Raw genomic sequence first — 72,089 nt, 5'->3', positions numbered from 1 at the left:
CCTTCTTATGGCTGAAGAGCATCCCATCCTGTATCTACACCACATTTCCTTTTTATCTGCTAATGGATGTCTAGGTGAGCTCCACACTCTGGGTACTGTTAAGAGTGCTGCAATGAACACAGGAGCACAGACATCTCTTGACATGTCGATCCCCTTCTTCGACTATATGCCCAGTATGGGATTGCTGAATTGTACAGCAGTTCTATTTAGTTTTCTGAGGAAACGCCATCCTGGTTTTTACGATGGCCATACCATCTCCATTCCCACCCGGGTGTCTCAGAGTTCCACTTCCACCACAGCCTTGCCAGCGTTTGGTGTCTGTAATAACCATTCTAAGGGGGGGGGGAGGTTTCCCATTATGTTCCTGATTTGCATTTCCCTGATGATTATATTGAACATTCTAATATAACTAACAATAATGCATTTTATATCTTAAACCAGTTAGAATCTAGAATTTTGAATATATTCAACATAAAGAAATGATAAAGGTTTTGCTATATGATATGCTAATGACCTAAGTGATCACTATGCAAAACATCAACAGGTATAAATATGTACCTCAAACATAGGTACAAATAGGTACACCAATAAAAATTTGAAGTTCAAAGTACAGTTTCTATTGAATGTTGCTGCTTTTGTAAAGTGGTAAAGTCAAAAAATTATAAGCTGAACCACCATAATTAGAGGACCAATCATTTCTCCCTATCCTGGTTTCTTCCTATTCCTTCTGGACTTGTTACTGGCTTTTAATACCCAAACTACAACACTCAAAGAACTGGATTCTTCTTAGGAATAATCTCATTTTCAAGACACTGTTTTCCAGGGTATTCTTCATTCCATCTCACTGATCAGCATACAGCGTAGAAATGCAGGGTGAGCAATACTGTCTCCATGTTTATGACAGTTAAGTGAGGCTCAGAGAAATCAGACCACTTATCCATGGACACACAAGTGAATGTGAAAATGGCGAGCATTAAAAGTGGATTTTTAAAAACTTCTAATCCCTTGTTCTTTTACAGGCATCTTAGACTTCAAAAGCTACACTAAGTTGGAAGTATACATCATGTAGGAAAACCAGAAACAGAAAACAAAAATACAAGCAACCTGTTAAATGTGAAATTCAGATAAACAATTCATAGCTCTTCAGTACCAGTGTGTCCCTTGTCATTTGTAATTAGATGTCCCATATCTGACAACTCTAAACATGGGAGTAATCAATCAGAGCAGGTTTGCTGGTCATCTTTACCCTGTGGTTTGGGAATTTTTGCTCTAAGAACCCTCTGCAACTCATATTTAACCAGCACACACATAATCATTGGGAGGCCCCCTGCCATCTGTTTTGGACAATCATCCTAGGGTATTCAGATATTATGGGAATGTTCCACAAGGCAGAGTGGCAAAGGTATAAGAAAAAGCTACGGTTATACGAATGAAGGCTTCCCTTTTCCCTTCCACATCCCAATCATCTCGAACTTCTGGTTAAAAGAAAACAGCAGTGTTGTAGAATTCTTAACAGTAGTCTGGGTCTATAGCATGCACTTACTTTTCTCCACTGGCAAGTGGCATGGAAAGTTAACAAAGTCTATAATTTTTATAAATTACAAGTTGAAGCAGCATGGTAACATGAACTTGAGGCATGAGGATGGTAAGCTGAAGGCCAGCCTATGAAACTGAGCAAGACCCTGTCTCCATTTTTTTACAGAAGGACTGGGAATGTATCCCTGTGGTAGAGCACCCCTGGGTTCAATCTCCATACCACAAAGAGAAAAAAAAATGAAAAAAAAATTTGAAGTTGGTTTTTAAAAAAGCACACATATCAGTGGGTACTTTCTACTTTTTCCAAAAGTGAACCAATAAGCAAGCCCCACTGCAGAATCATGTAACAAACAAGTAAGAGCCATGGATAGCAAACAAGTGGATACCACATGAGGGACCATCATATGCCTTATATCTGTGGTGGTTTTTCTCCCTGGAAGGCATTCTCCAGTTATTGATTCTCTTCCTTTTCAATCTACAACTCTTATGCATTAGGGAAGTTTCTGTGTCAAGATCTCTTGGGGATAATTTGCTAAATGGGAATTAACCTGATTTGGACTCTTTTTCAATATCCCAGTAACGTTCAACAAAATCCTCCATCTGTTCCTTGGAAAACAGGTCAGGTTCCACAAAATTGAGGAGAGAGTAGAGCTCTTGGAGGCTGTTCTGGATAGGAGTTCCAGTCAACAGGAGACTGAAGACCACCGAGAACTAGAATATGTAAATTAACACAATTAAAAATCTCTACCACTGGTAAGCAAAACCAAATGACCCATCACAACATTTATTTGAAGACAGAGGGACATGATATAACACAATGAACCAAGGCAAATGAAATCAGAAGGCTCAGGTTCAAGTTGTACACTCTATTTAAAATTGGGGGAGGCATAAGGTATATCCAATGCATCTACAACTGCAGACAGGAGTATAAGATCTTTATTTGTAAAAAAAAAAAAGAGAGAGAGAAAAATTAAAAGCACTCAAAAGAGAGTTGAAACATCTCCAAAAATACAATGCATTTTATTGGGGTAGGGTCTGACTCATTTGATAACTAGATTTTAGTAAATGTTATCTTCTATATAAAAGAGAAAGGAATAGTAATTAGCCATATTAAATACTACTTTTGTCACTGCCCTCCAAAATAGGTTTATTTAGCTCTGCAGAAGTCTTAATACAAAAGTTTTAATTTATGAGATGGACATCATTATCCGAAGTACATGTATGAAGACACGAATGGTGTGACTCTACTTGTGTACAACCAGAGATATAAACAATTGTGCTCTATATGGGTAATGTGAATTGTAATGCATTCTGCTATCATATATTACAAATTAGAATAATAATAATAAAGTTTCAATTTAGTTGGCTCTGTATAGACTAAACTAAGTGGTTTTAAAGGGGAGTTAGAGGGGAGAAGGAACGGTGAACAGATGGGTATAGGATTTCTGAGCCAGGAAACTGCTCTGCATGATACTATAGGGTGGAAACATGCCATCACCTGTTTGTTCAAACTCACAGGACATGCAACAGCGAGTGAATCCAGCATTACGGACTCTGGTGACACTGCGGTGCCAATGTAGTTTCATTAGTTTTAACATCTCTCTTCAGGGAGAGGCTGAGATGGGGGAAGCTAGGCTTGTAAAGGGGCAGGGGATATATGGGAACTCTCTACCTTCTATTCAATTTTGTTGTAATCCTAACTTGCTCTAAAAAATAAAGTCTATTAAAAAAGGAAGGGGGGTGTGTAAAAACTAAGACTATCCTTTGAGTTTACCTCTGAGAGTGTCTTATGCAGCAGAGAGCTTTGGCTTTTCAATCTGTGGGCTTCATCCACAACAAGAACACTCTAGGAGAAGCTGTGAGAGAAAATCCAAACTTTCAGCTTCATGTAGCTCAAATATATTTCACAATCACATCTTACTATACAATTATGACTTGTTAGAAAAACTAACAGCCCACTCTGATAGAAGCATACCTGGCATCATGACCTTCCTATCTGGAAAGGTTACCATGTGCTTTGTTTTCCTCTCATATGAGAGAGCTCTATGCAGAAAGTAAGGAGCCAGAGACAGAAATGGAAGGATACATTTATCATATTGTACTCTGTAACAGACATTGTGCTTGTGGCTTTGTGTGCAATTTAATCCAAGGAATAAGACAAGTAACCATAATCGTGCCAACAAGGACACTAAAACTCTGAAAGGCTAGGTAACTAGGTAAAGATCATAAGAGCAGAGCAGAGATTCAAACCCATAAGAAAAATCAGGAGACAGTGATGTCACAGCAGCTAAAGGAGTAGGACTTTAAAATGGGAGAGTGGTGAACAGGATCACGGAGATGTCCAGGATGATGCAGCCACTGGACTTGTTAACGTGGAGGTCACTGGGGGCTGCTGCCACAGCAAGTTTATAGTATGGTATGTCACAAGAGCAATTTCTCAAGAAGTTTCAGTACTAGAATCATATTTTTAACAGATGCTACTGGTGGAAAGCTGTTTAAAAAATCCAAAATATGGAAAAAGATTGGATGATATTCTAGATGCATTAACTTAAAATAACAAAAAATGAAAATAAACTATCTAATAATAGGTGATAAAATGATAAATGGTAGCTGCAAAATACAGTAATGAAAAAGGTATAAATATTGAATATCCTTTTAAAAATGTGAAAATCATGCAAAAGATAATAAAGTGGGCGTTATAAGACTTTTAAGTTTTTAATTTTATTGGTAAACATTATGGAATCCCACTGCATTATTTTTGCACTTGTAAAACTAAGTGTGTCAAACAAAAAAGTGGGTAAGGAAGGACAATACCTGAAAAATTAAAACAAACGTCTGTGTAAAGGCTGGCCTATAAAAAGGAAGCCTTCCTTCCAATACCACGACAGACACTACAGACAAACAGGAAGATAATCAGAAATGATGTTGAAAACTTGTACTCCAATAAAATAGAAAACCTCAAAGGCATTGACAAATTTCTAGAGTCATATGATTTGCCTAAATTCAATCAGGATGAAATACACAATTTAAACAGATCAATTTCAAATGACGATGGGCTGGGGATGTAGCTCAAGTGGTAGCGCGCTCGCCTGGCTTGCATGCGGCCTGGGTTCGATCCTCAGCACCACATACAAAGATGTTGTGTCCGTCGAGAACTAAAAAATAAATATTAAAATTCTCTTTCTTTCTTTCTCTCTTAAAAAAAAATTCAAATGACGGAATAGAAGATACTATCAGAAGTCTACCAACCAAGAAAAGCCAAGGACTGGATGGATAAACAGCCGAGTTCTACAAGACCTTTAAAGAAGAACTAATACCAATACTCTTAATTAATTTCAGGAAATAGAAAAAGAGGGAGCACTTCCAAACTCATTTTATGAGGCCAATATCACCCTGATTCCAAAACCAGGCAAAGACATATCAAAAAAAGAAAACTTCAGACCAGTATCTCTAATGAACAAGATACAAAAATTCTCATAAAGTTCTGGCAAATGGAATAGAAAAACATCAAAAAGATTGTGCACCATGATCAAGTGGGATTCATCCCAGGGATGCAAGGTTGGTTCAACAGAAATCAATAAATGTAAGCCATCACATCAATAGAATTAAAGATAAGAATCATGTAATCATCTCAATAGATGCAGAAAAAGCATATGACAAAATACAGCACTCCTTCATGTTCAAAACACTAGAAAAACTAAAGATAACAGGAACATATCTCAACATCATAAAGGCTCTCTACGCTAAGCCCCAGGCCAACATCATTCTAAATGAAGAAAAATTGAAGACATTCCCTCTAAAAACTGGAACAAGACAGGGATGCCCTCTTTTACCACTTCTACTTAACACAGTACATGAAACACTGGCCACAACAATTAGACGAAAGAAATCAAAGGGATACATATAGGAAAAGAACTCAAATTGGCATTATTTGATGATGATACGATTCTACACCTAGAAGACCCTAAAAGTTCCACCAGATAACTTCTAGAACTAGTAAATAAATGAATGTAGCAGGATATAAAATCAACATCATAAGTCAAAAGCATTTCTGTATATCAGTGTCAAAGCCTCTGGAAAGAAATGAGAAAAACTATCTCGTTCACAATAACCTCAAAACAACAACAATAAAAATAAAACAAAAACAAAACCAAAAACAAAACAAAAACCCCAGAACACACACAAAAAACTTGGGAATCCACTTAAGGAAAGAGGTAAAAGATCTGTATAAAGAAAATTATAGAATCCTAAAGAAAGAAATCAAAGAAGGCCTTAGAAGATGGAAAGATCTACCTCGCTCTAGGTTAGGCAGAATTAATGTTTTATCAAAATGACCATACCACCAAAAGCAGTTTACAGATTTAATGCAATTCCAATCAAAATCCCAATGGCATTCCTCATAAAAACTGAAAAAGCAATCATGAAATTCATCTGCTAAGATAAGAGACCCAGAATAGCTAAAGCAATCCTTAGCAGGAAGAGTGAAGCAGGGGGCATCACTATACTAGACCTTAAACCATACTACAGAGCAATAGTAACAAAAAAAACATGGTATTGGCACCAAAACAGACTGGTAGACCAATGGTACAGAATAGAGGGCACAGAGACTAACCCACAAAATTGCAATTATCTTATATTAGACAAAGGTACCAAAAACACACACTGGAGAAAAGATAAACTCTTCAACAAATGGTGCTGGTAAAACTGAAAATCCACGTGCAAAATAAAATTAAACCCCTAACTCTCACCATGCACAAAACTCGAGTCAAAATGGATCAAGGACCTGGGAATAAAACCAGAGACCCTGCATCTAATAGAAGAAAAAGTAGGCCCTGATCTCCATCATGTGGGATTATCCCCCAACTTCCTTAATAAGACTCCTTTGGTGCCAGAATTAAAATCAAGAATCAATAAATGGGACAGATTCAAACTAAAAAGTTTCTTCTCAGCAAAAGAAACAATTTGTGAGAGTGTACATCTTGGGAGCAAATCTTTACCCCTCATATATCAGACAGAGCACTCATCTTTAGGGTATATAAAGAACTCAAAAAGCTAAACACTAAAATAAATAAATAGATAGATAGATAGATAGATAGATAGATAGATAGATAGATAAATAAATAACCAACCAACCAACCAGCCCACCCAATCAATAAATGGGCCAAGGACCTGAACAGACACTTCTCAGAAGATGATATACAATCAGTCAACAAATATATGAAAAAAAAATGTTCATCAACGCTAGCAATTAGAGACATAAAAATCAAAAGTACTCTTAAGATTTCATCTCACTCCAATCAGAATGGCAGCTATTATGGACACAAACAACAATAAGTGTTGGCGAGGATGTGGGAGAAAATACACTGCTGGTGGGACTGCAATTGGTGTAGCGAATATGGAAAGCAGAATGGAGATTCCTTGGAAAGCTGGGAATGGAACTACCATCTGACCCAGCTATCCCACGCCTCGGTCTATACTCAAAGGACTTAAAAACAGCATACTACAGGAACACAGCCACATCAATGTTTATAGCAGCACAATTCACAATAGCTAAACTGTGGAGCCAACCTAGATGCCCTTCAGTAGATGAATGGATTGAAAACCGTGGCAAACATACACAATGAAATATTACTCAGCAATAAAAGAATAAAATCATGGCATTTGCAGGTAAATGGATGGAGTTGGAGAATAATGCTAAGTGAAGTTAACCAATCCCAAAAATCCAAATGCTGAATGTTTTCTTTGATATAAGGAGGCTGATTCTTAGTGGGGTAGGGAGGGAGAGCATTGGAGGAACAGACAAACTCTAGATAGGGCAGAGGGGTGGGAGGGGAAGGGAGGGGGCATGGGTTTAGAAGTGATGATAGAATGTGATGGACACTATTATCCTAAGTACATGTATGAAGACATGAATGGTGTGAATATACTGTGTATAAAACCAGAGATATGAAAACAACATGCTCTATATATGTGATATGTATTGCAATGCATTCCGCTGTCATACATAAATAAAAAAACTAATACAAAGAAAGATAATTAACCCATAATGAATGTGTTGGTCAGCTTTCTGCTACTGTGACAAGTAGCTGAGATAATGAGTTTATAAAGTAAAAAGTTTTACTCTGGCTCACAATTTTGGAGGGTCAGTCCACCATCAGCTGGACCCCTTGCTGTTAAGCACACCATGGCAGAAGGGCATGGCAGAGCAAGCCAGCTATCTCAAGGCTGGGACAGAGAGAGCAAAGAAGAGGCTGGATCCCTGCTACCCATTACAAGGACACATCCTCAATGAATGACCAGAAGACATCCCATGAGGGCTCACCTTTCAAAGGTTCCACACACTCTCACCAGTTTCATGCTGGGGACCAAGACTTTAACATATGAGCCTTTGCGAGATATATAGGATCCAAACTATAGCAGTAAATCTCAATAAGTACTAGCTGTTAATAATATCATCTTCTTCCTCACTTTTACTCAACTCTTTTTTAAGCATCTCCCATTTTTCCCTCTTATTTAAACCATTTAATAAATATGTTTACACAGTTCTTGTGTCCCACAAGCACTGTAAGAGGAATTTTGGAGGGAAGGAATTAAATGTGGGAAATCTGATCACAGAGGCTCACAGTATAGGCGGTGGGCAGGTTAATAAATACACTGGCACTCTACCTACTGGTGAGCACATGCCACCCTTTTGCCTTTGTTTCTGTTTGTCTGCATCTGCTACAAGACTACACACCCCTGAAAGTCAAGGTCAATGTCTTAATCTTCTCTATCCCTATGGCCTCATCTGGACCATGATTCAATAAATATTTGCAGAAAAACAACAACAAAAAAAAGGAAGCCTTCCTCCTCAGAGGAAGAAAAAATGAGAAAATTGAGAGGAAGAGAGCCAGAGATAGACACTCAGCTAATGAGAGTGGAGTAGGAGAAGACTGAACTGGGGATCCAAAGAGAGGGCAGGAAGTCCAAGGAGAGCACTGGGCAGAATAAGCAGGGGATATATTTAGGATTATAAGGAGACAGGGTCCCCATGAGGTTGGATAGTAGTTATGACATAGGTGGTGAGCGTTCATAGTATAGTTCCACTCAAAACAGACTAGGTCTTATTCCTTTGGAAGGACTAGACACAGATATGTATATACACAAACATCTAAAAATGCTTATTTAACGCAAAAGGCTAAGTGAAGTGGATTTTGGTTCAATGAGTGAAAGTGGATTGAATCACTCATCAAAGGAAATTAAAGATTGTTTCCCGGAAACGAAAGTAGAGGGAATTCCAACACAAGAATGGAGAGTTCAACAAGGGAACTCCTGATCTTCTCGATACAAGATTTTACAAGTCTACTGTCTGTTGTCCAAAAGATTTCAATATTTCATGGCGATAACATACAACTTTAAATGGCCTTCATAAACCTCTTGAGTGCAGATTTTATCACATTGCCTATTTTCAGAATGTAAAATATAGCAATGGAGAAATATAACATTAACAAACATACTAAAAGAAACAACTATGTTGTTGGGATTCTTGATATGAGTCAATATTATAAATGTCTCTTTATTACTAAGGCTCTTAAATCCACCCAGAAATGCATTCAGAACAGACTGAAATGTAAAAATGTGTTTCTACTGAATAAGGTGACATTTCAATGCTTCTACCTACTTAGAGACACTCTCTTAAAAACACGGTCCAGGGCCTGGGGCTGTGGCTCATCAGTAGAGCACTTGCCTAGCATGTGCGAGGCCCTCGTTTTGATCCTCAGCACTACATAAAACTAAATAAATATAATAAAGGTATTGTGTCCAACTACAACTAAAAAAATAAACATTAAAAAAAAGAGGCCCAAAGCACCAAGTGCTGGGTTTGAATGTCTGCTCTGCCTTACTTGGATTCTTAATCCCTTAATTTCCTCATTTGTAAAATGAATAATAATCTCTGCCTACTAGGATTTTCATGAAACCAAAATGGGACAATTTACATAAAGTACCCAAGAACATTTATGTCCCAATCTTATTACCTTCTGAGACCTGCCAGATAGTACCATGTTTCATGGATATCTTTGTACTCCTCATCCCTCTATTGTACAGACCATGGGGCAGCGCTATAATTTACTTTCCTGGTTATTACCAGTAACTCTCCCTTTCCATGGAGAGACTTCAAAACAAGACAAGTTGGATATTAAGTAGCCAAGAAGAGCTGGGGGAAGGACTGAGTGGAAGAGCAGTTGGGAGGCTCTCAGCTCAATGCCCAGAACCATAAAATGAAATGACATGAAATAACGTGACACGACATAAAATGAAATAAAGTAAAAAGAAAGAAAAAGAGGGAACACATCATATGCTCATTTAAATGTAAATTAAGTAAAACAAAATACTGGAGGGAATCATAAAATCTTGGGCCCAGTCATCAAAGTAAGAGTAAAACAGAAACTCATTCACAACAATCTGGATGAGAAAAAATATTTAAAATATTGATAAGGCCCTTTGAGAACAAAACCTTCTGAGTATGAAAGATGCACACAGGGTACAACGGGGCACACCTACAATGACAACTACTTGGGATGCTGGAGGATTGCAAATTTGAGTCCCGTCCCAACGACTTAGTGAGACTATCTCAAAATAAACAATGAAAAGGGCTTGGCATGCAGCTCAGTGGTAAATGCCCCTGAGTTCAATCCCCAGTAACAAGACATAGTTAAATGGACAAATTACAAGTATACTTCAAGCTTCTTTTCCAAATAGTCAGTTCTACAGCACTGACTGCTGCTTGGTAATTGCCAGGAAAAGGCTCCTATACTACAGTGAAATCTCAAGCAGCAGTCCTGAGAACGTGTCTGTGCAAGTTACAGTGTAAAGAATCCAGTTTCCAGGCTGGATGCAGTGGTCCACCTGTAATCCTGGAGACTCTGGGAGCTGACGCATGAGGATTACAAATTCAAGGCCTTCCTTGGCAACTCAGAAAGACCCTGTCTCAAAATTTAAAAAATTAATAAATAAAAAGGACTGGAGATGTTGCTCAGTGGTAGAGTACTCCTGGGTTCAATCCCCAGTACCAAAATAAAACCAAAAAATGATAAAAATCTGCTAGTAATATAAATCTCTAGTAATCTGCTAAACATCAACCATGTAGATTTAATCTCAGTTGTCACAACAGTCATCCAAAGTAAAAAAGGTAACTACCCCCAGTTTACAGATGAGGACACTGAAGTTGATGGAAATTAAGAAACCATCCCAATAACACAGAGCTAATGAGTAGAGGTTAGATCATAGAATTCCCACCATGCCTGCCTATACATCCACAGGACCCAAAGACAGACCAGACATATCAGGAAAGAGGCCAAGTATCAAAAAAATGTAAGAAAAGACAAGACTTCCACACATTCAGCACAGTTTCTGACAAGGTACAGTATACTCACGATTTTAGAAACGGTGCATCTTTCAAGCAAATCTGAAAAATTAAGGAAGACACATTAAAAAGACTGGTATTGCTGGGCATGGTGGCCCACACCTGAATCCCAGCAGCTTCTGTAGACTCAGGCAGGAAGGTGGCAGGCTCAAAGCCAGCCTTAGCAACTTACTGAGACTTTGTCTTCAAAAACAAAAAGGGCTGAGGATTGGCTCAGTGGTTAAGTACCCTTAGGTTCATTCCTTGGTACCAAAATAAAAAAAAGTTAGAATTAAAAAAATAAAGACTGGTATTGTTAAATTCTGATTATTTCTTGTTAACTCTCTTAAACCACAGGATCTAAGCCTTTAACTTGTTTACTAAGTTAAAAACTAAGCACAATTTCTAAGTAGCACTATCACACAAACAGATAGAAGTTATGGTTAAGTAGAGACTTCAAACCAAGACAAGTTGGATATTAAGTAGCCAAGAAGAGCTGGGGGGAGGACTTACTTAGATAAGGATTTAAAACAAGACTGAAACTAGGCATACTGCATTCCTATCCCCCGGTTATCAGACATGATGCCTCTGTACATGAAACCCTCTGCCCTGCTACCTGACTCCTCCTGTTCATCAACAAAGAGGGCTAAAGTGCCACTTTCTGGGAAGCTTTCCACTTAATCCACCAGTAGAGAGGGAAATATGTCTAGCTACCTTGAAGCACAGTGATCCTGCACTTCGTTTGGTCACAGTCCCTCTTTGACAATGTGATGAAGGTGGATGTCCTCCTAGAAAAATGTGTGCTCTCAAAAAAAAAAAGTCAATATAATTCAGTGGGTTCTACAACTTCTAAGGTCCCAGGTTAGGAGAAACGAATGAATACTTCATCAGTAGTCAGCAGCACATGAAAACATGACTTCTGTTTTAGGTCTTGCTGAAGATGGGCTCTTTCCTCCTCGTCCCCTGCATATGTTACACAAGAAAGACCTGGAGCAAATCTAAATCCAAGGAAAGAATCAGATGAACCCAAATGCCACAGCCATGAGATGGTGTGTGCATGTCATGGACGGACTGCAGTGTGCAGACGCCATTCATTAGGTGCTGGTCACAGAACTGTACCTAGAATAATGGTTAAACCCCAGGATAAGGTCTGTGTTAAGCAGGGAGAAGGATCAGGTCTAAGAGGTTCTTGTGCTAACTAAAAATGCAATGATGTTTCTCACTTTAGTTACTTCCTATGTTACTGTGAGAAGGACAGTTTCTCCTTTACATCAGCAAAATTTACTGAGAATAAGTACTAGCCTTTAAATTGTAGAAGGGTAACAGTAACACCCACTGGATCCTCCCCTATCAGATCTTGTGTCTTGCCTACACTGTTTCAGTTCAACCTTTCTGGAATAAAATCATTGAATATGACAAGATTTTGCTTTATGATCTTCTATCCATCATCTAGAAAAATATCTTAACATAAACAATACAAGTTCAGCTACATCTACTCTGTACCTTTCTATTTCTTCTTTCCAGTTGTCCAAAACAGACAGAGGACTAAGAATCAGAAATGGTCCTTCATCATTTAACCTTCCCGTCAAGTAAATGAGGAGAGCAATCGTCTGAAACAAAGCAGGCAGTTTTGATCACCTTTCCAGGAGACACAACCATAAAGTTCCCACAACCATAGGCAGAGAACACAAACTGTTATACATGACTTGCTTTATAAAGAAATTCCATACAATCTTCCACATATTAGGAAACTAGTACGTTCTTAGAACGACATCAGGTAAGCTCAGTGTCTTTGCTAAGGAAATTGATAGTGTTTAATTACTTCAAGAGTTAACGAGCAATGAGGCACAATATTTATGTAACTGAACCAAAGGGAAAAACATCAGGAAAGAACAAAAATCAATGAAACCAATACACCTGTTGGAAAACAGCAGGAGTACTTTGAAACTATTAAGCCAGAAGTGCTAAGACCTGACAGCAAACAGTACCCGCACATCACAGCCTTGGCCCTTGGCTCGGCTGCTCTGATGAGAGTGCTTTCCTTCTTCCCCAACTTTCTCCCTCTTTCTATAACCATTTAGAGGGTGCCTTCTACTGGCTCAAGTTTTAAGCTCAAGTTATATGTGAACAAAACAGATACAACCTTTGGTCTTTCATAATGGGTGCATTATAATCATACTGTATAGCGAGATCCATATGCCATAGTTGTACATGCATATATCTACAACACATATTCAAATGCAGAAAACAGACAATAAATCATTATCACAAGAAGTAGGAGTATGAAATGAAACTTTGCAAAGCCAAATGTGCATACTTCAGGACATGTTTGAGTACACTTATGTCTCTAAAGTTGCTCTCAACAAACAAAAACACGTGTAGAGCTTGCATCCCCAAATACTGTGCTATTTCTGAGGAAAAAATATGCCCTAAGGATCAAATTCAAGAAGCAATTTAGAGAAAGTTTGTCTTTTATTACCACAAATCAGAAGTGTCTACCAAATAAATTTAGAGTCACTAGTGAATTTTATCAAACATCTAAAATGGAAATGAGAACAATTTTACATAAACTCTTGCTGAAAATTGAAGAGGAACACTTTTCAATATATTCTATGAGGCCAGCTTTACCCAAATACTAAAACCAGACAAAATTAGTATAAAAAAGGAATATCATAAAACAATATCATTCATAATATAGATGCAAAATTTCTAAACATCCTTTTACCAAAACAGACTTGGAGTTGGTATATTTTTAGAGAATTTAAAGTAGAGGTGGAAAGGCAAAGGACAAGTGGAATTTGCTGGCTCTCTGTGAAGTCAGTAGGACAATTTCAATGACTGAGACAAAGGAGATTATAGGGAGGATACCTCCAGGAAACTGATTTTAGTTTCATATTTCTCGTTCAGGAATATACCAGGAACAGATTTGTTTGCCCAAGAGAGAGAAGTGATGAATCTCAGGGGACCTTATATAAGTGGTTGCATTGTTTCTGAATAATGCCAAGATTGATGAGGTACATCTGGCCTAAGTAAAGGAGGCTTCAACATATGATCAGACTAGCCTATGTGCACCGCTGCTCCAGCTTAAAGTTTATATATATAGTGAGCATTGGAGGGGACAGTTGAACTTCTAAAAGGATGATGAGACCCTTGCTCATTCTCTCCAGTGACCACTGGTGAAACTTTCCTGGGATTGAAAAGTTTTTATCTTCCTGATTTCTGATCAAGCTGCCTCTGACATATATCATGATTATACCAGGATATCTTTTGTATCCTTCAGATAAGTAATCCTTATGTGATTAACCCAAGAGGTGTTGTGACTGAATTTTCCATTAATCCAAGGCCATGTGTCAACCCAGGGCAGTATTGCTTATTATTCTCGCAGAAGCATCAATTTCAACACTCCACCATTAATCACTAGATCAGTGCCCGAGGGGGCCACATCTCATTCTCCCCTTTTAAGGTCAGAGAGTCTAAGTTTTATTTTGGAAAACATAGGGTACTTCCTCCATAGTTCTCTATCACTGTAGAAAAATGGATAGCAGCCCGACCCCAACCCACCCCCACTGAGAAAGAGAGAGTAATATTAGAAGCAATACAGTAAACTTCATATAGTGTTACTAAGGAACACAGTTAATTTGGTCCTTGGGCAGGTATACATGCTTCACACAGAGAAAAGCCCTAAACCTGGGCCCATTAACTGCACTTGTAACTCAAGTAACTTTTCTCACAGACACATGTCAATGCTCATATAAAGGTAATGACATAATTAATAACTACCCCTACAACTAGAAAAATCAATCCCAAGGTTGTGATCTCTTAAAAGTTAAGCAATTCACATTCTAGTATATATATATACATACACACACACATACACCCTCACACACACACATATATAACAGCACTTAAAGATGGTATTAAGCCAGGTGTGGTGGCACATACCTATAATCCCATTGGCTCCGGAGGCTAAGGCAGGAGGATCATGAGTTCAAAGCCAATCTTAGCAATTTAGCGAGGCACTAAGCAACTAAGTGAGACATTGTCTTCAAATAAAATACAAAAAAGGGCTGGATGTATGATTAAGTTTTTAAGTGCACCTGAGTTCAATCTGGGGTACCAAATATATATATGGTAATGAGTTATGAGGAGGTGTTTCGGTGTAGGTAAACAGTGCTTCTTCAAAGTAACATACCTGGCAGGTCTTACCAAGGCCCATCTCATCTCCCAGGATGCAGCCATTTTGACAGTGGAATCCCTGGGCTAGCTAGTTGACTCCCTTCAGTTGATAAGGGCATAAATGAACTCCTAGAAATAAAAAATAGAGCAAAACCAGAGAGCAGACATTTCAGCACATATGTGGGCTAAGCTCTAAGGCTTTGAATGAAGAACATGGCTTACATTCCCTTAATGTCAAACTTTATTGGCTCTATCTTTTATTGGGACGTTCTATGTATACACACATTAGTTGATTTCCAAATTTCTTTTTGGGCAGACTTGGGTTACCATTCAAAGCCCTGAAATAGCCAGTCACTGTTATATAATCTTCTTGATCGATGAGAAACTCAGCCTGGGATTTGTTCTATAATACCCAGTCTCAAGCCACTGTCCTTTTCTGGAAATAAGTATTCCTGGAAGTGATGTGACAAACAACACATGGACTGTTCATATGCTTGCTTAATGGCACTCATCTAAATCTGCCATTCCTGCTATATTGTCCCTTAAAGAAAAGGGGGACAGTAAAACATGATCCTGAATGCTCCCTTTCTGTTTACAAAAACCTAGCAAAATTAAGGGACCAATGAGATCAAGCCTAGGCTGGAAAGTCCAGATACATATCATCTTGAAGGACACTGGCTTTCTCTATGCACACTGGGCACTAGGGCAAGTTAGTGTTATCTGTAAAAAACTACTTTCTTGCATGTATGCTGGTCATACACACAAACTAATGCTGATGTCACTGCTTCCTCAGTCTAACATGTAAGCCTCCTCCCTGAATGGGGCTGGGTAGAGAACTGAGGGCTCTGTGGAAAGGATACATATCACTTGTTTGGCCACAGCCATCAGGCAAAACACCAGGAGTAAGAGAGGTACTGCCTGGAGAAGCACCTTCAGGGACCCAGATGCTATCTGTTCAGTCTGTTGCCACAGAATTCTTCCTGGAACCGTCACTGATCTGTTAGAAGCTTTCCCAGATAAACCATGTCTCCCATGCTGTCTCCAGCACCTTATTTGGCCTCCCCACAACCTAGTACAACTGGGATGTGGACTGCTCCTGCTAAAGGACAAAATGAAAACAAGACTACACTGTGCGCCAACAGAGATACAGGGTTAAGAATGGAGATGCTGCTACATAAAGGGTGTTTAAAACTGAACAAGGATGGCAAGACACTATAAATATTTATGTTATATATATTTATAATTATATCTATAAAATAGTCAAAAGTAAAAGGTTGATGGGATGTGGATGTACCTCAGTGGAAAGAGCACTTGCGTCACACATATGAGGTCCTGGGTTCGATCCTCATAAAATAATAAGTAAAAATAAAGATATATATTTAAAAAAGTAAAAGGTTAAAGTGGTTGGATAAAGAGTGACCCTCAAAGAGTTCATGCACAGACCTCAGAATCAGTGAATGTTACCTTATTTGGCAAAAAGGACTCCACAGCCCTGACTAAGGTTGAGGGTCTGGAGGTGGGGAGACAATACTGAGTTACCCTAGATTACCCAATCTAATCACACACCCTTTACCAGATGTGATTAGGAGGAGGTGACTATAATGAGGCAGTCTAGGTACCCCCACCCAAAAGACCTTGCCATGATTAACCTTCCCCTCTTGTGAGATCAGGATGCCTTGCAGTTTGAAGCTTCCTCTTGTTCTAAATGATCTGTTGGCTCTCCAGAGTCAGGCCTCTGTTCTAAAACTCCAGTCAATGTCTGGACTATGATATTCTACAGAAGTTTTGCAAGATATTATCACTGGGGAAACTGAGGAAGGTTCCATGGGATCTCTTTTTTTAAAACTGCATGTGAATCTATAATTAGTATATAATAACATGTTTAGTTAAAATGATATGAAACTATACAAAGATAACAATATTTAATACTTAGAAGATGACTGCAAAAGTAAAAAAAAAAAAAAATATCCAAAAAGAAGTTAGACAGAAAAGGATTTAATATAGGGAATTAGGTCACCATAAAATTTTTTGTAGGAAGGGCTGGAAAAGCAGTCCCCGGTTTAGCTTCCTGGTACAATTGCTGGATAACCATCACAGAACTGGCTCATGACGGTGGTATCTACCTCCAGGACCAGGAATCCAGGAACCCACCAAAGGCATAGGCTATTTCCCCAAATGTTTTACAAAGAACACACACGACTGCTGGAATCAGGAAAAGAAAAATCTTAGCTCACAAACAGTTTCCCAAAATATCCATTTACTTTAACAAACAGGATGACCAGTCGCTACCCTTGGGTCCAGTGTTCCCCCTCTTCCCTGCACTGCCTGGTAGTTTACACCCCGACTGCTCTTCCCAAGGCTTCCCGGCGACCCGCCACTTCTGTAGTCCCCTGCAGTCTCTCGGGGTCACTGTTGCGGACCAGCCTCGCACACAGGCCCCTCTCCACCCGCCCACCACCCTCTGAGGGAAGCCTGCGGCGCCTCCTTTCCCGAGAGCCACTGAACGGCCGGGGCGGGCCAAGCGCTCTCCACCGAGATGTGCTGCTCTCCTGGCGGGAACCTCGGGCGTGCAGCCCCCTCCTCCAGGCCTGGGAGGGTCACTGCAGTGGCTAAGAAGCCCGGCACTTGGCCCCCCCATCTGGCTGCAAGAGGCTCCGCCCCACGCGCTGGGTGTGCGCAGCCTTTCCTGTGAGCCCCGGAGGACCCTGGGAGCGCCGCACTAACTGAATTCTATATTTTAGTGATAGTATGAAAATACTAACTGAAATCTATACTTCAATTAAATAATAATATGAGCCTTATAATTCTGTATTTGTACGTTTAAGCAAATGCATACTATTCTTATCATGTTTGGACTTCTGCATACCTTTCTGTTCTTCGTTTTGGGGTGGATTACTTTCTCTTAAGTCCTCTTCCATTCTTTCTTGTGCTAATTTTTTTGCTTCTTTTTGGATCTTTCTTTTCAATTTTCTGTCTTCTTTCAGTCTTAGCTTCTCTAGGCTGATAAACATTTACAATTAGTGACAATTTACCTTTGTTAATTGCTCAATGAACTACTTTCTGTTGCCTACTATAGAAACCATTCTCCAAGCAATAGGCTGTGACTTTTAATTAAGAAAGCTATGTATAATTTGTATAGATGTTATTTCCATGTACATAATATATATAAATTACTGTGTAGGGTAAATAACAATAGTACATGTACTCTGCAAGCAAGATCCCATAATAAAATATTATTTTCACCCAATAACAACATGGGAATTTGGTTGATTTGGTTACACTGATTCCTTTTCAACAAATAATTCTATACATCTTTTCTTTTGGTTTTTCTTGGTCACAAATTATAAGAAAAAAAAATCACTTTTTAGGATGAAAAACAAGAAGCAGGACCGAAAAGAAAAGAAAAAAGGATTGGAATTATTTGATCTGAACAGAAAGATACAGAGGTGAATAATTTTGACAATACACTAAGTATTTCAAGGTAAGAAAGTCATTGGTTCAAAATGTTTAAAGTGGAGAAACATAAAAAAGCAAAAATGCTTTTGAAATTAAAAGCCAAAAGCTAACTATATAATTTTTGTTGAATGCCAAATCTCTTGATAAGTAATTTCATAACATGAAATGTTATAATTTTACTTACAAGTTCAACCACTAAATAGTGACTTTTTCAAATTTTCAGTATTTAATCATTCTAAAGCTAGTTCTGTTTTAAATATCCATAAAAATAATTTTAAAAATACTTATTTATATATGTGTACACAGCCAATTTTAAAAAATAGCACAATTTAGAAATCTGCATTTAACAGAGTTATATACTAAGAGACAATATAAAAACTACTGATTGATTGATAAAAATCTTACCTAGAACATTTCTGTTTCAGAATAGGTCTTGGAGGAACCTTTTCTTTTATGACCTTCTGTTCAAACTTTAAATAAAACAAAGACATTCAAAATTTGTCTCATACTCCCATGACATAAAGCACAAAACCACAAGTAACAAATATTTCAGAAGCACACACAATGTTCAATCTGATACAGAACAGTGATGATGTTTTGACCCAGACAAAAGCCCAGAAAGCTTTAGCAAAATAATTTACTGAAAAGAGGAACAAGGGAGTAGACACACTTTATGAAGAAACTTTAAATAATTAAGGGTAAGCAGAAGATCCAATAAATTATATATATTATAATTACCCACTCCTGCCACATTCAGATGGTGATGTTAAAGATAATCCCTCAAGGCACTCTTCCCCTTCTCCAAAACCCACACCTCCACCACTACCCCTTTTGGGGTATTAATAAAATGGAAGTTATCAAAAAGAGTAAAACCAAAATATAAAAAGTATGCTTTTCCTAGGAGGAAATAAAAGAATGTGAAAATGCTTCACTGCAATGCATGTCCTAATATTTATTTTCTAAAATGATATAACTTTTTTTTTTCTTACAAAAGACAAGATTCAAATCACACAACTTCCTCAAACTTAAAACATTTTAACAGGTGTAAACATTTTGGTTACAAATTTAATAAAGTTTCTCCTTTATTAGATACTTACTTCACATTTAACTTGACCACCACTGCTAAAGATGATAATCTTAGAAATGATACCTTCACAGTCAGGGGTAAGACAAATTCCTTGTAGAAAATCCTATTTGATTTAAAAGAAGAATGGTATGTGTAGGAGGGATAAATCTATGCATGTATACCAATTTTTTAAACTTCTTTTTTAGCTGTAGATGGACACAATACTTTTATTTTATTTATTTATTTATTTTTGTGTGGTGCTGAGGATCGAACCCAGTGTCTTACATATGCTAGGTGAGTGCTCTACCACTGAGGCACAATCCCAGCCCCAACACATATACTATTTTAACCACAAAGTACATTCAAAATATACTATGAAATTTCCTTTAGGGAGGCAACCAAAGTGCCTGATTGCTGCTATTTCAGAGCCTTCTTATAGGAAGACTGTATCCACATGTATGGGGCAGACCTGTCCCTGTGACTTGCTTTGTGGTAAAGGAAGTCAAACTGCCATAGCATACACCAGGTCTAAATGAGCACTCTAGGAAACACAGTGTGAACTGGCTATTGTTCTTTTCCTTCTGTTAAAGAAACATGTTCCAAAAAAAGTACAACTTGGATTTGGAAATAAAGAACATGGCCACAGAGAATAGACCCGGCTGCAGCTCAATCCTGGCCAACAACGACAAAACTTCAGGACAAGTAATATAACCAAGAAAAGACCCTCTCATTGTTAGTCATAATATTTAGGTTGTATATTATTTCAGCATATCATAGTGAAAGCTGACTAATTAATAGAAGGTATTTAGAATTCTGGAAATGGTTAAGACAACTAATGGAGAGTACATAGCTTACAAAACGCAATGTAAGTAAAAAGACAGTAGAAGTGGCTCCAGGGTTACAGTTATATCTCTAGCTATCTATGTGAAAATTAGTTTCTACCAAACAAATAATTCCAACTGCTAAAAGACACCTAATATAATCACATTTTTCCCACTAGAGATAATGGTTTGCATAGGGCTATACAGTATTAAAAAAGGCTTTTTTTTAAGTCCACAGATTATATATATCAGAAATAAACATTGTAACAAAGAAATAAGACTGTAAAATTGTGCCCTCTTCCAAAGTATTCTAACTAATGGATTAACTAATCATTATATTGATAATAAGAATAAACCCCTGAGAAATGGCAGTATAAAATTTAAGTTAATTTCTTAGGACAAATTACCTTAACCAATTTTGGTAAAAAACTAAAATGTTGGAACCTTAATTCTACATCAACGCTTTCAATCTATGATGAGCTAAATTGTCAGTGCATAATTTAAGATCTGTATTTTAAAACAAGAAAAAATTAAATTTTTATTTCTGATTATAACATCACAATACAAAAGTTAGTTAAATAATTTTTAAAGGCCTCTACAGTTACTCCCTTCATTCTTGTATAAAATTTAAAAACACATTTTCCACTTTATTGTTAAAATCATAACTTAAAACTTTCTAATGAAGTTTAGAATCCTCAAGAAGGAATTTATATTCACTTGAAGACATTTTAAATTTTTTTTAAACATTCAATATACATATTTTAAAAATCCAGACAATCTTTATTGTGGCTTACCTTGTCAATTTTATCATTAAAGGTGGTTGTTTTAAACTTCTTCCAGCAGTTCATGTGAAATTCTATTTTACAATACTGGCAACAGCTGATTCGTATAAAACCCTGGATTTCAAAACATTTTAATTCACATTTTAAAGATGTCTATGCACATACACTTACTCATTCCCTCATAGCACACATATTAAGATAAAAAGAACTGTTGCATTCACTTGGCAGATATAACTACATAATCTATCTCCTTGAAGAGGGATAAAATACTCTGTATTACAAAATGCTGAGTTCTATAGATACAGAACTTGGCAAAAATCTTCATTTCCACAGCTGACATCTGCATTAGCCTTTACAGAATATCAAATATCTTAACAAACATTTCATCTGATCTACTAATCTAAGAGTAGGACAGTTATCTTCTTGAATAAACCAAAAAGTTAATCACTTAATTAAGCACAAGTTAGGTTTTTGGGTTTAATTCAGTGATTGCACTGGCCTTTATATTCTTGGACTCAATTTTTTACAAGGCATTAGAAATCCAACAAATTAGAGGTAACAATCTCACTTTGTTTCTATGTTCCTAAGGAAGAGGCAGTTACATAAAACATGGCTAGAGGAAGAAATAAAATTAGCTAGCCTGTCATCTATGGTCACCACACCAGCCCCAAACATTTATTTCAGTGTCCCTGGCTTCCCATGTGAGATGACCTAAAAAAGTCCAGGGTAAGGGGCAAGCAAGGTGACAACTTGGGTGCCTCCAATTACAGAATTTATTCTGGATTCATTTTTAAGGCATGAATTTGCAAGTTAATGTTCCATTGTACATTTCATTTTTTACCTTAAAGTCTGGATCAGTTATGTATATCTGGATTTTGGAATATCCACGACACTTCTGATAGCAACAAATAGCATCTGGCACTGGAGGGAACCTGCATTCTTCAACAAATTTCTCTAACAGCATCTAAAGCAAAATAAGCAAATCTGATAGTATCACAAAACTGATTTGTCAATAAAAAATGCTTGTGATTCCTCTTGCCATCAAAACATTTTTAGCATAGAAATGAATGTTTTTACCCAGGACAAATTATATGTATACAACTTTTAAAAATTTTCCTTTTAAAAGGAAGCTGATACAAACATATGTAAACAAAGAAATGAACAAAATTCTTGTTTTTAGAATTTCAGTAAGAATCAAAATCTTGTCCTCTGTTATCATCAAAACTGGTTTTGTAATTTATAGTTTTTAGAAATCTCCTTTAAGAATCAAGAGGGAAGCTGGGTGTAATGGCGCATGCCTGTAATCCCAGTGATTTAGGAGGCTGGGGCAGGAGGATCACAAGTTCAAGGCTAGTCTTATCATCTTAGGCCCTAAGCAACTTAGCAAGAACCTGTCTCAAGATAATCTACAAAAAGGGCTGGGAATGGCTCAGTGGTAAAATATTTCTGGGTTCACAGCCCAGAAACCAGGAAAAAAAAGGAAAGAATTAAGAGAAATCGAAAAATTAAGATAAAAATAAGCCTTAGGGCAAGCCTGAAAATCCTATGATTCATCTCTTTCTCAATGTAACTTGATCTAAAATCCTAACACTCAAATTCATCTATCTCTGCCACATGTATTTGTTAATACTCTAGAGAATTAGAAGCCCCCAAGATACTAACACCATGCTTTCAGTACTGTTTTTTTGTTGTCAATAACTTGTATATCTCCATCCCAATATGGTATAATGAGAGGAAAATCTAATAATCTCTGTGCTTTATTTTTCTGTAACAGCTTTGTTGATATAAATATAATAAAACTTACATAAGAATACAGTTCAGTGGCTTTTAATATATCCAAAATGTTGTACAACCATCACCAATCTAAATTTAGATTATTTTCATCGTCCAACAAGGAACTCAATACCATTAGCAGTTCCTCATCTTTTTCCCCTAATGCCCAGACCTAGACAATCTATTTTCTGTCTCTGTATACAGATTTGCCTATTCTGGATATTTCATATATACAGAATCATACAGCATGTGACCTTTGTGTCTGGCTTCTTTTATTTCGTACAGTGTTCGCAAGATTCATGCATGTTGTATCATATATCAGTACTTATTGTTTATCTGTTCATCAGTGGATACTTGGGTTGTTCCCCATTTGGGGCTATTATGAATTGTGCTGCTATAAACATTCATGTACAAGCTTTGGGGAGAACATGTTTTCCTTTTTTTTGTACAAATCTAGGAGTGGAACTGCTGTGTCACATGGTAACCCTATGTTTAACTATTTGAGGAACTGCCAGTCTTATTTTCCCAAAGCAGCTGCACCATTTTACATTACAACCAGCAAAGTATGAATGTTATAATATTTCCATACCCTTGCCAACACTTAATATCTATGCATATCCTCAGAGTGTGAACCAGTATCTCACTGTGTTTTTATTTGCATTTCCTTAATGGTTAACAATATTGTACTAATGGGTTATCACTATATTTTCTTTGCCGATATGTCTATTATATACTTGTATATTCGATTATTTGTCTTTTTACTATTAAGTTGTAAAAGTCGGCCCCTGTACTTTTAAAAGCTTCATACAAAAGCAAGTTCTGGTATATGAGACAAAATTTATTAGTTTTTCTAGAATTGGTAAAGCATCCATATGGCTCCAGAAATGACACTAAATTCATAATTCAATTCATAAACTCAGGTACCATCTCAATAATGATATTAATATAATAAAACAGTAATACTGTACCTTCCTCTAAGTACAACCAGTACAGCATCCTGCTTAATAACACATGCTCTAATGTCAGAATGCCTGAACTCAAGTTCCAGCTCTACTACTTCCTTGATGCTTAACCATGAGCTCATCACTTCACCTATCTAAACTGTAAAATGGAAATGATTTTACAATCAGATGGAAAGAAAGGACACATCATTTTAGTAATGAAGATAAGAAAAGACTATGCCATTATTGACGCATTAATTCCACAGCCAGTAACATCTCTCCTAACTACAGAAGGATGAAATCACCCACCTAAGGCAGAGTGGTTGGGGAAAGGGTTGGTGAGGATGCAGCCTTTATTTGGTCTTAAGATGAATGATTTGGACAGACTGGTTGGAACCCGAGAGTAGAGTTCATTTATAAATACTAAGTAAACCTGTACAATCTTAAGAGCTCTAGCAAGATAGAAGGCTAGAAAATGACTGCAAAGGCAGGCTGGAGTGAGTGTTCGCAAACCCTTTGCTTCAGATACCTATGAGTCATCAGGCTAGCCTTTATCACACTGGCAGGAATCAAGCCTCTGTGTAGCAGGGGAGTGACACATTCAAAGCTACATGGAAGAGTGAGCATGGCGGAAGGACAGAGAATATGTGCTAGGTTTGTGGGGACAGCACAGAGCCGATCAAGATCAATGAAATAAGAAGGGTGGAGCCCAAGCTGGCTTCAGTAGCTTCAGAAATGAAAGGTACAGGAGTCTTAGTGTGATTTCTGCTTGTGAGGTTGGGCAAAACTATTTAACCCTAATCCTGGGATTTCAAGTTCTTTTACTGAACATGGATACTGATGAGTAGATAGTATTTAAATAAGTTAGTTAAATGTATTGTCTGCTAATAATGGCCTAAGAAATATTAACGAATTAAAAACTACCTTTCTAAAAAAAAAAAAAAAAGCTTAATCCTCAAAGATGTTTCACATGGTGTTGGAATCACAATAGGTTAGACAAACACCTAAGTTCCCACTCACTGTAAGCACACTAATTGCTAACCAACTGCAAATGTTCAGGGGTTCAACATGTGGAATTAGACACCAGAGAAGACAGAATGTAGGTAGTAAAAGATAAAAATGGATAGAAACAAAGCCATTCAAAAGAAAACAAATGAGAGAAAGTAAAGAGAGCAACAGGGTATCACTAACTGGAGGCCAACAATTCACTTCAATAACCCTGAAAGGTACTCTATATGAAAGCTTGAGATAAATAACTATTGGGTATAACAACCTTTAGAATCATTAAAAAAAAAAGTCTATTTCCTTAAACTCTTGTTTTAAAAAACAGAGAAGCATGTAATCCACATGAGAAAGATTTCCTCAAAATTAAAACTAAACAGGAATTAGCCTAAAGCATTCTTATGGGCTGACTGTGTTGCCGCAAGATTTGTTATGTTGGAAATCTAATCCCCAATGGTTTTAGGAGGTAGAACTTTGAGGAGGTGATTAGGTCATAAAGTAAAGACCTCGTACAGGAATTAGTGCCCTTATAAGAAGAGGCCCCAAGAGATGCCCCCATCCTTCTATCATGTGAGGACACAGCAAAAAGTTAGCCATCTACTGTTGGGCACAGTAGTACACCCTGTAATCCTAGCAACTCTGGAGACTAAAGCAGGAGGATCCCAAGTTCAATGTCAGCCTCAGCAACTTAGCAAGACCCTTTCTCAAAATAAAAAATAAGAAAGGCAAGGGATCGTGCTCAATAGTAAGTCCCTGGGTTCAATTCCCATTATCCAAAAAAAAGGTCATCCATTAACCAGGAAAAGAGGCCTCACCAGATATCAAAACTGCTGGCACCACAATATTGGATTTCCCAGCCTACAGAAATGTGAGAATTGAATGTTTGTTGTTTAAAGCTACCCAGTTTATAGTATTTTTGCTACAGTAGTTCCAAAGGACTAAAGTACCCACTTTTTTTTTTTTTTTTTTTTTTTTGGTGCCAGGGACTGAACTCAGGGGTACTTAACCAGTGAGCCACATCCCCAACCCTTTTAAAGTTTTTTAAATTTAGAGACAGCATCTCACCAAGTTGATTGCCTTGCTAAATTGCTTAGGCTGGCTTTGAACTTGCAATCCTCCTTCCTCAGCCTTCCAAGATGCTGAGATTACAGGTGTGCACCACCACACCTGACAACAGACATCCATTCTCAACAGGAGTTGAGTATTACCCCAAATACAGTGAAAAAATTAAGTTGTTGGGAGACAAAAAAGCCTAGTTCTTTTTATATATAAAGCACAGATGAACATATTGTACGTAAACAGACAAGCAGTACGTATGGTATTAAAAATTTCAGAGGGAGATTGATTAGGGGAAAAAATGTAAAAAAACAAACAAAAAAAAAAGAAATAAAGGCTCCTGAGATTAAGGAAAGGGAGATAATAATGAAAACTTTCAAAAACAAGAAACAAAGGTGGCCTAAAAGTGATTAAGGACAGATCAAGAAATGCTATGTGCTTAAGTGTTCCTTTCCATTCTTCTTATTGAAGTTCCAAAATTAAATGTATTAAGTAATGAAAAGACCGAGCATTGATTTCAAATACTCAATGTTTTCTTAACAATAAAAACTGCCATGTTTATGCTGTGTGTTCCCCAAAAGTCCACGTGCAAAGGCTTAGTCGCTAGGGTGGCAATATTAAGAAGTGCTGTAGAATCTTGAAGAAAGTTTGTTAAATCGCTGGAGAAATGCCTTTGAAGAGGAATGTGGGAGCCTGGTCTTGTCTTCTCTCTCTGCTTCCTGGCTCAGGATATGAGGAGTTTGCTCCACCACATTTTCCCTGCCATTGCAATCCACTGCCTTACCAGCACTGAGCCAATACAGGCACCATATCTTCACATCTCCAGAACTATGAGCCATAATATAATTCTCTTTACATCATAGCTAGCGTTTGCCAAATATTTCATTATAGTGATGGAAAGCTGACTTATACAGAAGCATTATAAATTAAAATGAGAACAAGAGCAAATATAAATGAGGCTTGTACAAATTTTAGGGCATAAAGTTTAGGTAATACTATGACAACTCAGCAACAATTTATATAAGAAAAAATACTCACTTGGTGGTGGTAAAAATTCAGGATGACTGTCACAATCATCTACCTTCAAAGCCTCATCTACCACCTGCCCATGAAAATAAAACTAGTGAGACTGTAAAAATAATATAGCCATTTCAGTTATACCAATACTCAGCATTTATACAAAAGAACTAAAGTCAATATACTATAGTGATCATGCATATCCATGTTTGTAGCAGCATAGTTCACAATAGTCAAAACTATGGAACCAGTCTAGGTGGTCATCAATGGATGAACTGATCAAGAAAATGTGATACATACACACAATGGAGTTATACTCAACTATAAAGAAGAACAAAATTATGCCATTTGCAGGAAAATGTATGGAACCTGAGCACATCATGTTTAGTTAAAGAAGCCAGACTGAGAAAGTCATGGGTCATATGTTCTCTCACACTTGGGAGCTAGAGAAAAAATAAAGAAAAAAAGAGGACCGGTCTCATGAAAATAGAAGAGAGACCAGCAGAGTAGTGGAGAGGGACCAGGGTGAAGGTAGAGGAAGTACTGGGGAATGAAATGGACCAAATTGTTATATGCATGTATGAGAATGTAACAATGGATTCCACTATGATGTATAATTATAATGTACTGTTAAAAAAAATAAGAATTCAATGGTCGTGTAATAGAATTTGTAGTAGAATATGATAGAATTCACTCAAGCGCTTAAAATATGCATCTAGTTACTAAGTCTAAAAGTATAAGTAAGCATACAAAATGATAACTAGTGACCAGAGATCAAGACAAATGACAAATTCTTGAATGACAATTCTATCTCTGATGCCTAGAACAATGTCTCATGTGGCAGCTATTCGACAATGACTAAACTGAATATTACCACATTATTCCTGTGCTCTTCTCCCTAAATTAATACAGCCTCTTGGAGATTTTCAATATTACCAACAAAAGGACTTAACAGTATATTAAGAAAGTTCCTTTCAATGCCCATCACCCACCCAATGCCAAAACATCATGATCTTTTCTTTCCTCAAATCTTGAAGAGAAATATAATGTGACTTAGTGATAGCTTCTGAGTGTTGGATGTATATCACAGGTAGAGGAAAACTCAGACACATTTATCTGGGTCACCTGACCTCAGAGGCAGGCTAGAAGCCTTAGTGTGGTGCTCTGAAAAAAACCATCAGACCAAGATTGCTACTGAGCACAGCCATGAAAGGGCAACAGAAGCTGTAGATACACCCTGGCAGAGGTGGGGAAGGAGTGCCTCCTAGGCACCCCAGCTAAGCACAAGTTGGCTGGTGAGCTGCTACAGTGCCAGGTCACAAAGAGATTACAAATCAGAAAAGGGAGAAAAAGACAAATCCAAAACACAGGGAGGGGCAGAAGTGACTTGGCCAACAGACCCCATTGTCACTCATTCCTGAGACTGGCTGGGTGACCTAAAATGAGGGTATAAAAATGGACTAAATGGCAAAATTATATCTAGCAAAAATACTTTTAATACCTGTAAATATAGTTAGGCTTGACAGTACATTCCTATAATCCCAGCAACTCAGGAGGCCAAGGCAGGAGGATTCCAAGTTCAAAGCCACCCTCAGCAACTTAGAAAGGCCCAAAATAAAAAAAAAATAAAAAGGCTGGGGATGTGGTTAACTCAGTGGGTAAACATCTCTAGGTTCAATCCCTGGTTAAAAAAAAAAAAAGATATGTAAGTGTGATTTCAGAAGAAATTCTGTGACTTTAAATACATTATTTTTATGTAGTTGTATGAGGTATAATTGGTTGTAGTTATATGAGGAATAATTGCACTGTGGATGTGGTTCAGTGGTTAAGCACCTTTGGGTTCATTCCCTGGTACCAAAAACAAAACAAAACAAAATCCAAAAAAAGAATAATTTTCTTGATCTCAACAAGTAAGAGTTTATACCACCAAAATAGTTGGTTTCCACTATCACCAACATGTTACTATTAATAGCTGAAATAATTTTAAGTTTTTAACTGAGCTTACCTTTAGATTCTGATTACCACCGTTTGCCATCTTGTAGTTAGTATTTTTGAGATCTCTTTCCGTCTCCACAAAGTTAAGTGAAGTACTAAAAGCAGGTGCTGATAAATTCCTAGGTATATAGGCCCTAAAATGGGATAAAAGAAATGACCCCTTTATTCCTACTAATTAATGAGCATTTTTTAAAAGTTATCCTTCAAACAAACAGGTTGCAGCAAGTATAGCCTTTCTTCCTTGAAAGCAAGGTACCATTGTTTTGAAAAGAACCTCTAGCTCTCAGATAAGCCTTTATACATAAGAACTATTTAAAACCAGTTCAAGGCTAGTATTCTGGGTTCTAATATTAAAGTAAATAAATCTTCATGTTTCACATATTAACAGCTTCACTATCCTGTGTGCTTATCAAGGGAGAAAGGCTTAATCTATTTAAATTGCCAAATAAGCAAATGTAGAAACCTGGCTATTTATTTTCTTATAAGCATTCCTAAATCGATTTGTACTCTTTGAAAAGTATCAAGAAGCTGGGGCAACGTTTCCAGGACAGAGAGGAAGGGCATGAGGCAAAGGCTGTGTATCAGCTCTCTACTGCCAGGACCCCGTGACCAACTGCTCGCCGTCAAGCACAATAACTTCAAATTAACATTCCATTCCTGTTTTCTCACTAAATTAGGCTACTAATCATCCAAGTGGTTCAATAAAATAAATCTGACAACTCACAGATCACCTGATATTTTGTGTGCAAACACACACACCAAAAAAAAAAGAACCCTCTTATTCTTCCATCCCTAAATTTACTATAGTTGCGCTTAAGTTTTTAAAATGACAAACACAAGTGATTCTTAAGTTCATTCCAAGTAGTAGCTACTGATCTGATATTAACTCACCTGCTTTCATAAAAAGCTTTAATTGGATTCTTATTTGGTGTTCGACCTATAAAAGTCAATCACACACACACACACACACACACACACACACACACACAGAGTAATCAATGGATTGGCAAAACAGACTTCAACACATTTTCAAATTTCCTTTAAGCTGAGTTAAGAACATCAAACAACTTTAGAAAGTTGAAAAATAAATCAAAACAATTTTACAATCCTAGATGTCAGTAATTTCAGAATGGTGTCAACAAACTGCTGTACACCATGTCTGACATCCCACTGCATGTGATTACTGACAAGATGACAGCAATACATTGATTTGAATCAGAGACGGTACCTGTCTTCAAGGAGCTCACAATCTAAGAATCTTGTTAACAGCTGGATGACAACATCCGCTAGTTACAAAACTGCTCATCTCAGCTCCATAGACACTGAATATCCAAAGAAGAAAAAAAAAGGAAAGACCTAGATACTCAAAGCGTAAAGAAATTTTTTCAAGCACTGAGAAAGAAAAATGACTAAGTACAGAAAACAAGGTTGAAGAATGGAAATTTACAAGTCCTAGCCTGCACAGCCAATTTCTGATTATAGATGTTCAACATGCTATAGAATTATTTGCAAACTTGGTGCAAACAAATTAAGCAACTCTATTGAAGGGCCTTTTCTTTTAGAAATAACTTAAATGATGAAATGTTTTACACAATTTCCTTTCAAAAGCATTTATTTTATTCAAAATTTCTGAAAAGAATATTTTTCTATAGAAGAATAAATAATAATTTGGTTACTGGCTGTTTCAAATAAAAAATACAAATCATGTATAATAACCCAATGGAACATATTACTAACATATTACTAACTCTACACAGAAAGATATAGAAAATGTAAGTAACTTGAAGATAACATAAAAAAGTAAGCAAAAATCATCTGAGAACTGATTTATGATCCTCTGTTAATCCAAGAAACCCACCTTTGAAACTTTAAAGGGAATTCAACTGTAACCAAAAGAATCTTAGGTGAAATACCTTGTCGGTCTTCTATTTGTTTTTGTAACTTTACATGCTGCTGAATTAGATCCTTGATTCCCTCAGGGTCATTTTTACAGAGTTTTTGAGCTTTTATGTTTGCTTCCAGGGCCCAGTCATTTTCCCCCAGCATAGAAAGAGCAGCACAATAATGATAATGACCCTGTTCCAAAAAGATAAATTTAATTTTTTTTTCTCAAAAATATGCTTAAATTAAATAATAGGTAAGGAAAAATATTGTTTGAAAATGAATTAATTAAAATGTTAGATCAGGCCCCTATCATGAAAAATAAATAAAAATGTTAACACCTCAAGAAATAAAACTAATGAATTAGTAGAATGTTATGAATAGGCAAGTGATTTTTAACAATTAACTAGAGATAAATATTTTTGCTTAAGAGATTTTGGTACCCCAGCGAAGTATTTAACTTCTGTTATATTTTACTAATAAAGTACTAAACACAGTATTTTGTGAATAAAAGTAATTCATTATAAGAAATAAATTTTTAAAAAATACTTTAAGGCAATAATATTCACTAAGTCATGACGTGCCCTACACTTTGGAAATCAAAGATTTTGGAGCTGGAAGGAGCAACCAGCTTGGGCAGCATTCCCAGTGCCTCCAAGAACACAGGCTCAAATAACAGGTGTAGTCAGGCTAACTCTTCTCTCCATCTCTCCCCTTCAATCAGCTTTTATTTTATCTGTAAGTGTAGTTCCTAGCTTTAAGAAAAGGTCCAAAAATCACTGACTTTATTCTCAATTCAAATGGTAAGGTTTTGGCTTCTTGTCTTTGTTTTTTGCTATAGAACCCAAATCCTTACTGACTCCAATATTTGGAAAATCCATTATATCTAATATCTTAGTCTAGAAAGCGAATTTAACTAACCCGGCTCCCAGTTATTCACAAATCAAACTTCCATTTTAGGTACCATGTCTCCTCTAGAGAGACGATCTACCAGAAAAAAAACAGGCCAGAACCTGGCCTCAAGTCACAGTTAGAAACAAACTAAAGAACAATGATTTTATGATACCTAGTCCAGATCTCCTTCCTACTTACTACACATTTTTTAAAGAGAGAGTGAGAGAGAGAGAGAGAGAGAGAGAGAGAGAGAGAGAGAGAGAATTTTTTTTAATATTTATTTTTTAGTTCTCGGCGGACACAACGTCTTTGTTGTTATGTGGTGCTGAGGATCGAACCCGGGCCGCACACATGCCAGGCGAGCGCGCTACCGCTTGAGCCACATCCCCAGCCCCCTTACTACACATTTTACAAAGAACATTCTGATTAGATGAGAACCCGGGAGAAAAATCAAAATAAGTGAACCCTTTAAGTGGAAAAATCAAAAATAAGTGAACCTTTTAAAAAGGAGTAGTTTTTTGCTAAAAGAATCACTGGCATGTTTATTCATAGTCAGTTCTGTGTTCTTGTGGACCTACAAATTTTGAAGATTTTATTCTAAAGACTATGCATTTCATTAAACTCTGCTTCCCCTTAGAGGGTAGAAGTCCTGTTTCCTGACACCTGCAGTATAAGAGGACAAAGAGATCTCTCATATATACTAAAAGGTGGAAAATCCTACCACTAGATATTTGTCATCTTTCAAGTTCAGATTACTACATTTAAAAAAATAAAACACAGAATAGAAATAATGTTAGATCATAAAACATACCTGCTAAACTTATAGTGAATACTTTCTTCTTTTCCCCTACTATTCTCACCACCTATTGGATCTTTTTCCCTGGACCCCATGTAACTTCTGCTGGTTGAGAAAGCGGTTTATCCAGCCCCCTGTGCTGAAGCTTAATGAAGCTCAGATTAAAGTATCTCAGTTTCTTGAACCCAATTACCATAAAAATTTTTGTTCTTCTTTGACACTCTCATTCTCTATCATATATGGACATTCCCTATTATCTTTTGGTCTAGCATCCCCTCACCTAGGGGTAAACATTTCCCACTCCTCATAGATATGGCATGGCAGTACTATCAGTTTTAGTGCACCATCCCAACAAGGGATAGCGGCTCTGATTGGTCAGTGGAAACATACAACTTCCCAGGTCACTGTAACTGATCCACGCTGGGACACATGACCCAACTGAAATCAGCCTGAGCCTTAGGCTTATTATATAGATACTGACAGGGGCTTCTTTTCATTAGAATTAATAGCTATGACAGATATTGGTATGGGGCTCCTACTACAAAGTCAAAGTTTTTTCTTTTAATGTGAATATGCTTTACTTTCTATATATATAACTGTAAAGTTTAGAGACGATCAGGGCACATCTAGAGTGGAATGTCCATACACAGCCAAGCAAAGGTCTATACTTGTTCTATTCTTTCTTGTTTTTTTCATGTATGACATGCTTCTGCTTGTGCATTGGTGTATATATGGTATGCAGTCACTTTCTGATAAAAATTACTTAATTTAGAAGATAATTGGAGAGGGAAATTGTCAGTTCATCCCTCATATTGAAGGACCATAACTTATTCCCAATGATTAAAACTTTATCCTGTGTATATTATCTCAATAGCGACAGGGTATATTTCTTTTTTTTATTGAGTGATTTAAAAAAATAATAAATGACAGTGGAATGCATTACAATTCTTATTACACATATATAGCACAATTATTCATATATCTGGTTGTATATAAAGTATGTTGACACCAATTTGTGTCTTCATACATGTACTTTAGATAATGATATCTATCACATTCCACCATCCTTGCTAATCCCCTGCCCCCTCCCTTGCCCTCCCACTCCTCAGCCATATCTAGAATTCATCTATTTCCCCCACGTTCCCCTTCCCTACCCCACTATGAGTCAGCCTTCTTATATCACAGAAAACATTCAGGATTAGTTTTTTGGGGATTGGCTAACTTCACTTAGCATTATAGCAGCACAATTCACAATAGCTAAACTGTGGAGCCAACCTAGATGCCCTTCAATGGATGAATGGATAACAAAAATGTGGCAATATATATACAAAACAGAATTTTACTCAGCCATAAAAGAGAATAAAATCATGTGGGTAAAAGTCTTTTTTTAAATGAAGTCACAAGAAGCCCATAAATGACACAGATGATGGAATTCAGGATATTACAACAGTTGCTATAATCACATTCCATTCATTGTAGAAGCAAGTAGAGACATGAAATATAAGACCCAAATTTAATTTCTAGAGATAAAAATTAAAGTATTTAAGATGAAAAACACCTGAATGTTAAGAAAAGCAAATGAAGCATTATAGATGAAAATATCCACAAACTTGAAGATACAGGAAAAAAAAACTTTGTAAAATCAAACAGAAAAGAGAAAAAAGAACGAAATATGAAACTGACAAAACAGGGAAACACAGCTGAGAAACAGAAGGACACATACAGCTCTTGCCCAGCCACCACTGAAGCCAACCCCTAGACTTCTCAGGTACAACAGCCTACAGATTCTCTCTACTACCTACACCAAGGACCTGAGTCAGGTTTCTATCGTTCACAAACAAGAATCTAACATACCCTTCAGAACTCCGTCTCTTGAGGACTTTAGTGAGTCTATTATTTTTTATCTTGTAAACTACAGCAAAACACAATACGCACAGAAACATTAACATATCTCTATTGACTATCCCATAAAATTTCTCATTTTTTAAAGCACAATGACTTATCCTCTCTCAAGCCTGAAAGTAAGTCTAGAGACAGGTGACCCTCTAGTAGTCTCCCCTATCTGAACCAAAGGAACCAAAAATGGCCCATCCTCATGCAGAAATGGAAAGTACCTGCCTCTACAGGCTTATCTTAGAGCTGTGACCCCACAGACTTGGGCTCATAATTCTCAAACAAAACATTCTTAGAAAAGTAAAGAACGCACCTTGCACGCTCTCCTTTTTTTATTTTTTTGGCACTAGGGGCCTCAGAGGGGTTTAACTACTGAACCACATTCCCAGCCCTTTTTATTTTTAATTTTGAGATTCAGTCTTGCCAATTTGCTCAGGGGCTCACACTAAGTTGCTGAGGCTGGCCTCAAACTTGTGATCCTCCTGCTTCAGCCTCCTGAGTCTCTGAGATCATAAGTGTGTGCCACCATGCCTAGATGCATGCTCTATTTTAGCTTCTGAAGTAAAAATATTCTTCAATGAATATTTCTATCTGGTAAAATAAAAAGGAAAAATAGCTTACATATATAGTTACCGAATTTTGTGAATACTTAACTAGTGGTTGTATGTTTTTAATCTATGCAAATTTTTTGCAATCATATGACATATCATAAAACATCCCAACTTAAAAATTAGTAAATATTTTGTCTGAGAAACCAAACCAGGAACACTCTATGAAAGTCTTCAAAATAATTCAGAAAGCCTTAATATTCTTCCCTAAATTTGATAATAGATTAAAATTTGCAAGAGGTATCTCTGGAAAACCAGTATCATAGACTGGGTTTCAGTATGCATAACATTATCAATTCATTTGTTCTACAAATATTTATAGAGTACCCACAAAATGCAAGGTGTAGTCATCAGCAAAGATACTGTTTCAAGCAAAAGAATGACTCATAATGGACATACCAACAAATTTATCACCCTCTAATGCAAGTGCCATCCAGTTTCATCCTTCACTTGCAATGACACCTTGAAAAGTCACTTCACATCTGTTGAACTCAATTTCTTGATGCATAAAATTAGACATTTAAAAAATTACTCAAAAACTTAGATGTAGAAGTCCACCTGGAAAACTTCACCATCTCCAGACCACTAGATACACTCCTAGGCTGCCTAAATTGTAACTTTAGGGGAGGGTAAGAACATCTTTAAAAGGTTCCCAGGCTGAGTCTTCCCTTTTACTTCACAACCTTCTGTACTTTCTCTTTTTTATCATAGCAAATTAGAATATAAAGAAAAAATATAATTTTAACAACACGAAACAAAATAAAATTAAGTCCTGCAAAGAATTTAATGAAGTCTATCTGCAAAGCAGTAATGGAAGTATAAATGAGAGTAATTCTCTAAGGCCCTACTCACTGTAATTTTTTTTAATTATGTAAAATCAGGAATACAGTATGAAAGACATGTGCCTTTGTGTGTCTTATTTGAATCTTTACTTTGAAAAACTTTTTGAATATTTTTACAAATTGAAAAAATACAGAGAATAATGTAATAAACACCCAGAATTTTGTTTTTATAACATTTATAACATTATAACATTTTGTTATATTTGCTCAGATTCTCTTTTTGTTGTTGTTGTTGGTACTGGGGAGTGAACTCAGGGACACTCAATCACTGAGCCACATCCCAGCCCTATTTTGTATTTTATTTAAAAACAGGATCTCACTGAGTTGCCTAGCACCTCACTTTTGCTGAGGTTGGCTTAGAACTCACGATCCTCCTATCTCAGCCTCCTGAGCTGCTGGGATTACAGGCGTGCACCACTGTGCCTGGCCAAATTCTCTTTTAACAAGAGAAAGGCAATGATATCAATATGGCTGCTTTGGAATCTCTTCAATCTCCTTTCCCTCCCTGACTTTCCAAATGCAAACACTATCATGGGTATTGGGCTTTTATTTATTTTTTCATTTCATGTTGTTTTTCAAATCCATAAATATTGATATGCCAGTCAACTACAATCTAATATTCAACTACTCATTTACTAATTCAACAAATACTACTCCTGAGTGCCTGCTATGAACCAGGCAACTTGTCAGACAGTCCAGATTTAAGAGCAAACCAGACGAAAAAGCCTTTCCCTGTAAAGCCCACATTACACTGGAAGTCACAATAAACAATATAAATAAATAATGTAACAATATTGAATAGTGTAACAATATTTTCAATAACATATGCTAATTATATAATATATAATATATAAATTATATAATAGCATTTGTTATTTTCAATAACAAATGCTAAGAGGAAAAAAAGGAAAGAAGATAGGAAATGTCTCAAAGGAGCAGGGTGTGCATTTTAATAAGATGGCCAGGGAAGGTTTCATTGAGAAAAGGATGTTCTATAAAGAATGAAAGGAAATAAGGGAGCTAGCTATGTTCTAGGGGGAAAGTGTTTGAGGCAGAGGAAAGAGCAAAAACAGAATGAAGTGGGCCTGGCCTGATGGGAGCAACAGTGAGGAGCCCACGTGCCAATTCAGAGAGAGTAGCAGGAATGAGGTTTGAAGAATGAAGGGTGTTCAAGATGGGAACAGATTAAACAGATCAGAATAATAACTTTGATCAAATAAAAATACCAACTCATCCACTGCTTTATCAATGGACATTTAAGTATTTGAGACTTGATGCAATTAAAACAAGGCCACAATGACTGACACTATATATTATGTAAGAAATTTTCTAGTTTGACACATATGAAATGGAGTAACTGTTAGTGTAAAATCAAGTAATTATGAGGTATGCACATGAGGGTGCTCTCCAAGTTGGTTGTAAGCAATTCACACCTCCATCAGTTTATAAAGGGTTCCTGTTACTACACACTCAGTACCAATACTCTGGACCCTCAGTCTCTTTAATTTTTGCCAATGTGAAGGGTCCCAACACTATTGCATTGCTTTATTTACTCATCTATAGGTGGGTCTTTCTCTTAGAGGCCCTCTATTTTTCTTTGTTGGTTTCATTTTTTCTATCTTTGAACCAATTCCCCACAAGTCTAATTACTAGGAAACAGATTTTCAAGTTTCTTATTTCTAGTAGGTTTCTTGTATGAAATTATTTGTTTCACTGGCCCTTTTTCTACTGGGTTTTTATTTATTCTAGGAGTTCTCTGCATATTCACAATACAATCATATCAATTATATATAAATCCTATTAGTTATATAAATTATTGATGAACAAATGATCTCCTCCTGCTTATTTCATTCATATCTTTTATGTATATAAGTTTTTAAGTATGATGTAGAAAATTATATCAATGTGGTTTATTTCACACTGATTTATACATTGTGTGTTACTTAAGAAATCCAAAGGCTGGGGTGCAGCTCAGTGGTAGAGCATATACTAGCATGAGGAAGGCCCTGGGTTCCATTCCTGGCACCAAAAGAAGAAAGGATAAATGCTTTCCTATAGTTCCTTAAAAGTTTTAGTAAAGTTTCATTTCTCACATTTAGGCACACCTATCACTTGCAGATATTACCTCTCAATTGCTACAGTCCCTCTATGCTCTCCAGGACACCTCATGCTGGCACACACACATTCTCAGCCTCTCACAGCTACTGCCAAATCCCCATAGTGGTAGTGGAACTGAAGCATCCCCTTTCCTATTCTTGATAATTTCATCCAGCACTTTTACATATAAATATGCATCCCATATATTAATTTTCACAAAAATATATAGTATTACTGGCTCAATGTAAAAATACAAAAGAAACCTACCTTTGGCCAAGTGCTCTTCAGAATAATGGCTCTCTTTCCATCACCAAGTGCATTTCTAAACAGAAAAAGAAAAAAAATAAAATATTTAAACATCTCCATTCTTTTATTTTTGTAAAAGTACTGTATATTGCTATCTATTTTTATGTTCTGAATTTTCTATGTATATCATTTAGTCAAATAATAATTTTTTAAAATCCACAAAATATACGTCCATTATAGGAAATTTGGAAAATACAGAACAGTAAAACAAAGGGGAAAAGTCACCCAGAGTCACAATCACAACAACCCAGGAATAAGTATTTTCAGCATTTCTGGAGTATTTCCTGCATATATCGTATCAACACCTTACCTATGCGTAACTAAAAATTTGTATATTTGCGTGCAATAATTTTGCCTTTCAATAATAAGACTTCTGTAGCCAAAATTTTAACTCCCATGTCTTGTTAGCTAAGCTATACGAACAGAGCATGCATTCCTGGACAGAAGGCCTAATTTAAGTCCAATTCAACTGCTAATTCTCCTGGGGCCTTAAAGAAGTCATTAATATCCCTGAACCCACCTTCTCAACTATAAAATGAAGATAATAATTCTTTCTTTTCTAGCTGTTTTGAGGTAGATGCTAAGTTAGAAAATGTAAACATCAGTATATGCATACTCAGTCTCTCAGTTTCCTGGCTTACCTTCAACAACCTCCCATACCTCAACTCAGTCATCTACCATCACACCCCTTTGGCAAAACTTAGCATCACTCAGAACTGTCAAACTCCTAAATCCACTTGTGAGGGCATCCAACTCTTACTGGTTAAACTATTTCCTACTATCTTCTCAGGGGGTCTAACTCATTGATTTGCCTGCTTTCTCTTTTTACTACTCCCCTATTTATCTGGTTTAAAATTGACTGGTTTATCATTTTGTATTCACACATATTAATTCATTATTCTTAAAAAGAGATTATAAAGAAGACCCAAACTAGGTATCATACCACCAGATATCAATTCCTAGTAAAAGGCTATATACAAAAAAGAAAAAAAATTAAAAAGAATGTAAGACAACTTAACCAACATAAAACAAGAGAGAAACCAGGAATGTACCAACTGTGTACCAACTTAGCAAGAAATTAACATTTTGCCATATTTACTTCAGCTTCTTTTGCAGAAGTTTGTTACACTTGACATCCACTGTGTTATTTTCCCTCCTTTTTCCCCAGAGATAGCCACTCCCCTGGTGTTCAACATGCCCCTGCATTTTAAAACATTTTTAATACATTCTCTGTATTAAGAATATGCATATTGTTTTGCATGTTTTAAACATTATATAAATGGCATCATACTGTACAAATCATTCTGCAACTTGCTTTTTTTCACCAACATTGCATTCATTTTAACTACCATTGAGAATTCCATTGTATGACTATACCATAATTTATTTATCCATTCCCCTACTGATGGACATTTAGGTTGTTTCCATTTCTTTACACTTACAAACAATGCTATATATGAAGGCTTGTACATATCTTCTTGAGTACACATTGAGAGTTTGGAAGAGATGACCCTAGAAGTGGGCTGCAGAATATGCACATCTTCACCTTGTCAGATTTCTCTCCAAAGTGACTGTACCAATTTACACTTTCTCCAGCCAAGTATGAAAGTTTCCTTTGTTCTACATCCTCTCAAGCACTTGGTATTACGAAGTTTTTAAGTTTTTGCCAATCTGATGGATATGAAAAAGAAACTTGTAGTTTTTAATCTGCATGTCATGTAAGGATAATCATGTCCTCATAAATGTTTATTGACTATTTGGATCATTTGTTTTTTAAAATTATCAACTTTCACATTTCCTTTTTACTCTATCGTCACCTTTCCATAGTGAATAATAATAAAGACTCTGCATCCAGGCTGTCTGGACTCAAACACTGGCTCCATCACATATACCTTGTATCCTTTATTTGGGCTCTCTATGTGTAAAGAGGCAGCAGCACCTACCTCACATGGTTGTGAAGGTTTTTATAAGTGAATTTACATAAAGTATTCACAACAGCACACCCATTTTGTTGGATACAGTACTATTATTTTTACCCTTTTAGAGAATAAACTTGCCAAAGTTATTCCTTAAAATTTTATTTTTAATGTCCCAATTTATATTTACTAATCTTTTAGAATTAAATTATTTTAGAAGTTTCAGCATTTCTTACTTTAATCCTTTTATTCTTCTTTCCTAATTTTAATTTTAAATGTTCCATTTCTGTTCTCTTGCAGCTCCATTTTTGCTTTTACAATAGCAGAGATGAAGCCTGGCCTTCTGGAATAACTAAGGACTGCATTATTGCCCAAACTAGTGGAAGGAGGATGCTTTATCCCCACAGATGCTCAGCAGGATTCCCATGGCAGAACTAGCATCCCTCTGATTCGAGAGGTTCAAAACATCTCAACCTTGGTATCTCAGCTAAAAGCTCTTCTCAGGACATAGGTCCTCCTATGTGAGTGGCACATTTCAATTACTAAGAACATGTTCTTTTCTTAAGGTTCATCACTCTAATCATTTTGATCAGGAGTGATACTATGGACTCTGAAAACATTAACCCTACATTACAAGCAAATGACATAAACAATGTGTAAAAAGGTAGGAAACACCAATAAAACTGGTGTAGCATAGCTTCATACATTAAACAGGCATCCAATACATATTGGTGATTGCCTAATAAAGAACAGAGGGTTTTCAATGCTGCTGACCTGGCTCTAGTGAAAATATAGATGGCATTCAACAATAAGCTGTAACATCAGGAAGGAGGTACAAGAATGCCCTGCTCTTGGCCTTTACATCACCAAGCTACCTGATTCTGTGTTTCTATTTTCATGCACCTCCTGTTATAGCAGGGGTTGAGGAGGATCCTCCTTGTGAGTCACCCTGATTTTCCTCTCAGCTTTCAGAGCTCAAGTGTAGGTGACTTTCTGCCCAGCAAGTTTCAGACAGGCACCTCAATTTTCACAAGAGGCTAGCCAAGTTGCAAACCTATTCATCTGATCTTGAAAGTATACAGATTCACCTTCAAACACCACAGAATATCTGCAATTCTGGACCTAGCCAGAGGCAATAACCTAAAGACATTTGCAGCTCATTTCTTGTCAGAACCAGTTGAGGACAGTGGTATTGATGGAAGACTGTGTCAAGCCCATCCATTCCTCTGGTCTAGTTAGCCTCGGATTATCCACGGCTTAAGCCATCTAAAAGCTGCATAACATTAATACAGGTGGTTGGATTACTGGTGATTTTTATTTTCTTCTTTTTAAACTCTGGTATTTTCCAAATTTTCTAACATGAGAATGTGTTCTGTTTATAATAAAAGAAAAACACAATAAATGTTATTTTTAAAGCTACATACTTGGAATATATTGTCTTCCCCACCCCCACCTTCCCACATCCCAAGTAAGTGCTTTTACTGAAAAACAATTGAAAACATGTTCTCAGTTTTCTTGACATCGCAAAAACACTTATGAAACCCAAAACTTTATTTTCAGAGGTTTTTTTCCCCCCCTATAAAGAGCAATGTTGCTAGAATTGTTTTTAGCTCTTATCATTCAATTAACATTATTAGTAAGCCATTTAAGAAATTTCCTTCAGAAGGAACCAGCAGGAGGAAAACTCATTGCAGCAATTGGTGTACTGGGGCTTTGTAAATAATGAAAATTATGTAACTTGCCAAGTTTTCCTTTTTCATTCTAAGCAACAGGAGATCAGGGTCAAATATGAATTATTAGTATTCCTACAGGCCCATATACCTATGTAGCCTTGTTTTGAAAAAACAAGCTCTGAATTGGTTTTCTGATTTATTCTGTTTTGAAAATTCTACTGTGTGAATATATTCTTCAGCATACCCCAAACCTTTCTTACAGTAAAGTATTACATAATTAAATAAACAATCTACATTTCAATATTAATACTTATAATTAATTTCTTAAATTTTTAAAACTGACAAGGCAATAAAATCATGGTAGAGTATCTACATCAATCTTTCTCAACAAGTAAATATATTCAACATAAGAAATTAAGAATTAGTTATGATTCCACTCTCATAGTAACATTATTAAGTTTATGTGCTTTCTTTCACTTATGAAGGATATTTACTTAATTTTTCATACCAAGACAAATAGAAGAAAAGAAGGCAGTAAAAATATTTCTTCCAAAACAGATTAATTAATAGCGCAAAAGGACATAGTATATTATAGGTGTTATAAACACAGACGTTGACATCAACTAAGATCTGTGTTCAAATTAGCATCACTAGTGGTATGAGCTGAGCTGGTCACAGGTAAAGTGTGAAGAATAATATAACCTACCTATTAAAGTTGCTGTGAGACTTAACGTGAAGCAATTAAAACAATGCAGGACATATGACAAAAGCTTGCACTCAGCTGCCGCAGGTACAGTTAGTATATATACAGCCTGCTACACTCTCTTTTTAACAATTTTTAACTATTTTTGGAAAAAAAAGGGGGGGTTTCTTGCATACCTATGAAACAGAAATGTCTCCCCAAAAATGGCCATTTAACATAACAATTCAATGATTGTGGTACTTTAACCAACTTACCTAAACTGTCCAGTATGAAGAAAGCAAAGAGCTTGGTTACCATAAAGAAGGTGGTTTTCAGGTCGTAAAAAGAAGTAACGTTTGGTCAGTAAATCACATTACATATGAAATAAACATATATTACACTGAAAACAGGCATGAAAACAGTTTTTTTTTAAAGAGAGAGTGAGAGAGGAGAGAAAGAGACAGAGAGAATTTTTTAATATTTATTTTTTAGTTCTCGGCGGACACAACATCTTTGTTGGTATGTGGTGCAGAGGATCGAACCCGGGCCGCACGCATGCCAGGCAAGCGCGCTACCACTTGAGCCACATCCCCAGCCCTGAAAACAGTTTTTAAAACTTTACATTTTCATGGCAGAGCAGGAAGAATACAAGATTTGGAACTTAACTGGGTAAATCTCACTTCATTACTTCCCCAGTAGCCTTCTTTAAAACCAACCTAAACTATCCTGTGTTCAAACTGAAGAGAATCCTTGCTCTGTCCAGATCGCAGGACTATTGTCAAGATCAAATAAGACATCTTATTAAAAAGTTAGTCAACTACAATGTATGCTGTAACTACAGAGGACAGGATCATTATGTCAGGGATATGCCACCTTGACAAAGAACTCCAGGAAAAAGGAGCTTGGAAATTGCAACAGTAATGTTAAGTAGCTTCATTTCAAATTTTGATCTTTTTAGTTTTGTCTGACAGTATAAAGCCAGAAATGATTTTCTTCCACCTTTTTCTCAATAGAATAGAGTAGCAGTCTTGGGGCAGCGTGTTGACTAGATTGATTCATTCCCCCTGGGGACAAGCAAGGTAGGAAAGGGAGAAGTTACGTACACCCCAACCTTCAAAGGCTGCTCTAATATTAGGTTGTTCACCTGAAGTGGCCATTAGGTACAGAATAGCACACCTGGGGGGAAGACTACAAAACTCCAGCAGCTGAGTAACAAAACCAGGTAGAAAAGAACACATGCATCCTCAACCATTGCAACTATTTTTCCTTTAAAAGTTTCCTCTAAGAAAGCAAAACCTCCTAAGTAGGTAGCATTTTAAGTATTAGGAACTAATCCTTTTTGATCAGTTAATAATTTATAAGGAAGTAGTTGACAGCAAAATGAGAAAAAGACAATAACAGGGGAATGCCTTAAGAAAATGGAGCAAGGCAGAACCAAATTCACCACTGCACCTGACTTGCTTGAATTGCAGGATTTAATCAGTTCCAAATACTCAGGTTACCTCCAATGCTACTAATAACTAAAGATAAAAAATAAAAATCTATTATGCATATCAATTTGGAAGATTCTACAATTCTTGATCTTATTTTTATTTATCCTAACATTCTAACTTGAGCTGCCACACAAAAAGAATCTCATTGCTCTGTTTTGCTCTTACCTATATTCAATGGCTCTGGTGTAAGAGATAATAGCTATATCAAATCTTTCTTTGGAAAACTCTTCATTTCCTTTCATTTTCATTAGTTCTCCTTTCTGAGAAACCAAGGTGAGAGAAGACCCATCAATTAGCTCCAAAGACAATCAAGAAACCAATACCTAGGAAAAATGGATCTGGGTTTCCATCTTTAATATCAAAAATAAGCTAGGGGATTATTTATATAGAAAAGGAGAATGTAATATCCAATATTTGGGGATGTACAGTTGACCCTCAATATCTATGGGTTCTGCAACTGCAGATGCAACCATATGCAGATCAAAAACTTTTGGAAAGACCAAAAAGGGTCTATAGGAACATGTACAGACTTTTCTTCTTGTCATTTCCCCTAAGCAATACAGTACAACAACTATTTACATAATATTTACAGAGTACTAGGTATTATATAGTGACCTAGAGATTATTTAAAATATATGTGAGGAAGTGTACAAGGTACAGCAAATACGATACCATTTTTTATGAAGGATTTGAGCTCCAGCAGATTTGGTACCAGATAGGATCCAAATGAAATAAGAAAAATTATCAAATGGCTTTTTAAAAGAGAGGAGGTCAAGGCAGAAGGATCATGAGTTCAAAGCCAGCCTCAGCAAAAGCGAGGTACTAAGCAACTCAGTGAAACCCTGTCTCTAAATAAAATACAAAACAGGCTGGGGATGTAGCTCAGTGGTTGAGTGCCCCTGAATTCAGTCTCCCACCCCCAAAAGAGAGAGAGAGAGAATCACCATAGTACAAAGACACCTTCTCAAATCTATCCTGATAAATTTTATCCCAAAGGCAAAGTATTTGTCAATAGTGGTATGTTTTTATGTCAAAAGACAGAGTTCGTTTACTTTTAGAACCTGTGATTAAGGTTACTATGAACCAGGGCCCCCTTTCATTAGTGACAAATTCTAATTTCTCTCCTTGAATATCAAGAAGCTGTCCTGGTCCATTATGGCATGGCAGAACCAGGACATTGGTTATCAACGTTATTACTTCCATACCATGCACACTCTGACAGCAGAATAATCTCAGGTAAAGAAAACTGAAAAGCTTATCTGTTAACTGCTATAAACTGGTAACACAGTTTATAGCAGTTAACAGTTAACAACTGACACTCTATATTTACATTCTTTGGAGGCGGGGCTACATTCTACCACTTACCACAACTTTCTTTGCCAAATCCAAAATATCTTACATCAACTCAAGATATTGTAATTTCTTCAAACTCATCTCAGAGGCATGAGAACTGTTTAAAGACAAATTTATTTTTGAAAAGATTACTTTCTCATATATACAAATTCACTGAATTTTATGCTTATATTACAAGCTATCTGACAAAAACATTCAGTTCTTTTCTCCACTCTAGGTAACATAAATAAGGAGTTTATTAAATGGACCAAACCATATATCCTCTCTCTCTCAGTTCTATACCACTGACATTTATAAAAGTATTTTAATTTTTCCTGACTTAACTTCAAGTCTACCATCTAATACTATTCAGAATTATTTCATTATAATGTTATAAATTTTCTTTCATATTCAAATTCCAAGAATTTACTTTTCTACCTGTTAAACAAAAGCAAAACTGAACAGCATATAGGAATGAAGAGTAAGCCAAGTGTGGTGGCATATGCCTAAAATCCTAGCTATTCCAGATGGTGAGGCAGGAGGATTTCAAGTTTAAGGCCAGCTTAAAGTTTGTTTAGCTAGACTGCATCTCAAAATAAAATTTTTAAAAAAGGGTTTAAGGTGTAGCTTGTCAAGCACGGGGAAGACCCTGAGTTCAACCCACAGTAACACCACAAAAAAAAAAGAAGAATGAGGTATAACCCTTCCATTGTATTTGACATTCCTTAGCACTGTGCAACATGCTTATCACCACTCATCCAAAATGAATAACATATAGTGACTTACATGGTCTCCACACAGGGATGTAATCATGATATTACAGAACTGTGCTGATGTTGAAAAAGAAGTGGCCAGAAGATATATATTTTAATGGCATCACAGTAATCTTGCAGGACAGAAAGTGGTTTACTACACCATATATTGCAGATGTCTTAATTAAAATAAAAAAAGTTTAAAATTAATATTTGTGCCCTGATTTTTAATGAATCAACACTGCTATACAGAAAAGGTAAAAATGGATATGAGAAGACAAGAAATGAATTAAGGTTTTAAACTGCTAGATGTTAAGAATATTTAAGTGTTGGCTAAAACTCAATTTACAAAGAAAGATTTTGGGTTCCAGGAAAAAAAAATAGTAAGAATCTATTTTTAAGAAGACAAATCTGATTTGTTGATATGACTAGATAAATCACCTCCATTTGTGGTCCATCAATAAATTAACGTTAATATGTCAACATGCTCACCTAAATATTTCTCGCTTTGGGCATAATCTTTATACTTCATAGCCTAAAAAAAAAAAAAAAGAAAATTATTTCGATTTGCAACTGGTAAAATACACAAGTATACCTTTTGACTTTCAATCAATGGATTAGCAGAACTAAACTGAAAAACATCTAATGTACATTTACTTATATGCTTTGAATATATCTGTAGCCAGTGAGTCTTAATTTAAGGCCTTTTTCATGTTTCCTGAGTTTCTTTCTACAACTCTATTCAAGAGTTTTTCTAATTCTCAGAAAGCCACCTAATGCCTTCACTTATTCTCTGAAATCTATTCTTATTGTTGAGGCACAGCTTATTTCTTTTGAATAATAACCTCTTCAAAAGCATGTGTTCCTTCTTATAAAAACCCATAGCCACACACACACATACACACACAAAATCTTTACTCAAATGCCCTAAATCAGAAAGCCTTTAGGATATACCATGTTAAAAACAAAAATTTAACAAACCTACTTACCACTCCATCACAGTAAAGCTGAGTCACACGAACATAGTTATCCGTCGTATATTCAGGAGCAAAGACACAATCATCTTCGTAAGGGCTATCTTCCAACAATGCACAATCCACCACAGTGAAGTCTCCATCAGTAAAATTGTCCATGGCACACAATCCTAAGGAAATAACATAATCCAATTCAGTAATTAAATCATTTGAGATGACATGAGCAGCATTCTTCCTGGCTTCTATAGTATAACTGAAAAATACTAAAAACCTATGCTTAAGGAACTCCAATCAGAACACTGATTTTTGTCCCCATTCTGTGATTCTCCCCCATTCTCTCCCAATAGTTTTATCTGCTTCTTCCTTTCCTCAGGCTCAGATATTCACCATCACTACTCTGAACTTATCTGTTTACATGTATCCCTTAGATGGAAGATAAGGGCACTGTTATTTACTTTGTATGTGCCTAGCATTCAGTAAGCCTCAAATGACTGCTCAAAATAGAAAGGCATCTTCCCACTGCTGCACTTACTCCACCTGCTTTTACTGCATCCCATGTTTTACCATACATGAAATGCTACATTCTCAATTTCCTGGCCTGAACTAAATCCTTAGCACTGAGAAACAGTTTCCTATCAGTGTTCATACTCTGCTATGTGTCTCTCATCATCTCTCCATCTTGGGGAAAGGGACAGGACCAGAGTGGTCCAGGGTGAGTCTTTCAAATCTCTTCCAGACATTCAGACATGAATGGATGTCCAAATCCAGACATGCCATCTTGTAACTACACCTTCTTCTAATAGTCTCCTAACCACCACAACACAGAGCACTGCTAGACTACAAAGGAGGAAAAAAAAAAACCTCACATTACCAAGACACATGTTTTAAAAATATTTATTTCAATGGGGGAAAAGGGAAACTAGGGCCAGAGTTTTAGACTAAGATTTTGTGTTTTTTCCCCCTGAAAAAAAAAGTTCAATAATGAGGATTTTTAGAGCTCTGAGAGAACAGCTACACTAAATATCACTGAAAAATTCATTTTACTACTTCTAACTCTTGCCCAAATAAAGGCTTTCTTTTTCTACCATCACCAGCACCAAGATTAACACCATTTCTTACACCTTTTCACTTTCACTATTATCCCATTATGATTAGAACTAGTAAAGCTTATTTTTTTCCTAAGCAAGACCACCATCAATCTTTGAAATATTTCTTTAATAAATCCTTCTTATTATATCCAATTTAGTGTATTAAAACCTTGCAATATCTAAAGTGAAGAACAATAACAGGCTTCCTAGCAAACTCTATACAATGTGTCAAAATACTGCACTAAGTGCTTTACAAGCCATCATCTCATTCTCATAACAATTCTTAGTAGCCCCACATGCCAACATCTCCACTATAAAAATGGGAAAAAGTCTCAGTAAAATTAAGGTCCTTGGTGACCTTATCCACCATACACAGGGCTTAAAACAGCACTTTCTGAACTTTATTTGCATAGCTTCACCATGATTGTTGCCATTTCCATATATCACATGTATTTTTACTAATATTTTCCTTTCATTGTACTCACTTGGCCTAAGTGATAATGTCCATGATGTCATAGGTTTGATCCACAAGTTATGTTTTTTCATACACATAAAATCCTAACTATTAAAAAAATTCAGGTGCTTATCCAGGTACTATTTAAAATTATCTCATATGGTACTGTAGGAAAACAATGGCTTCCAAACTGCCAAATGCTAAAATCCCAAATCCTTCTCTTAACTTCTAGACCCTCTGTGCCAATTGCTATTGGATCTTAACCAATATGTCCCATAAGCCCCTCAGTAATTTTCAGTAAGTTGAAAAACAAATAACTTTTTCCTCAAAAAAAAGCAAATGAAACCAAGTTCTTTTCTCTTTCTATATGCTATTTATCAGTTAATTGCTCTACATGCCACATGTTTACTCAAACCAAAAATCTGGGGGTCAATCTAGACTTCCTGTTTTCCTCAACATTTCTATCCAACTGACCACTAAATCCTCAATTTCTTCTTCCCCAAGATCTAAATTTAGCACACATATACCTCTTCATGTCCAGTGCCACTGCCTTAATTGTATCTTTACCTTTATTCCTCTCAAAAATGCATAAATGATCTCCTAACTGTGGTTTACTGTCAAACCTGGTATCCTCTAAAACACTGATCATATAATATTACAGCAGAAAATCATTCAACAGCTTTCCTTCATTATCAGAATAAAGTCCAACCACCTTACTATAAGCATAGATTTCATGTGATCCTATTCCTGTTTCTATCTCCAGTCACTTTGTGATATATAACATGGAAGCTAGTCATACCCAACTGCTCATCATTCCTAAACTCTGTGACCACCTAGTGCCTACCAATCCTTGACACTCAATTCTATGAAGCATTTTCCACAGTACCAAGTTTATTTTTGCACTTCTACTCTACAAGCCTAGAGCACCCTGCCCACTCCTGACACAGTTCTTACACTGTTTGATCACCACAGGTTCATCTCTGTAAGGTCACTACGGGGCCAGAGGATACACTGTGCAGTCTGCTTGCCACCTATACTATTATTTATTTAATTAATATCTCCCTTCAGAAAAACCCAGCCTTTTAAACAAATTTATTTTAATAGAAAATTGATAACATACAACAAAAGTTTTCTAATACAAGCTAAATATATTACTAAAATTAATCTTAAAATACACTTCTGATCACATCAGTTATGATGAACTAGATTCTGAAGGACACTACCAATGCAAGAAAAGCAGATCTTGGATTTTTAAAAAATACTTTTAAGTAATTTCAGCTCACGGAAATACATTTCAGGAGACCCTCTCCCCCCAAAAAGCAGCAAACGTTTAGACAGGAACTTGGCAACCAAAAGCAGTAAGAAGTAGAAAAGCAGATCTTGGATTTTAAAAAAATACTTTTAAGTACTTTCTGCTCACAGAAATATATTTCAGGAGACTCTCAGGACAGTGAACCCTAGACCAGAAGCAAAATGTCAGAACTGAAAAGTGGGTCAAATTAAACTCCTGTCTCCCAACCAGAGCTAATACAAATGCTTTCAGAAAGAAAAGTAACTTCCAGTTAGGCTCTCAAGACTCTCACAAATTTCTACCAAATAGATCTTTAGAGTTTATAATAGGGGATCACCAAGCACTGGAAATAACAAGCCACCATGAGGGGTAGACAACAGATGGGGAAAAAAGCAATAAATTTGGATCCCCTAAGGATAGAAACATTGAGATTTCCAGACACAGTCTGTGAACAACTACAAAAATGAGCAAGTAACATGAGACTACAATAAATGACTGTATATATGAAAAATAACCAAGCTAAACTTTGAGAAATTAAAAATATAATTGTTAAAAGTGAAAAAATGGGGGATTAGAGAGAAAATTAGGCACACCTAAGAGAAAAATGGCAAACTAGACGATAAGAAGGATGAAATTACCCAGCACTAAAAATTTTATTAAGGAGAAATAAGATGAAAAGTAGGATGGGGGAAGAGTAAGTGATCTAGAAACAGTTACACATACATATAGCCAGTTAAAACTCCAAAAGGGGAGAACAGTCCAAATAAAAAAGAGGCAATATTTAAAGAATACAAGGCTCCAGAATCTTCTAGATCTCATGAAAGACAATATTCAGAATGAACATCCAGTATCCAAAATACAATAAAAAATTAATTTCCATCTAAACTTAGAAATGAAATGATATAAATCAAAGACAAAATCCAATGCAGCTATAAGAAAAAGATATTTTCTTCAAAAAAAGCATAAATAAAACTAGCAGCAGACTTTGTATAATATTTTCACCACATTCTCTTAAGAAAAGGGTTAAAAATAGTTTTAAATAAAAACTGAGTTGACCACCAATCAAGAGTTTTGAACTAAAGGAACTTCTAATCCTACCAATTAAAAGACACTGATTGTCTGATGGGCCTGAAAGATAAGACCAGCAATATGAAAAAAAGTAAAAATCAAATGAAAAGCACATTCTAGATAAATTACCACCAAAGACTCTAAGTCAAAAAAAGCAAAATTAGGAATAGAGAGGATCATAACAGAGTAGATATGTTAAGAGAAAATATTAAGCTTGTATGCAGCTAATATAAGTACCTCAAAATACATAAAAACAAAAACTATTAGAAGTATAAAAAGTCTATTAGAAGGTAACAGAAGATTCCAACATACTCTTCTCAATTAATGATAAAAACTAATAAAGACTGAACAACACAATTTCTTATCTTTAATGATTACAGAAAAATTATAGAATTCACTATGGACAAGGTCATAAAAATAAGAATGAAATAACAACAAGAACACATTCGCTAACAACACAGGTGAAAAAAAAATTAATGTAGATACACCTGAAAATTAAAACAATGAAAAAGTTAATGCAGATACATTTGAAAAGATAAAACATGCCAGGTGCGGTGGCACATGCCTGTAATCCCAGTGGCTGGGAAAGATAAGGCAGCAGGATAGTGAGTTCAAGGCCAGCCTCAGCAATTTATCGAAGCCCTAAGCAACTCAGAAACAGACTGTTTCTAAATAAAATATAAAAAATGGCTGGGGATGTGGCTCAGTAGTTAAGCCCTTTGGGTTCAATCCCCAGTACCAAGACAAAACAAACAAACAAACAGAAAGCATTTCTAAATAGTAAGCCAAAAAAATTAAAATTGAAATTTTTATAAGAACTTAATTTCTGAAAATTAATAAAAGCATTAGAAACTTAGATGAAGAAAATAATGAATTTCAAGAAAATTTATAGCATTACATGCTTATACTAGGAAAAAATAGCTAAAATTGATGTTAAAACTTGCAATTTAAGTTAGAAAAAGAAAAGAAAGGGAAGGAAATCATAAATAAAAGAGGGAAATCAGCATGCACAAGGTCCTGGGTTGAATCCCTAGCACCCGCCTTGCCCCGTAAAAAGTTAGTCTTTTGTGAAGATTAATAAAACAGACAAACTTTGGCAATAATGAAAGAGAGAAATAGAGACAGAGAGAGAAGTCAGACATAAATAATATTCAAAATGAGAAAAGGGAACATCCAAATAAAGAAAAGATGGAAAGGGATATTAAAATATTATTAACTTGATGCCAATAAACTTTAAACATGCTAATGAAAGGACAAATTTCTAAAACTAAAATAAATAGAGAACCTGAACACTCCTACTACCATTCAACTGCTAATGACTACTCAGCTTCCACAAAGAAAATACTAAATTTAAGTCATTTTCAAATAGGTTTCACTAATTTTTTTTAAGAAACAAATCAGACCAATCCAAACTCTCCCAGACAACTGAAAAAAGAGGAACTACTTGCTAATTCAATATATAAGTTCAGTATAAAGTAATACCAGAATCAGGTAGTCAATAAAGAAAAAGAGAATTCTATTTATAAAATGATTCAAAAACTCTGAAGAAAATATTAGCAAATTCAATCCAGGAGTTCATAAACAGATAATCCATCAATACCAGTTTGGATTTATCTCAAGAATAAAGAATTTTCAAACCCATAAATTGTAATTCATTATATTTATAACAATTACAGGGGGGAAAAAGGAAAAAAAAAACGAGATATTTCTCAACAGATGCAGAAAAACATGACAAAATGCAGATTTCCTGGACACATTCAAAGATGTCTACAAAAGCTCAGACAAAATGTTATTCTTTATGGGAGAACACTCTCTTTAAAATTGGGAATAAGATCTGTAAGCCCATTATAATGACTCACTTCTAATGAATAATCATAATCACCTCCATTGAACATAGATCTAAAAGTGTGCTAGAACATTAAAAAATAAAAGAGCAAATAACTGTCACCATTTGCAAATGATATAATTATTCACATAAAACAAGGAATTCCAGGAAATATATTAGAAATATTAGAAGTTTATCAAGTGGATAACTAAAAAGCAATATTAAAAACATTAAATTGCTACTTACTAATAATTGTCAGAAAATAGATTGTTGGGGCTGTAGTTGTGGCTCATTGGTAGAGCGTTTGCCTAGCATGTGCGAGGAGGCACCGGGTTCGATCCTTGGCACCACATAAAAATGAATAAATAAAAATAAAGGTATAAAAATGTTTTAACTGTTAAAATTTTAAAAAATAGATTCTTAAACACTGGCACTTATAATACCAACAACAATTTAAAACATTGGATCAGCATTTAAAAAGTGAATAATCTCTATAAAGAAAATTATAAAACTGTATTAAAAGACACTGAAAACCTAAATAAATAAAAATACTATATTCTCAAAATCCTCAGGGTTTTAATTCTCCCCAGAACTTACTCAATGAATTTCAATTAAGTCCCAAAAGGTTTTTCATGTCTCATGTAACAAATTGATCCTTTAAAGAATCCAAATGTCCAAAAACAGCTGAGACTCAAGTCCTCCCCAGATATCAAAATTCTGGTAAAATGATAGCATTATTGATTAAGACCGTGTGAGTATCAACACAGAAAAAGATTGCAAATGATTCACAACAGGTGACAAGTGATGCAGAAAGGCAAACCAGAAACAGACCCATCATGCACACAGAAGACAAACATAAAAGAAATAGTACAGCAGATCACTAATGACTGAGGGGCTGGAACCACATGAAGGGATAAAATGAATGTGAATCACTAACACCATTCCAAAAAAGGAAAAATAAATTTCAGATGGATTATGAATTTAAATGTGAAAAGTGTCATTTTAAAACTTCTAGAAAGAAACACTTGAGAATGTCTTTATAAACCCAGAACAAGAAAGGTTTTCAGTTACAGAACATTAAAATTAAGAAAGAGTGAATGAAATATACCATGAAGAGTAAAAAGACTGGCCAAAAACTGGAAGAAGACATTTACAATATATATAATCAATAAAAGACCTGTTACCAGTTTTATAAGACAACTCAATAGGAAAAAAATGGATAAAAAGACATGACCAGGTATTTCATAAAAGGAAAATATAAATGGTTCATAAATATATGAAGAGATGTTCAATCTCAATAATCAAACAAATGCAAATTAAAACCACAACGATGTATTGTACATACCCATTCCAGTGGCAAATATTAGGACATCTAACATAAGTATTGGAGAGGATACACATCAACTTACACACTGCTGATGAAAATATCTAAGTTGGAAAATCTTTTGGCCAAAATATAAACTGGTACAACCACTTAAAACCCTGAAATCATTCGTAAAGTTGAATATTTACACACCCTTTGACCCAGCAATTCCACTTCTAGCAAACAGCTTACATTTACTATTTTTCTTTTCCCTCTCATAAACCACCAAAAATTCTTTTGAAAAAAATCACTCACATTTTACAACAACATCTAAAAAATTCTGGCATCAAGCTTAAATAATTGCAAATGATGAATTTATAGAGTAGTATAGTAGCATTTAAAACTAAAATGAATGTTTCTTTTAAATGCATAATTATTAATAACAATACAGTTAATCAAAATAGCTACATATACTGATAATTAAATAGAAAAGTGAAATTTTATTGGACATGCATCTCTTGAAATAATGGAGAGATGTTGCCTGAATTAAAGATGGCTTTCCCCAATGCTATACACTGTATACCAAACAGTGCTATACACTGTAAACCAAATTACCTCTTTGGTTTCCAGAGTTTTCCTAGTTGGGGCTATTCCCTAGTTCTTCTTTGTAGGTATGTGGTTTGTGTTATGTAAAACACTACTGTGATGAAAGGGAAGGTGTGAAAGTTGAACCAGCAGGACTCTATTATTGGCCTCAGGCATACAGTTTCAAGAAAGATCACATACGGAATTTAATGATCTAGAAATTCATTAACATCTCCTGTTCCCATATACTACTTGGAAAATCATATACCCCAGGATGAAAATTAAAAGAAATTCTTTCAACTCTGTATATACAAGACTCTTCAAAGTAACAAAACCTCAACAACCAGAACACCCACCAATAGGAGAATGCATAAGCTGTGTTATATTCACCTGTGGAATATTACATAGCAGTAAAAATTAAAGACTTACATCCATTCTCAATATCAGTGACCCTTAGAAATGTAACATTGGATGAAATAAACATGTTCCCAAAGACTACAGTACCCAGTAATTCCTTTCTTTCTTTTTCTCCAAACACAGAAAACATACAATACATTGTTGAGGGATATTTACAAATCTGATAAAAATTATTTTTTAAATGCAAAGAATAACACACAATTCAAGATAATCACCTTTTGGGTGAACACATTCAATATTGGTTATTTTGATTCTTGGATTAACTCTGGTCGATTCACAGATGTTCATTTTATTGTTTTGCTTCACAGCTTGCATATGTTACACATTTTCAATATATCAAAATAAAGAAAGGATTTTTAAAACATTAAAATAAAGAGAAAAGATTTTTAAAACATTCATCTTATAAAAAATGCTTTAATTAATTCCCCTCACCTGCCACTTGAGAGATACATATAACATATCATGGAAATCCTATCTTTACATCAACCATCGCAATATTAGGTACATAATAAATGTTCATTGAAATTAATTTTGAGGATCAAATGCATTAAAGATTGAGCTAATTAGCTTGAGCCAGGAACTCATATGTTGACACAGGGCTAAGGCAAAAGCCTAGATGACTGCAAGCAAATGCAACAGCAAGCTAGTCATAAGGAAGCTGGTCAGTAAAGAAAAGACAAAAAAATGTAGTATAATGACATACTGTTAGCAAGGATATGAGGAAATGGGTGTTTTCACTCAATACCAACAATGAAAATTGGTAAAACCGCTTTGAGAGCTTCTGTAATATCTGTTTAAATTGAAGATGCACATACTTCTACCCAGCAAATCTACTACACAGACATACTTCCTAGAGAAACTTCCAAATGTGTGCACAGCACACAGGTACAAAGATATTTATTGCAGGACTGTTTTTAAAGAGTCAAAAACTGGAAACAACTTCATAGTCCATCAATAGGGGAATGTATAAATTATGGTATATTCATACAATGTAATTCTATACCAGGAATTAAAATGAATTCACCAAAGATTATTCATAACTGATCATTCAATTTATTCATATAGAAATCTCTAAATGTGATACTGGGTGAAAAAAGCAAGTTGCAAAAAAACACACGTAGTTTAATATCATTAGTTTAAAATCCAACAACACAATGTATGTTTGTAGATTCATCGTGAGCAAAGTATAAAATATGCAAAGAAATGATTTACACAAACCTAAACACAGTGGCTAATTCTAGGTAAGGAGGGGGAGGAACTGAAAGTACCTCCACAATCTTTTAATTTTATTTTTTTACAAAAAAGATTTGAAGTAAATCTGGCAAAATAATTACATCTGTAAAATCTAAATCATCTATTAGATCTCCATTTATATTCAAAATGCTCCACAAATTGAAAGAATGGAAAAGTAGTCAAGAATAGGAAATTGCCGCAGAACAGAGACACACCAAGCACAGCCCTTGAGTGCAAAGCATGAACGAATAATAGTAGTAGTAGGTGGGTCCCTAATGGGTTTGAAGTTTCTTTTCCCATATATCCTTATAATAAATTCCACTATCCTGATGATAAAATACAAATTTCTTTCAACAAAAGGTGTCCTAACTAGGACTGTAATCATAAGCAAACTGTGATTTTACTCCTCCCAAGGAGAGGAATTAAGATTTCTACCTCGTTTCCCTCACCGTTGGGCAGAACAGAAAGACATTTATGTGAACGTCATAAAACACTGTAAACCAGTAAATATCATGGAGAACGTCCAGGGATAGCTACTATGCATTTGCCGGCTGGCAGGGGCACATATTTTGGAAGGAGCTGGCATCTTAAGGGCGTTCGGAATCTAGGGCGCCTCTAGAAAAGGAACAACTCACTGGTACCATCCCATTCACCCATGTCTCTGATCAATTTTTCCCCCTAATAGGTCTCCCTATTCTGTCCCCAGAACAGTATGGCTCCACTGGCCAAAATGATGTCGCAGACACTGCAGAGCAGGTGGCCACCAGACCCTTGGATGCCCTCCCCCTTCGCGTTGGCGTTCTGGGGAAGGAGGAGGCTCAGCGAAGGAGCCGCGGAGCGGGAGCGCTGGGGCGGCGTCCCCCTCCCTGGTCAATCCCCTGCGCACGGGGCGGCTCTGGACTGGCAGCCCTTCTCCGCACACAAGTGTCTAGAACGCGGAGAACCCAGACATGCAAGGGCCCGAGCGCGCGCTCACGAACACTCGCAAACGCATCCCCGCACACGAGATCACGCGACAGGCCCTATGCCGAACCCACGCGAAGACGCACACTTTCACGGGGGATGCGCCAGGCGAGGGTCGAGACCGCAGCAGGAACGGCCACGGCGCGCTGGGGACGCGCGCCCCAGAGGGAACAGTGACAAAAGGGGAGCCACCCACCGAGGCGGTGAGTGCCCACGCCGCCTCCGAGAAAACTGGCCACCTACACAAAGGGGACCAGGAGGAGACCCACGGGCTCGTGCATGCGCGCCTAGCAGGTGTCACCCACGCACGAACCAAGACCGGGGCGCGGGGCTGCAGGGGGGTACGCACACAGTGGCCGCCCCCACGTCGCACAGGCACCCTAGGCCCAAGCTCGCGAAGGGGGCGGACAAAGGGGACACACCCACCGGGACAGACAAACGGCCACACCCCCCAGGGCCGGGCACCGGCCCACGCACACACAGCAGGCACCTCTGCAAGGGATGGCGGGGCGACGCGCACACACCCACACTCACCACACACCCACGGAGGGGGTGTGGAGGGCCCAGCTCCTGGGGCATCTCGACTGTGACGGGACAAGGTGACACATCCGGGAGCCCTGCCACGCGCTGGCTGTGCACTCACGAGGGCCCGCAGCCCGCGATCCTCGGACTCGGGCGGCCGCCGCCTATGGCCCACCACATCAGCCGGTTGGCGGGCGGTAGCAGGCAGCAGCGCAGGCTGCAGGCGCGTCACGTGGGCTGGCAGTGCACATGCGCAGTCTCGCTGCACCGCCCACCCTTCTGCGGCCGCCAGCCGGGCGGCCCCCACGCTCCTGAGCTCCTGCACACCTCCCACGTGGGGGCTTCTCCCTGCACTCAGGTACCCGCCCCAGAGGCCTCCGCGGCCTCGCTCGCCCCGCGCGGTGTCCCTTCCTGGTGCCTGCGCTCCCCCGCCCGCGCAGCCTGTCTGAGGTGGGCCTCTTCCCGCAGGCCGGCGGGGCGGAGCGCGGCGGGCGAGCCTCCCGGCCACGGGCGCCGGCCATGCTCATCACGCTGTGCTACCTGTACCTGTGGGCGCGCTGGGGGCGCCAGCTTGCCGCGCTCCTGCGCACCACAGTGCAGCGGCTGCACGCCTCACGCTGCTCCTTCACCTTCTGCGGCGGAGCGGTGCGGCCCTGCGGTTCCTGCGTGTGCCTGAGCCGTGGAGGCCGTGTCTTCTGCATCTGGCGAGAGCCAGGTGGGCGGGCGCGGGGCGGGGCCAGAAGCGCCATCGGCTTCGCGGGAGACCCCGCTGAGCCTGGCGGGGGGAACCCGGCCTCCCTGCAGCGCTCCGCATGGTGGGCGGCCTCTGGGGGACCTGAGCGCGGCAGGAGGCTGTCCCTGCCAGGGCCAGGACATGTCCCATGCGCTCTGCATCTTCTCAGCAGCCCACTCTGAATCTTCAGCGCTTCGGCTGACGCTTGGTCTTTGTTTCTGGGCCTGGTTCTTGGGATGGTGGCCACTGTCCAGCTGGCCCAGTCACCTACAGTGGCGTGGGCCTGCCTTGTAATCGCTGTAAAAAACGCGCCCTTGCTGTGACAAGGGACAGTGATTCTTTCCGGGCAGCTGTTTGGGAAATGGACTTCACAGTGCATTTCTAAGCAAATTGCCATTGGCATCGCAATAACTACCGCTGAGAAGAGTTTTTGCTTTTAGAAAAACTTCTTCCGTCTGGAAAGTTGGGTCACTTTCAGCAATAAAATGAGATTTTAAAAAGTTATTTAAACGTAGGTGAAATCACAACACCCATGAGAGAATCAAAATCTTGTCTCAGTGTTGAACATTCTGTTGTGCCTGTGCTTAGGTGTGGAATGAAATTGTACCGGTAGCAAATAAAGGACACCCTAAGTTAAAAAATATAGTATACACACTGAACGGGTTCTCTCAGTTCTTCCTAGGAATGTACAAAACGAGTACCACCCAAGTACCACCTGGACCCAAGGGGGGAAGTTCATTACATCCAGTGGCCACCTTAGGAAACCTGTTGAGAAAAATAAAATGAAGAATAATTACAGAGTGGATTTTACTACTGCAGGAGCTTCTAGACTTGATTTATTTAAAATATATTCTTTAGAGTTTAGAGTAAAATTTTTAACATACACGAAATTTGAGACGTAAATGTTTTAATTTTTTCTGCTCTTGCCTACCCCTTGAGCCCTGGGCGATTTGATGATTTCAGGGATTCTGTAACATGCTGTGCTTCCGTTTTACACTGTTAGTTTTGCTGAGATATGGCTCCTCTGTTGGGCATTGGAGCCTTTTTGTGGCTGGTGGTGGTGGTGGTGATAAGGCTTCCCCCAGAAGCCTTGGATTTTCGTCCCCACCCCAATATGTTTCTTGTTTTTGGTAGGCTAAAAAACCCTTTTTAAACAGTTTTTTTTAAATGCTTCATAAAGAACAGCAAATTAATTTAAAAAGGCATTAGCCCACCAAAAACAAGGCACCAAAATCCAGAGATGCTCAAATCCCTTATATAAAGGGATGTGGTATTTGCCTACTATGCAAAAAATCTTCCTTATATTCAAATCTTTTAATTGATTTATTTATTTTTTGGTGGTATTGGGGATTGAACCCAGGACCTTATGCATGCTAGGCAAGTACTCTACCCCTGAGTACATCCTCAGCCCCCAGATCAATATTTATAATACCTAATATAGTGTAAGTGGTTGTTACTATATTATTGTTATTACCTAAACTGCATTGTTTAGCTAATAATGACCAAAAAAAGTCTGTTCTTGTTTAGTACAGATTTAATTATTTTTCTTTTTCTTTTTTTTTCTTTTTTTTTTTTTTTTTTGGTTTGAATCCAGGATGTAGAACCACTGATAAGGAGGGCCCAGTGGGACCATATCTGATCTGCTGACCAATCTTGACTATAATCTCCTTTTAAAAAAGCTAAATTAGGGCAGGGAATGTAGCTCAGTGGTAGAGCACTTGCCTTACATGCATGAGGCACTGGGTTTGGACCTTAGCATCACATAAAAATAAATAAATAAAGATTGTGTCCATCTACAACTAAAAAGATAATTTTAAAAAAAAAGCTAAATTAAAATCACTCTTGAATTTACATTTTCTCTAAAATATGTTTGATGGCTTTTTTGCATATGGTAAGGGTCTTTACCAGAAATATCCTATCTTATCTCTGTATTTGTTTTATTTTATTTTTTTTGCAATATTGGGCTTCAAACTCAGGGCCTCATGCCTGTTGGGCAAGTGCTATACCACTGAGCTATACCCTCAGCCCTGGGTTTGACTGTTTTGTGAGTTTCAAAAAGATTATGCACTTCCCAGGTCTCAGGGGAAATAACAGTTTACTTCAGTAAGAGTAATGCAAGCACAAAGGACAGCTGCCTTGTGCTGCCGGGCCTGGTGCCCATGGGAATGAAGGATCAGGTCTTAAGACTGCAGTAGCCAGGCAGGCTCTTCCAGACCTCCTCATTCTTAAATGTGCCTCAAATGTGATTTGTAAAACTATGTGCTAATCTGTAAGCAATGGTGGTCAGAATTAATTGTGTGAAAACAAATATCCAGAGACTTTAAAGCTGTCAAGAGTCTCAGAGGGCTTTGGGGGCTGTTTGAACAGTCACAGTTAAACAAGAAGCACAGGGTTAATGTCTGCAGAAGAGCATCAGATAATCTTAGGTAGATCTTACCTGGAATTGCAGAGGGGTGGGTATGTCTGGCATGCTGAGATAAGTGGCAGTTGTGGTTTGAAGTGACACTGAATCCTCTATGTTTCTCTCCCTCTGTGCAGTCCATTGATGACTTGAACAAATGGGCCCTGTTTCTTGTCTCTCCCTTTATACTTGAAGCAGAACACATAGCATTTGTGACAGAGAGCATTTGGGTACAAGCTGACAGTTTACAGAGACCATCTTCTGAAACAGTGAGTACTATGTTGTTTTTTCTTGTGTGTCATTTAGTTCTATACGTGTCTTAATCCTAACTAAGTTTTTTTTTTTTTTTATGAGTGATCTTCCCTAGCTTTTGTAGGTATCTTGCTATCTTTTTGGATATTTTGGATTGTATCAAATGTATTGCTGTAATTTCTTTCACCTCTTTATTCTTATTTTTTTAATGTGACTATTAGAAAATTTCAAACCATGTGTATGACTTTTTTTGTGGCTTACATTCTGTTCGTTTGGGACAGCATTGCTCCGTGCTCTCTTCCTGGCCAGTTGGTTTCTCCCTACATCTTCTCACTCCTTCAGACAGCCTGAATGGCTGGGTTACATCTGTAGACATCCCACCCTGAGGATTCTGAAAATATGTCAAACTCAGTCACATGTACAAACTTGTTTATGTTCTGTTTAAAAAAAAAATGTCCCCAATTAACACCCGAATGTACTCTTCCTCTTACCTGCTCCTAACTTTCACTGAGTTCCAAGTTCCACTGATGTCACTCCCCAGAGGTCACGGCTTTGCACCTTCATTGCAGCTGCTCCTGGGTTCACTGTCATCTTCAGTGTCTTCTCTTTACGCTGTGAAGATGTCTTCCTCTCCTTGGGTTTCCTCTCGATGGCCAGAGTCACCAGAGTCACCGTCCCAGACACACTTCCAGCTGGGACCCTCTTACGGAAGCTCTGGGTGCTGGTCTGTTTCCCCTGTGTCTCATCTGATGAGTCACTCTTGTCTTTCTGCCTTCGCCCACATGCAAGGCAGGCGCTCTACCACTGAGCTACAGCCCCAGCCCTTGTCATCACTTTTAAAGGGATTTTTGAATAATATTTCTTCTCTTTACAGACTCAAGTGTTTTTAAGTATTTTTAAACTCTACTGCAGAGAATTTGCTTGATTATAATCCTGTGAAGAATGTGACCTCCTACTTGGTTTATGCTTGGTCCTCATCTGCTCATGAATTTGAAGTAATATAAATTCCCTTGAACCCATCCCTTAATATAGAAGCTGGAATATGTACCTGTGTGGGTCCTGCATGGAGTCCACCTACCTGCTCCCTCCCCTGGCTTCACCTTCCTTTCCCTCAGCTTCTTTTTAGATATGTAAGTTTACTGGATGAGTAAACACCACCTTTCTGAACACTTACGTAACTCTTATGTGTTATTAAGTGTATAAATATGGTAAGTTTTTCTTATATATTTTAATATATTAGAAAAATAATATATTTTAATATTACTTATCAATCTTACTAGATTTTAATTTAAAACCAAAGCTAGGATTTCCAAAATATTATAATTACATATAATATCAAATATGGACAGATTCTTTTTGACACAAAAATATATATAACTGCTGTTATTTTTTTTGTTTTGTTTTGTTTTTGATTTTGGTGCTGGGGATTGAACCTAGGGCCTTGAGCATGCTGAGCAGCACATGCTGTACCATTGAGCTATGCCTCCCAGCCCCTAACTGCTATATTTTAATTTTTTAATTACTTATGGGGTAAAGTGACATGCAATATCTTAAGAAACAAAGTTACCATATTATGTGGGGTTCAGGCTAAGGTACTATAACAAAGAAATCCAAAAATACAGTGGCTCAAGCAAACTAGAAGTTAATTTCTCTCTTAGAGTGGTTCTGCTCTGAATGTTGATCCAAGGGCTGGGTTTCCTTTGCCTTGTTGCTCTGCTGTCCTGGTGATTGATAGACAGCTTCTTGAGGTGGAGGCTGGCTCCTGCCCTCTCCTGCTACTCCACAAGTAACACCTTCATCCACATGGTAGCCTGCAGAATAGGGGAAGAGAGAAAGTGGAAGACAACCAACTTCCTCTTTGAAATTGTTATCCAGAAATTTCTCATGCCACTTCTGTTCCCACCAGATTGCCTAGAACTTAGTCATAGGGTGCCCTTGGGCACTTAGCTGCAGGGGAGGATAGCAAATGCATTCCCTCAGGGACACGCACAGGTCTGTTACCACCAGGCAGGGAGAAGGGAAGACTAGGTATTGGGACGTAGTTAGCATCTCTGCCCAGTTATCATCTCCCTTCACCTACTTTCTGAGTTGGTTACCTGACTCTTAACTTTCTGGGGTGAAAGACGTCTGTGCACTGAGGCAGACTGCCACTTTTCAGTTCACTTGTTTTACTTATGGCTGGAGAGTTTGGTGGGTCTTGCACAAAGGTACTAGAGATACCTACAGCCTTTCTTTTGACAACCCTGGCTGTGGTGTGGAGCTTCCTTTTATAAGCTTGGCTTAATACCTTGAAGAAGGGTTGATCTCGTAGCTCACTGTCTTCTCATCAAGCCTGCAGCTCCTATTCAGGTTGATTGCTCGATGGGATTTTGCCTTTCGAGGGGCTCTTATGAACCTATGCATGTATATTTCACACAATTCTGAACTCATTTGACTTTCACAGGGTCCTAAGATATTAAATATAAAATAAGAAGAATATACCTAAAAAATATAACTAAGAAAAACTTTTGAATCTGATGGGATCCTACTTCTCTCACATTTGTGATGATATCTTTTTAAATTCTGCATATCTCAAATGGTTTTGATTTGCAGTCCTTCTATAGACCTCCAGCAAAAGAATTCAGCTTTAAAAATGTAGCATTCACGTATTCATATTTTCACTTATTTGTTCATTAACAAATCTAGTTATTTTGCCAGGTGCAGTAATAAATACCAAAGGTGAAGGCAGATTCAGCTCCATTCTCAATTATGTTAGCAGTCCCCTTTTGTAAGAATTGATGACACAGAGTACTTATACAAACCTTTTTATTTTTAATATATTTTTTTAAATTTTAGGTTGACACAATATCTTCATTTTATTTTTATGTGGTGCTTAGTATTGAACCCAGTGCCTTATGCATGCTAGGCGAACACTCTACCACTGAGCCATGACCCCAGCCCACTTACACACAACTTTTGTTTCAACATATTCCCTTGGGTCATGTGTCCAGCCGAGGCCTCATCCATTAGTTCAAGATTTATTGAATACCTCCTATATATCAGATGGTGTGCCTGGGCTGGAGTTAGTTTTGGGTATACTCACAAGGTTATGCAACCATCACCAATATCTAATTTCAGAACATTTTCATTACCACCCCCCCCCAAAAAAAAATCATGTGCCCATCAGCAGTCAGTCCCTGCCCCTGCAACCACTCACCTGCTTTCTAACTATAGATTTGCCTGTTTAAATGTTCTGTGTAAGCAGACTCCTATGTGACCTCTAGTTACGGGCTTCTTGGCATGGTATACTCCAGGTGCCTTCGTACTGTAGAGGTGTGAGGGCTTCATTCTTTCCATGGCTGCCTGATAGTCCATAGCATGCTTTGTGCATTTGGTTTATCTCCTCACCTGTGGAAGGACCTTTGGATTGCTTCTGCTTTTGCTATTAGAGATAATGCAGCTGAGAACATCTATGCACAAGTGTTTTTGTGTGGGCATGTTTTTTAATCTATTAGATATACACTTGGAGGGAGGGAATTGCTGGATCTTGTAGTCACTCTGCATCTAAACTTTTCAGGAACTCCCACCCTTCCCAACTGCTGCACCACTTGACCTTTCCACTATCAGTGGGTCAGAGTTCTCGCTTCTCATCCTCGGCACTTCTTATGGTTTATGTGATTTTTTTCTTATATTCACACTGGTGGTTTGAAGGTGATATCTCATTGTGGTTTTGGTTTGCATTTCCTTAATGACACTGGAGCATCTTTTCATGTGTTTATTGGCATTTGTGTACTTGCTTTGGAGAAATGTCAGTTCAAGTCCTTTGCCATTTTAAAATTAGATTGTCTTTTTATTGTTGGGTTGTAGGAATTCTTAGGCGACTCACAAATATTTTTTCCTATTTTTGTATGTTTTTCACTTTTTTGATAATGTCCTTAGTTTTAGCTCCTAAATTGAGGTCTTTCATCTGGTTTATTAGTTTTCCATCCATGGTGTGAGATAGGCCCATCTTCGTTCCTCTACAGTTGGATATCCTGTTGTACCAGCAGCTTTGTTACTTCTTTTCCCACTGAATCATCTTGGTGCCCTTGTCTAAAATCAGCTGTCACACGTAGGTGATTTTATTTCTGTGCTCTCAGTTCTGTCCCGCGGCTCTCTGCGCCTTTCCTCAAGCCAGCTGGGCCTCGACTTTTGGAGCCCAAGTTTCCTGGGTAGTAGGTCCTCTCAGGGCAGATGGGGCTTGAGTTGTGGGAGTCCCTCTCATTTCTGGAGGTTGGAATTTATCCTAGCGCTTGGTCTGGCATTATCTGGACAGTCCTTCAGTACTTTTAAGGTGATATTTTATTCATTTAATCCAACATTTTTTTCTAGTTTTCATTAGGAGTTCTAAAATCATAGCCCACTCACCTTGAAAAATGGACCTCACAATGATCCGTCTCTGGTTATGAATTTGGGGCAGTATATCCCTGACAAGATGATTTTGGAGAGTAGGGGATCGTTCTTGGCATCTTAGAAGGAGACTAGGATGCTCACTAGGGCCTTTGGAGCCAGGTGATCACTAACAGAAGCAGCGTTCATTGACTGAGCACTTCCCTCAGCCCCAAGCTTGGCGGCCTTGTGTATGCTGCTTAATCTCAGGAACACTAGAAGCCTATGAGATGGTAGGTATTGATGTTGTTTTACAAAGGAGGGGGGTGGGAAGTGCTGAGGCTTGTCTCCGGGCAGGTGGGTGGGGTTTGACTCAGGGCCGGCCCCTCCCTCCAACAGGCACTCTCTTCACTGGAAACCCTCAGAGAGATTGTAGGTATTCCATCACCCAGTGCCAGATTCTTTTGGAAACACTTGTGTTGGGAATGTGAACTGTCTGTGGAGGGCCTGATGGTCATTCCCATGTGTATATGCTGCAGGAATCATGGGGTGGCCTGTTGAACAATCCCGATTGTTGAGCATCAACTCCAGAGTCTAAAGCAGGTAGGGAGCCTTGGTCAGGAACTGCAGGTTCTGGCATGTTCCCAGGTAGTTCTATTGCACTTGGCCTTGGGCCACACTTGGAGAAGAGCCGGTCGACAGGTTGCATGTTAAACCTCTGGGTGCTGTGGACTGGCTGTTATCACCTATGCCCAGTCACTAAAGGACAGTTTTTTCATACTCTGGGAATGGTCCTTCCCTTTCAGTTCCTGAAAGCAGCTGAGACCTCAGTTACTTTTTAAAGGAGAAAGCTATATTCATGTTTTGTAAGCACTGTTGTCTGGTAGAAATGAGAATATTTGCAAAACGCTAATGTTAATAAAATACAATGTCTAGTAATTTGCTAAACCTGACTGTAATTTAGTTGTGAGGAGCCTAAAGGGAAGAATGTGGTGTCTGGTCATTTTAGAAATGAAAAAGCTCAACTTTTCTTTTCCATCCTCCCGCCTCACCTGCTTCCTCCCAGATAGTGAAGTGGTCTGACTGCTGCTTGCCGTTAGCCTGCAGACCTGGGGATCACTACCAGCTAATTGCCGAAGCAAGCATGGACAACTTCAGCAAGCTGGGATTCCTAAAGTATTGTTAGATGTTTGACAATAAATAGAAATAACACAAAATTAGAGAATGAGTACTAATGCTAAAATTTAAGCTACAACTTTATTACCACCTATGTGAATAGTGAAACACATTATTTTTAAGTGTTCCTCATTCTTTGGTCATTTGAAAATGTAAGGCTGTATATGAATATACTTTGAACATGAAATAATATTTATAAAATTACTTTTTTTCCAGAATAAAGTCTTAGAACCCTAAATTTTCTTATGCATAAAAGCACTATTGTTGTTCTTACCAGGCCAATAATAATAACATTAATAATAAAAATTTTTTCAAGGCTGAGATTTCCCTTTCATGCTCAGAAGATAAACAGACAATTGGCACCAAATTATAGATTTGGGACAAACAAAACCTTGATCTGTCAGCACAAGTAGAGAAAGTGAAGCTCAAGTGCTACAAAAGGATTTGATAGTACAACAGTTTGTTTGTTTTCGTACCAGTGATTGAACTCAGAGGCCCTGGACTACTGAGCCACATCCCAACTCTATTTTGCATTTTTTTAGATATTTTTTAGTTGTTGATGGACCTTTATTTATTATTTATTTATATGTGGTGCTGAGAATAAAACACAGTGCCTCACACATGCTAGGCAAACACTATATTATAAGCCACAACCCCAGCCCTCATATTTTGTATTCTTATTTAGAGATGGTCTCACTGAGTTGCTTAGCACCCTGCTGTTGCTGAGGCTGGCTTTGAACTCATGAGCCTCTAAGCCACTGGGATTACAGTTGTGCACCACCGTGCCTGGCTGATAGCACAACAATTTATTAAAGCAGAAGCATCTTCTGTGAATTTATTGGACAGCTTCTGCTAACACCCTTTCAAGTGCAATCATGGGCTTTCTTTCATTCTAACTGATGACTGATTCCTTTCTCTTCTTCTGTCCAGATAACTTTAAGCTCCTTATCTTTATTGAATCTAACTTAGAAAACTAATGTGTTGTATTCTAACATCAAATATGAAACACATTTTTGTAATAGAACATTGTTGTCTTTTTATTCTAATTTTATTCTATTTAAGAGGTAATTTATTAAAGAATAGTCAGAAATCGTGTATCTAATGGAAGGTTAGATTTTATTAGCATAATCCCAAAGTAGCATTTATTACTGGGGAAAGTAAGTGGTGTGGGGCTTTCATTTGGGCTTTAAAGTTTGTGTCCACTTGCACTGTAGAATTATTGTAAGAAGTTCCTTGTCACAAAATATAGAACTAATATTATAGCTCTGAATATTGGATATAATACACAGTAACTAGAAAATTTAGATATATTTTATATTAAGATTATTCTTTCACTTTTCCTTTTATATACTAGATGTTGATGATATAAAAAATGATACAATATGATACCAATCTTAAAAGAATTTGCATCATAATGGAGAAGATATCTATTTGTAAAAACTGAGACAAAGCACACTTAATGTTATAATTAAAGCTTTTGAAAAAGTATATGGATATTAGATTAATAAGCTCTCACTTCTATTAGGATGGGAAAGCAATGATGGTGCAGCAGAAATTCTTTGGGGCATGAAAAAAGAAAATTCAAGGTGAAGCTTAAAGAGCTAGAGGCAATGGAGGCTATGTTATCAAATGTTAACCATAAATAGAGACAGAGAAGCAATAAAAATCAGAAGAGGTAGGAATTGTGTGAAGCAAAGGAATTATGTGAACAAGTATTAGTGGGGCTGAGTTTGTTCCTACGGGGAATTTGGAAGACTATTTGTGATCATGCTTGGAAGAGCTGGGGGACATATGAATAAATATTGAGTTTATTGTATAAATAATAGAATACTTTCTCACTTTTGTGGGTATGACATGGTTAAATGTTTATTTTAGAAACTAATGCTTGTGAGAGGGGAGAATGGCACACTTGAGAGAGGCTCATGACAGGAAGAGCAACTAGGGGCAGGTCACTGTTCTCTAGGCTAGAGATAAGAGAAAGGAGGGTTGTAAGCACTGGCAATAATGACAAAATGAGAACTTATTTAGAAAGCAGAATAAACAAAACATAAGAGTAAGGATTTGATTTTTATAAGGTTCGTAAAAACTAAAATCACAAAATTTAGAGATTTAAAATTGCCTATAGTTATGTCTCAATTATGGTAAAAACTGCATTAAAATAATTGAATACTTGGTGTGTCGCAGCAACTCATGTGGTGGGAACAGCAGCAGTGGCCAGACAGCACAGTTTCAGAAGGTTCCCGAGAGCCACTGCCTGCAGCACCTGTGTGAGCCTTGTGCTCTCAGCCAGGAAGCTCCAGAGGAAGGTCAGCTCTGAAGAATGTGAGGCTAAGTAAAAGCCCAAGAGGAGGTCTTCCAGGCTGTCTTCTCCGACTGCTGCTGCCAAGGCGGATGCCAAAACCAGAAAGGTTTTCTTTCATAGTCAGCAAATGGAAATAGTGATGTGAATGAATAACTGTGATATGAGGTAATAAATGCAGTTTTGCAAATATTTCCAAAATAGAACTGACGGGAAGCATCAAGTCATCAAGTTGACTGTATAAAGTGTATGTCCACAAAAGGGAGATTTTATAAGGATCCCAAAGAGGAGTTGGATATTTACAGATGGAGCAGAGTGAGACTGAGAGGTCTGTGAAAAGAAAATAGGATTTCAGGAGGTGCATCATCATTTGTCTAACTAGAAATATATTAGACAGTTAAGGGAGCTGAAAGATTTTAATTTGATTGAAATGCATAATATATTTCTATATCAAAGGGAAAATAGGCAAAAGAGAAATTAGAGAGTACATTGCTTGCTCCTTTAATAAGCAAAGACAAGAATAACATGGGGACGTTTACATTTTAGAATAATCTCATTGGCTTTATTGCTGACGATGGGATAACAGATGTAAGACCTATGAATGAGGGGTTCAGAGTAGAGCTTACTATATTTTAGCAGAAAGATGATACAAATTTTAATGTCACTATCAGTTACCAGACGATGTTATTTAGAGTCAACAAAATATGATTACATTGAGAGATAAATTGAGAAGTAAATTGAGAAGCAAAGTTGATATATGTTTGATTTGATATATTTTGACCTGGAATTTATATATTTAAAAAAGACCTTTTATAATTTACACTAAGTGTGTACTGTGCCTCTATAGATGAAATATTTGAAGGATTTACTAAGTCTGACAATTTTAGTGTTTTAGCCTCCTGATTCATTAATATAAAATGTTACATTTTAAGTAAGGGAAGTATTTTGTTTGAATTACTGCTGTCTAAAAAAGATATTTAAATGATTATATCAAACAAGAATTTATTATGTCTGTTTTTATTATTTAATTTTCCCTTTAATGTGTTATGGAAAACAAAAGTTTAGTAATGGAAAATTAAATTTATTTTACATAATTTTGGAATAATTTTTAGTTAAGTTATCTAAGGCAAAAAATAAAAATTAAAGTTTTAGAAAGCCTGATATGTAGGAGGTGGAAAACTAGAGGTGTGCAGAATTTGTGGTTAGAGAGTGAGCCTTCCCATCTCTTCTAGATGCTTCCCTTACTCTTACCATTTCTCCAAATTTGATATTGATACTCTCTTCCCATCTTTTACCGAAGAGGCAATTACATTACTTTCTATGATTGCAGAAAGAGATGATTACATTATATTAGATTTTGACATTAAATTACACACTGGAGAGAAAGCCATGTTCTTCATTTGGTTTTTATTTTCATCACTAAGAAAATACAAAGGTGACGTGCTTTCTGTAGTCACAAGTTACTTCAATATTCCTAGTAAAACATAACAGAAACATATATATGTTTTATTTCAGTAAGATCTCCTGAAGGGAGACAATTCTTTGTTGTATACTAGAGCCTTTTCCCCCAAGTTTTGAAAAGCAAAATGTCTCCAGGTATTGTCTACTATCTCCTAGATTATGAATATGGGGTAGAGGCAAAAACTTCTATGATCAAGATGCAAAAAAACATTAAATGTTTAAAGATATTTCATCTTTTAAATTCTAATAAAATGCCCAAACACAATTCTTTTTTTAATTTAATGTTTAGTTGTAGTTGGACACATAGCTTAATTTTATTTATTTATTTTTATGTGGTGTTTAGGATTGAACACAAGGCATCGCACATGCTAGGCAAACACTGTATCACTGAGCCACAAGCCCAGCCCCGCCAAATACAATTATTGTCTAAAGAAATACGGAAAGAAAAAATCATCACTTTATATGCCTGTAGATCTAATAGATCTACAAGTGGTTTTGTTATATCATATTTATAGAAAAGAGAAGAATGGAAGATAAAGTTTTCCCATTCAGTTTTCTCAATCTGAATGCTCTTGTACTCTAAGCAAGACTTGTTGATTTTCCTCATAATTAAACATAATCTACATTTTGTTACAGCAACACATTCAAGGAGAGAATAAGGTACCAATCATTTACTTGCAGAAAGAAAATTAACAATTTGCTTCATGTTGCTTTGAAATAACCATTTAGGTTTTTAAAAAGTACCCAAGGTTTTCACCCACTTTCTCCTTACATTATTGTCATTGAACATAATAGACAGCTAATAAAAATGTGACCTTATGTGGGGGAGATATTATTTTCAATCAATCACTCCTTTGGATAAATGTTTTGAGTTATTCAATGGTAACTGAGTCCTTCTGCTCCACTGGCATATATGGGAGACACAATTAGGATTACCATAATTATCAACTACTTTCTATAAGCAAATAGAAATGATAGCTAAATAATTTTTAAGTGATTAATATTAAATATCACAATTATGAAAAAAGTAAAGAATATGAGTTATTTAATATTTTTTTCGAATTCCAACTCACTGTTTTGCCTGGAATTACACTACATTATGTTGAAGTAATTGGCAAACTATACTATTATGAGTGTAAATTTTACAAATATTGAAATTACTGTGTTCTGAATAAAATCACAAACTCTTAAAATGGAATATTTAAAGAGGGGAAAACATTAACTAATACAACTATCTAAAAAAAAATTTTTATACTTTACTGGGCAGTCATAGTCATAGTATTCTTATAAATACTTTTTAAAACTTTTTTTTTGTAGTTGTAGATGTACAGAATGCATATATTTTATGTTTTTTTATGTGATGCTCAGGATCAAACCCAGTGCCTCACACATGCTAGGCAAGCATTCTGCCACTAAGCTACAGCCCCAGCCCCAAGGCATTCTTTTTAAGTATCATTAAGTTTATAGATATTTTTTTGGAAGGGATTGAGTATTTGTTCATCTATGATCAACACTTTTAGGCTAATTTT

At 37.0% G+C, this 72,089-nt stretch overlaps 1 protein-coding gene and 1 long non-coding RNA gene across 2 annotated transcripts in view; one reads left to right on the top strand and one right to left on the bottom strand.

Annotated features, from left to right (window-relative positions):
• Positions 1-29,069: 29,069 nt before the first annotated feature.
• LOC144374850 (uncharacterized) lies at positions 29,070-59,027 on the bottom strand. The gene is made up of 10 exons (XM_078037617.1): positions 58,508-59,027; positions 57,904-58,413; positions 47,158-47,312; positions 46,661-46,703; positions 46,203-46,347; positions 45,450-45,534; positions 39,763-44,344; positions 38,282-38,336; positions 29,895-29,940; positions 29,070-29,137 (listed from the first exon to the last, which is right to left on the bottom strand). Exons 1-5 carry the CDS (start codon positions 59,025-59,027, stop codon positions 46,226-46,228), a joined length of 1,350 nt encoding a protein of 449 aa, XP_077893743.1. The 3' UTR covers positions 29,070-29,137; positions 29,895-29,940; positions 38,282-38,336; positions 39,763-44,344; positions 45,450-45,534; positions 46,203-46,225.
• Positions 59,028-67,883: 8,856 nt separating this feature from the next.
• Positions 67,884-72,089, top strand: part of LOC144374851 (uncharacterized) — a 10,327-nt gene continuing 6,121 nt past the window's right edge. The window contains exon 1 of the long non-coding RNA XR_013434112.1: positions 67,884-69,267. This is a non-coding gene — a long non-coding RNA (uncharacterized LOC144374851). The remainder of the gene's footprint in view (positions 69,268-72,089) is intronic.

This window comes from Ictidomys tridecemlineatus, unplaced genomic scaffold, assembly GCF_052094955.1.
Source record: "Ictidomys tridecemlineatus isolate mIctTri1 unplaced genomic scaffold, mIctTri1.hap1 Scaffold_91, whole genome shotgun sequence".
In the NCBI taxonomy this organism is placed as follows: Eukaryota; Metazoa; Chordata; class Mammalia; order Rodentia; family Sciuridae; genus Ictidomys; species Ictidomys tridecemlineatus.
The sequence above is the reverse complement of the archived record's forward strand: the minus strand, read 5'-3'. Positions and strand labels throughout refer to the sequence as shown.

What these genes read in the sequence shown, in the direction of transcription:
- LOC144374850 (XM_078037617.1), bottom strand. Translation starts at nt 59,027, where the DNA reads ATGCCAATGGCAATTTGCTTAGAAATGCACTGTGAAGTCCATTTCCCA. An exon ending in AGCTTTACTGTGATGGAGTG is followed by an intron (nt 46,704 to 47,157) that starts GTAAGTAGGTTT and finishes TTTTTTTTTTAG; the next exon opens with GCTATGAAGTATAAAGATTA. An exon ending in CCAAAGCGAGAAATATTTAG is followed by an intron (nt 46,348 to 46,660) that starts GTGAGCATGTTG and finishes ATTTTAATTAAG; the next exon opens with ACATCTGCAATATATGGTGT.